Source organism: Spinacia oleracea, chromosome 3 (assembly GCF_020520425.1).
Source record: "Spinacia oleracea cultivar Varoflay chromosome 3, BTI_SOV_V1, whole genome shotgun sequence".
Lineage (NCBI taxonomy): Eukaryota > Viridiplantae > Streptophyta > Magnoliopsida > Caryophyllales > Amaranthaceae > Spinacia > Spinacia oleracea.
Genome location: NC_079489.1, coordinates 66,893,755 through 66,965,843, shown reverse-complemented (window position 1 = coordinate 66,965,843; position 72,089 = coordinate 66,893,755). Strand labels below are relative to the sequence as shown.

The 72,089-nt window shown below is 37.1% G+C and overlaps 2 protein-coding genes across 5 annotated transcripts; both read right to left on the bottom strand.

Moving 5' to 3' along the window:
- Window positions 1-32,522: 32,522 nt before the first annotated feature.
- Window positions 32,523-58,382, bottom strand: LOC110783505 (sodium/hydrogen exchanger 8). Of its 2 annotated transcripts, none has more exons than XM_021987846.2 (23): window positions 57,960-58,382; window positions 56,596-56,646; window positions 56,399-56,490; window positions 54,362-54,439; window positions 53,754-53,911; window positions 53,481-53,582; window positions 53,276-53,393; window positions 51,886-51,938; window positions 51,739-51,804; window positions 50,424-50,468; window positions 48,187-48,242; window positions 46,974-47,158; window positions 43,385-43,432; window positions 43,163-43,270; window positions 42,065-42,305; window positions 39,365-39,667; window positions 38,095-38,192; window positions 37,453-37,584; window positions 37,158-37,376; window positions 36,865-37,071; window positions 34,469-34,733; window positions 34,092-34,384; window positions 32,523-33,164 (listed from the first exon to the last, which is right to left on the bottom strand). In XM_021987846.2, exons 1-23 carry the CDS (start codon window positions 58,216-58,218, stop codon window positions 32,853-32,855), a joined length of 3,489 nt encoding a protein of 1,162 aa, XP_021843538.2. In that variant the 5' UTR covers window positions 58,219-58,382; the 3' UTR covers window positions 32,523-32,852. The 2 variants fall into 2 exon arrangements, with proteins under 2 accessions (XP_021843538.2, XP_056696417.1); XM_056840439.1 differs by having other exon boundaries at window positions 56,596-56,756; window positions 57,960-58,101.
- Window positions 58,383-59,330: 948 nt separating this feature from the next.
- On the bottom strand, window positions 59,331-64,979 carry LOC110802660 (uncharacterized). 3 transcript variants are annotated; one of them, XM_056840436.1, is made up of 3 exons: window positions 64,619-64,979; window positions 63,631-63,796; window positions 59,331-59,496 (listed from the first exon to the last, which is right to left on the bottom strand). In XM_056840436.1, the coding sequence occupies exons 1-2, from the start codon at window positions 64,922-64,924 to the stop codon at window positions 63,635-63,637; spliced, it is 468 nt and encodes a 155-aa protein (XP_056696414.1). In that variant the 5' UTR covers window positions 64,925-64,979; the 3' UTR covers window positions 59,331-59,496; window positions 63,631-63,634. The 3 variants fall into 3 exon arrangements, with proteins under 3 accessions (XP_056696414.1, XP_056696416.1, XP_056696415.1); XM_056840438.1 differs by having other exon boundaries at window positions 59,331-59,493; XM_056840437.1 differs by lacking the exon at window positions 59,331-59,496 and having other exon boundaries at window positions 62,843-63,796.
- Between the last annotated feature and the right edge of the window lie 7,110 nt (window positions 64,980-72,089).

Genomic DNA, 72,089 nt, shown 5'->3' with positions numbered 1-72,089 from the left:
AAAACAACTTTGGTACTTTAGACCAATTACATTCAAATTAATGGTACGCAGACCATATTTTCTATCCTATTTGGGCCATACTAGTCACTTCATAACCTGCAAAACAGTACATATACAATATATACCATTCACCCATTCATTATCATGAATGGCCCACATAGCTGGTTAGTAAAACACATTATGCATCACATAAACATTTGCAGCAATTAATCAAGGGCACCAATAATCTACAAATTATTCAGTCCCTATTAATTCTAATCAAGTTGTTTTAACCTTAAAGATTTGTAGACCTAATCAAGAGTTTATGACTCTAAAGGGCTCCCACTTAAACCAATAAATTCATATGCTTTACTAATTTTAAACATAAAAATGTATTTCTAGTCTAACCGGAAACATACAAATTTAATTAAAATTTAAAGCTCATATAAATTTATAATTGAATCCAAAAAGTTTAATTTAATTTCAGTCGTATTTAAATTAATTCATGATTTTAATTTTAGTAAAATAATTAGAATAAATAAAATTTATTATAATTACAATATTCAAAATTAAAACCCAAGAAAATAATTTAAATTATTAATTTTAAAATTAATTAAAATTACGTAAACTGAGAATCTCAAATTAAAATTTCAAAACGATCTAATCGCAACGCAACAATCCCACGCAACGCACGCCCATGGGCCACACGCACACAACCATCGCTGGCCATGTGCGCGCAGCCCATGCGCTGCGTCGCATTGCTGCTGCTCACCATCGCAAGGCATCACGCGAGCTGGTGCTCGCTGCGCGCGCCAGCGCTCGACGCAACAAGCATGCTGCCGCAGCCCATCGCTGGGCGCAGCGCTCGTCGCACAACGCAACAAGCAAGCTGGTCGCCATCGCTGGGCGCAGCGCTCGTCGCACGTCGCAACAAGCACGCTGCACGCCATCGCTGGGCGCAGCGCTCGTCGCACGTCGCAACAAGCACGCTGCACGCCATCGCTGGGCGCAGCGCTCGTCGCACGTCGCAACAAGCACGCTGCACGCCATCGCTGGGCGCAGCGCTCGTCGCACGCAACAAGAGGCTCGTGATACCACTGTTAGGTTATGATTCATATGACAAAACATAAATCATGCGGAAAAACCATAAAGCCAGGAAAGCATATTATTTACACATAATCATTTAGCATAGTTTAGATGCATACACTTTGTTGCGTGCCCTCCCTAGCTGCGCCCGAACCGAACAAGAACAAGTCTTTAGGACTCCAAGTGTCGTCCCTCCGTAGATAGTCCACAGCACGTCCGGATCCGCCTTAAGCTTGACCAACTAGAATCGCCCTTAAGGTTGCTTAGGAATTTCGGCTAATATGGTGCAAGTGTATGGCTGATTTTTCTTCAAAATCTTACCTTTAGAATACTTCAATTGTATCTCTAAATTATGACCCTAGGCACCTATTTATAGAGGTATGGAAAGGGAATCATAATCCTATTAGGATACGAATTAATTAAACTAGAATCCTAATAGAATTCTTATTTAATTAATTCATCCTTTTAGGATTAGGAATTTAATCATATATCGAAACCTGATAGCTTTAGGATTCGTATAGCACACAAACACACACACGCACGCACAGCAGCCCACGAGGGGCGCCATGCGCGCGCGCAGCCCACGAGCTCGCAGCCCATTGCCACGAGGCTCACACGTTGCCGCAGCCTTGGCGCGCGCTGGGCCTGCCTTGCGGTGGGCCTGGCGCAGCCTTGGCTGGTGCGTTGTGGCGCGCTGGCTTGCTGGGTGATGGCCCGGCTTCGTGCTGGGCCTTCGTCTGGCAGGCCTTGTCCGATGCTAATTCGTACGATACGCTTCCGATTAATTTCCCGATTCCGGAATTCATTTCCGATACGAACAATATTTAATATTTCCGATTCCGGAATTAATTTCCGTTTCGAACAAATATTTAATATTTCCGTTTCCGGAATTATTTTCCGATTCTGATAATATTTCCGATTCTGACAATATTTCCGTTTCCGGCAATATTTCCGATCCCGGCAATATTTCCATTTCCGATAATATTTTCCGATACGTACCATGTTTCCGTTTCCGGCAACATCTACGACTTGGATAATATTTATATTTCCGATACGATCCATATTTCCGTTTCCGGCAATAGCATCGTTTCCGGAGTATTCATTTCTTGCCTGTGACGATCTCAGCTCCCACTGAAACCAAGATCCGTCGATTCCGAATATCCATAGATGGATTATTTAATGCCATTAAATACTTGATCCGTTTACGTACTATTTGTGTGACCCTACAGGTTCAGTCAAGAGTAAGCTGTGGATTAATATCAATAATTCCACTTGAACTGAAGCGGCCTCTAGCTAGGCATTTAGCTCACTTGATCTTACTGAATTATTAACTTGTTAATTAATACTGAACCGCACTTATTAGACTTAACATAGAATGCATACTTGGACCAAGGGCATTATTTCCTTCACTATGGTCAAAGTTGGAGGCTCTTTATATGGCTAAAAGTGTCACCAATCGTCTACTACTCAAGAGTAGGCTCTATGATCTTCGGCTTGAGGAAGGTAATTCTCTTAAGTCTCATTTAGATGAGTTCTTTTCGATTGTTATGGACCTTCAAAATATTGATGTTGTTTTAGATGATGAGGATCTTGCAATTTACTTGTTACGTTCATTACCACCATCCTATAAACATTTTCGTGAAACTATCTTGTATGGTAGAGATGACTTGAGTATTGATGATGTTAGAGATGCTTTGACCCAAAGGGACTTAATTGATAATCAATTAATTTCTAAATCATCAAATAACTCCAATGATGGATTGTTTGTGAGGGGGTAGAAATCATTAGAAGACTTCTACTGGTAGTGGTGGTAATGGGGGAAAGAATAGGGGTCGGTCCAAGTCAAAGAAACCGAATCCTAACCGTAACAATTCTTGCAATTATTGTCACATTAAAGGCCACATTAAGTCGGAATGTTGGAAGTGGTAAAAGAAACAATCGGGAGGTGAAGGTAAGTCCGGAAAGGGCAAAGAACCTTATGCTACCGCCGAGGCTAGCTTTGTAGATACCGATAGTGATAGTGGTGCATTGGTTGCCACTCATGGAAGAATCAAGGGTAAGGATGAATGGATTTTGGATTCGGGTTTCTCGTTTCATATGACCCCCAACAAGGATCTCTTTAGCTCCTATGAGGAGTATAATGGAGGTAATGTCACCATGGGAAACAATGTAACGTGTAAGGTGATTGGAATTGGGACGGTAGCCATCAAAATGTTTGATGGTATTGTGAGAACCTTAACTAAAGTTCGTCATGTTCCGGAGCTAAAGAAGAATTTGATCTCTCTTGGCACTCTTGACACTAACGGTTGTAAGTGTATAGCGGAAGGTGGAGTAATGAAGGTTGTGAAATGTGCTCTTGTGTTGATGAAGGGTGCCAAAGTGGGTAGCTTACTCATTTCAAGGATCCACCATGGTAGGCTCGGAAAATGTTTCCACGGGTACTATGAGTGATAATGAAACCAAGTTATGGCATTTGAGACTTGGCCATATAGGGGAGCATGGTATGTCGGAGCTTAGCAAGCAAGGTTGTTTTGGAAGCTTGAAGCTTGGAAGCCTTGGCTTTTGTGAGCATTGTGTGTTTCGTAAACACAAGAGGGTTAGCTTAAAACCCGCGGTACACAACACCAAAGGGATACTTGAATACATACATTTGGATTTATGGGGTCCCTGTAGAGTTCCTTCGATTGGTGGTTGTAATTATTTGCTCACTATAATTGATGACTTCTCTAGAAAGGTTTGGGTGTTCTTTATAAAGCATAAAGATGATGTCTTTGATGTGTTCCATGATTGGAAGACCATGATTAAAAAAAAGACCGAGAAAAAGATCAAAACCTTGAGGACCGATAATGTTCTAGAGTTTGTAGAGAAGAAGTTCTTGAAGTATTGTTTCAAGCATGGCATTGTGCGGCATCGAACTTGTGCGGGTAGACCTCAACAAAATGGGGTTGCGGATCGGATGAATAGAACTCTCTTAGAGAGGGCTAGATGTATGCTTTCACAAGAAAATTTGGGGAAATCTTTTTGTTAGGTTATGATTCATATGACAAAACATAAATCATGCGGAAAAACCATAAAGCCAGGAAAGCATATTATTTACACATAATCATTTAGCATAGTTTAGATGCATACACTTTGTTGCGTGCCCTCCCTAGCTGCGCCCGAACCGAACAAGAACAAGTCTTTAGGACTCCAAGTGTCGTCCCTCCGTAGATAGTCCACAGCACGTCCGGATCCGCCTTAAGCTTGACCAACTAGAATCGCCCTTAAGGTTGCTTAGGAATTTCGGCTAATATGGTGCAAGTGTATGGCTGATTTTTCTTCAAAATCTTACCTTTAGAATACTTCAATTGTATCTCTAAATTATGACCCTAGGCACCTATTTATAGAGGTATGGAAAGGGAATCATAATCCTATTAGGATACGAATTAATTAAACTAGAATCCTAATAGAATTCTTATTTAATTAATTCATCCTTTTAGGATTAGGAATTTAATCATATATCGAAACCTGATAGCTTTAGGATTCGTATAGCACACAAACACACACACGCACGCACAGCAGCCCACGAGGGGCGCCATGCGCGCGCGCAGCCCACGAGCTCGCAGCCCATTGCCACGAGGCTCACACGTTGCCGCAGCCTTGGCGCGCGCTGGGCCTGCCTTGCGGTGGGCCTGGCGCAGCCTTGGCTGGTGCGTTGTGGCGCGCTGGCTTGCTGGGTGATGGCCCGGCTTCGTGCTGGGCCTTCGTCTGGCAGGCCTTGTCCGATGCTAATTCGTACGATACGCTTCCGATTAATTTCCCGATTCCGGAATTCATTTCCGATACGAACAATATTTAATATTTCCGATTCCGGAATTAATTTCCGTTTCGAACAAATATTTAATATTTCCGTTTCCGGAATTATTTTCCGATTCTGATAATATTTCCGATTCTGACAATATTTCCGTTTCCGGCAATATTTCCGATCCCGGCAATATTTCCATTTCCGATAATATTTTCCGATACGTACCATGTTTCCGTTTCCGGCAACATCTACGACTTGGATAATATTTATATTTCCGATACGATCCATATTTCCGTTTCCGGCAATAGCATCGTTTCCGGAGTATTCATTTCTTGCCTGTGACGATCTCAGCTCCCACTGAAACCAAGATCCGTCGATTCCGAATATCCATAGATGGATTATTTAATGCCATTAAATACTTGATCCGTTTACGTACTATTTGTGTGACCCTACAGGTTCAGTCAAGAGTAAGCTGTGGATTAATATCAATAATTCCACTTGAACTGAAGCGGCCTCTAGCTAGGCATTTAGCTCACTTGATCTTACTGAATTATTAACTTGTTAATTAATACTGAACCGCACTTATTAGACTTAACATAGAATGCATACTTGGACCAAGGGCATTATTTCCTTCACTATGGTCAAAGTTGGAGGCTCTTTATATGGCTAAAAGTGTCACCAATCGTCTACTACTCAAGAGTAGGCTCTATGATCTTCGGCTTGAGGAAGGTAATTCTCTTAAGTCTCATTTAGATGAGTTCTTTTCGATTGTTATGGACCTTCAAAATATTGATGTTGTTTTAGATGATGAGGATCTTGCAATTTACTTGTTACGTTCATTACCACCATCCTATAAACATTTTCGTGAAACTATCTTGTATGGTAGAGATGACTTGAGTATTGATGATGTTAGAGATGCTTTGACCCAAAGGGACTTAATTGATAATCAATTAATTTCTAAATCATCAAATAACTCCAATGATGGATTGTTTGTGAGGGGGTAGAAATCATTAGAAGACTTCTACTGGTAGTGGTGGTAATGGGGGAAAGAATAGGGGTCGGTCCAAGTCAAAGAAACCGAATCCTAACCGTAACAATTCTTGCAATTATTGTCACATTAAAGGCCACATTAAGTCGGAATGTTGGAAGTGGTAAAAGAAACAATCGGGAGGTGAAGGTAAGTCCGGAAAGGGCAAAGAACCTTATGCTACCGCCGAGGCTAGCTTTGTAGATACCGATAGTGATAGTGGTGCATTGGTTGCCACTCATGGAAGAATCAAGGGTAAGGATGAATGGATTTTGGATTCGGGTTTCTCGTTTCATATGACCCCCAACAAGGATCTCTTTAGCTCCTATGAGGAGTATAATGGAGGTAATGTCACCATGGGAAACAATGTAACGTGTAAGGTGATTGGAATTGGGACGGTAGCCATCAAAATGTTTGATGGTATTGTGAGAACCTTAACTAAAGTTCGTCATGTTCCGGAGCTAAAGAAGAATTTGATCTCTCTTGGCACTCTTGACACTAACGGTTGTAAGTGTATAGCGGAAGGTGGAGTAATGAAGGTTGTGAAATGTGCTCTTGTGTTGATGAAGGGTGCCAAAGTGGGTAGCTTACTCATTTCAAGGATCCACCATGGTAGGCTCGGAAAATGTTTCCACGGGTACTATGAGTGATAATGAAACCAAGTTATGGCATTTGAGACTTGGCCATATAGGGGAGCATGGTATGTCGGAGCTTAGCAAGCAAGGTTGTTTTGGAAGCTTGAAGCTTGGAAGCCTTGGCTTTTGTGAGCATTGTGTGTTTCGTAAACACAAGAGGGTTAGCTTAAAACCCGCGGTACACAACACCAAAGGGATACTTGAATACATACATTTGGATTTATGGGGTCCCTGTAGAGTTCCTTCGATTGGTGGTTGTAATTATTTGCTCACTATAATTGATGACTTCTCTAGAAAGGTTTGGGTGTTCTTTATAAAGCATAAAGATGATGTCTTTGATGTGTTCCATGATTGGAAGACCATGATTAAAAAAAAGACCGAGAAAAAGATCAAAACCTTGAGGACCGATAATGTTCTAGAGTTTGTAGAGAAGAAGTTCTTGAAGTATTGTTTCAAGCATGGCATTGTGCGGCATCGAACTTGTGCGGGTAGACCTCAACAAAATGGGGTTGCGGAGCGGATGAATAGAACTCTCTTAGAGAGGGCTAGATGTATGCTTTCACAAGAAAATTTGGGGAAATCTTTTTGTTAGGTTATGATTCATATGACAAAACATAAATCATGCGGAAAAACCATAAAGCCAGGAAAGCATATTATTTACACATAATCATTTAGCATAGTTTAGATGCATACACTTTGTTGCGTGCCCTCCCTAGCTGCGCCCGAACCGAACAAGAACAATTCTTTAGGACTCCAAGTGTCGTCCCTCCGTAGATAGTCCACAGCACGTCCGGATCCGCCTTAAGCTTGACCAACTAGGATCGCCCTTAAGGTACTTAGAATTTTCGGCTATTGTAGGCAATTATATGACTGAATTTTTGCTCTCAAAAATCACTTTGATTACTTGAATACTCGACATAAATTATGAGCCCTTAACTCATATTTATAGACCATGGAATAAGTAATCGAATCCTACTAGGATACGAATTAATTAAATTAGAATCCTAGTAGAATTCTTATTTAATTAATTTATCTTTTAGGATTAGGAATTTTAATCATTAAACAAATCCTATACTCTTTAGGTTTCGTATGTGAACACACTCTAAACGAGCATGACCCGCAAGCGTGTAGGCCATGCCCGCGCACAGCCCACACGGCCGCTCGGCCCACGCGAGCTACAAGCCCACGCGAGCTGCAGCAATGCTCGCAGCCCATTGCTGCGCGCGCTGCCATGGCCTGCTGGGCCTGGCCTTGCGCTGGGCCTGGCGTGGCCTTGGCTGTTTGTGTGGTGCGCTTGGCTTGCTGGGCGATGGCCTGGCTTCGTGCTGGGCCCTCGTCCTGAAGGAAATAATGCCCTTGGTCCAAGTATGCATTCTATGTTAAGTCTAATAAATGCGGTTCAGTATTAATTAACAAGTTAATAATTCAGTGAGATCAAGTGAGCTGAATGCCTAGCTAGAGGCCGCTTCAGTTCAAGTGGAATTAATGATATTAATCCACAGCTTACTCTTGACTGAACCCGTAGGGTCACACAAATAGTACGTAAACGGATCAAGTATTTAATGGCATTAAATACTCCATCTATGAATATTCGGAACCGACGGATCTTGGTTTCAGTGGGAGCTAAGATCGTCACAGGCAAGAAATGAATACTCCGGAAACGATGATATTGCCGGAAACGGAAATATGGATCGTATCGGAAATATGAATATTATCCAAGTCGTAGATGTTACCGGAAACGGAAACATGGTACGTATCGGAAAATATTGTTGGAAATGGAAATATTACCAGAATCGGAAATATTGCCGGAAACGGAAATATTGTCAGAATCGGAAATATTGCCGGAATCGGAAAATAATTCCGGAAACGGAAATATTAAATATTTGTTCGAAACGGAAGTTAATTCCGGAATCGGAAATATTAAATATTGTTCGTATCGGAAATAGATTCCGGAAATGGAAATTTAATCGGAAGCGTATCGTACGAATTAGCATCGGACGAGGCCTGCCGGACGAAGGCCCAGCACGAAGCCAGGCCGTCGCCCAGCAAGCACGCACGCCACAAGCCCAGCGCGCGCCAAGGCCACGGATGCGTGGGCCTTGCTGCGTGGGCTGCAGCTCGCACGCATGGGCAGTCCTTGTGGCTGCCGTGTGTGTGTGAGTTTGTGCTCATGCGTGATTCCTGAATCAGCAAGAGTCAGTGTATGATTAAATGTCTATTCCTAATTGGATAAATTAAATAGAATTCATGTAGGATTCTAATTCCAATTAATTCGCATCCTACTAGGATTACGATTCCTTTTCCATAACTCTATAAATAAAGGCCTAGGGGTCATAATTTATATACAAGTTTCAAAGTATTCAAAAGTGAGTTTTTGAGAGAAAATTCAAACACCCATCTTGCCCCAAAAGTGCCGAATTTTCTGAGTACCTTAAGGGCGATTCTAGTTGGTCAATCTTAAGGCGGATCCGGACGTGCTGTGGACTTTCTACGGAGGGACGACACTTGGAGTCCTAAAAGACTTGTTCTTGTTCGGTTCGGGCGCAGCTAGGGAAGGCACGCAACAAAGAGTATGCATCTAAACTATGCTAAATGATTATGTGTAAATAATATGTTTCCTGGGTTAATGGTTGTTTCCGCATGATTTATGTAAATGTCATATGTATCATAACCTAACAGTGGTATCACGAGCCCCTTATTATTTTCATAATCTAAATTGCATGAACATGGTTAAATATTACAAATTTGCAAGAATTAAAAGGGGTGATTAATTTTCGTAATTGTTAATTAATTGCAAATTGCGTTTATTTAATTATATGTACGCAGTTTTTCGGCAGTTTCTTCATTACTCATCCGAATTGAGTGATTTTTGTGTCAATTCCGCATGTAAAAGGCATTCTAAAATTTTGACAAAAATAGTATTTTTCTGCCGAACCCAGAATTCTCAAATTCGAAGCCTAACTATGACTTTTCGAAGGTTTTAGTTTTTCGAATGCAAAATTTCGTAAATTTAAGATGTTAAATTAAATATTTGCTATTCCTGTTGATAAATCTTGAATTTTTGATTGACCTACTGCATATGTTTAACAAGTTTGAATGCCTAGTCTTGTTAATTATGCAATCTAATTTGTAATTATGATTAATTTGTTGAAAATTAGAATAATTTAGAATTAATTTGATTTTCATAATTAATTGTAATTTAATTAGAAACCTATGATTAAAAACCACCATAAAAATTGTAAATTTACGATAAATTTTAAATTTTTATGACCTAGACTTGAATCCATAACAATCGGAAATCAATTGGATAATAAATTTTCGATTTTTTCGCCCTAAAATTATGAAATTAATAATATTTATTAATTTGTCATTAATTTTAAATATAAATTTTAAATTTTATGCGATTCGTTCAAATAACTTGCACGCACGAAGCAATGGACGCTTCGTGTTACCCTTAAGGGGTGTTGTATAATGCGGGCATGCGACGACGAGCAAGGGAGCTCGTCGCCCGTGCGGCACGAATGCAATGAGCAAGGGCGTAGTGCACGAGCGCAAGGCAGCAGCCCTGCCTTGTGTCGTGTGCCACGAGCAATGAACGAATGGGCATGGGCGAAGGGCGAGCCAAGGCAGTCGCGTGTGGGCAGCAAGCGAGCTGCGCCACAACGCGCGCTGCCTCGCACAAGTGCGCGCAGCCTCGCGCGCAGCGAGCGCAAGCTCGCGTGCCACGAGCGCTGCGCCCAGCACTGCTCGCGCGCACAGCGCGCGATGTCGCTCGCCCAGCGAGCGATGTCGCGCACCAGCGAGCGATGGCTCGCGCCAGCGAGCGATGGCTCGCGCGCGCAGCGAGCGATGTCGCGCCCCAGCGAGCGATGGCTCGCGCGCACAGCGAGCAAGCCAGCTCGCCCAGCGAGCGATCTCGCGCGCGCACTGCGAGCGATAGCTCGCGTGCGATGGGGCGCTGTGCGGAGGCTTGCGATGAGACAGCAACAGCTATGCGACGAGCGCATGGGCTGCGCGCACATGGCCAGCAATGGCTGTGTGCGTACGGCCCATGGGCGTGCAACGCGTAGGGTGTTTGCGTTACGATTAGATCGTTTTGAATGTTTAATTTGAAAATTTCAGTTCACGTAATTTTAATTAATTTTAAAATTAATAATTTGAATTAATTTCTTGGATTTTAATTTTGAATATTATAATTATAATAAATGGAATTTATTCTAATTATTTTACTAAAATTAAAATCATGAATTAATTTAAATGCGACTGAAATTAAATTAAATTTTGGATTCAATTGTAAATTTATATGAGCTTTAAATTTTAATTAAATTTGTATGTTTCCGGTTAGACTAGAAATACAATTTTATGTTTAAAATTAGTAAAGCATATGAATTTATTGGTTTGAGTGGGAGCGCTTTTTAGTCATAAACTCTTGATTAGGTCTACAAATCCTTAAGGTTAAAACAACTTGATTAGAATTAATAAGGACTGAATAATTGGTAGATTATTGGTGCCCTTGATTAATTGCTGCAAATGTTTACGTGATGCATAATGTGTTTTACTAACCAGCTATGTGGGCCATTCATGATGATGAATGGGTGAATGGTATATATATTGTATATGTACTGTTTTGCAGGTTATGAAGTGACTAGTATGGCCCAAATAGGATAGAAAATATGGTCTGCGTACCATTAATTTGAATGTAATTGGTCTAAAGCACCAAAGTTATTTTTCAATTCAAATATGGTCTGCGTACCATCAAATAGTTGTAATTAGTTATAGCTTATCCTATTTGAAGAAAATGGTGCCTCCCACGGAGATTTTCAAGACGGACTTTGAAGTCAAAGCTTCAAGATGAAGTCGGGCCATACTAGATCACAAATATCTTATGCATGTTTTAAGTTATTTATTGCTTTAAATATGTCTTAAAATGCATGAGATCAAAAGCTTGATTATGTTGCATGATTAAGGATTTTAGTTCACTTAAAATCTAACCAACATAGTAAGAGCCTTAAGTTCCAAACTTAAAAATTGAGTTAAAAGGTGCCATGCCAAAATATACACTTGCTTGGATATCCTTTACATCAATCTAGTAATAGTTTTCGCTCAGCGAGGTGTTACTTATTGGTCCTAAAGGGGCAAGGTACACAAATAATTGTGAGTACATGTTAGTTTTGGTGAAACTCAACGATATAAGTAAGGAGTCCTTTTATGTCGTGGCAAAATCGATAGGTTTACCTAATAAGTTCTTAGACGTACCTATCAACCAAGAGTAGTTTCTAGACTATTAGCAAAAGGCTTTTGCTTACCTAAAATGTTTTAGAATTGAGTCGACAAACTGTGCTTAATTCTTCAATGGTTTTAGGGTCTTGGAATCATTTTATTCACACCTGCCGGAACAATAAATTCGAATAAAATGCTAATAACTTGTTTGAATTGCATCGTTGCTTTAATTTCAAGTTATTATTCATGATAAATGTTTAGACTTTGCATGCTTCAATGTATGTTTTAATTATTGTTTATAATTAAATATCTTGCACTGCAATAAATCCTTTTAGAAAGGTAACAGTAAATTTCCTCGATTGGTAGTGAATCCAAGAACGATTCACGGAAAAAGAGAGAAAGTGAGCAATTTAAAATGTACATTTCTTATATCGACTTTTATGGTTGTTTTCGAATATCAAAATCGAATGGCAAACCAATTGGTGCTTGTGAATTCAAAATACATTGTAGTTTTGAGATCATAAAGCATTGAGTTTAATACGCTCAGCTTTACCAATGGTTAACAACCTAATATCTTTGTCCATTTAATTCTCGAATGAGTCTAGTCCCTAGACATTCGAATAGATCGATGCTTAGAGAACTTTAGAAGCTTCTGGTAAGATCATCTAGTTGAAACAAAATATTCAACATAAATTAAAATGGTAAAGAACCTTGTTGGTGACATTGGACATGTCTAACAAAGTATAAAAGTCAACACTAAAGAATTCAATTCTTAAGACTATAAGAAAGGGTACAAGAAATAGGAAAACGAGGAACAAATGAAAGGAATTTACGATTCCGTTTCTACCTATAAGTTTATGTTTAAAGAGAAGTACCTAGCAATCAAACTTCCTTGGTATCATATACCGCTTGAGGTTCTTACTTCGGTAATAACTCAAACAATGGAAGCTAGGATACACTAATGACCTACAAGTGGGAAATGAAGCATGGCAATGCTACATTAGTTGTAGGGTCATCTAGTTTGTTTTAAGTCCTTTCAAAGGCTGGAACTTAATGGCTATTTTGTTCCATAATCAACATACCTAAATTTCTGTTTTCAAACACAGAAAGACTCACATTCAAGAAAAAAAAAACAAAGACAATGTTTGTTTGTTTATTTGAATAAAATGGTCAATTACAGGTTGAGTCAATATGCTTGATTAAAACAAACAACTCTTTAAAGAACTTTACTAAGGTTCAAATCAACCCCTTGATTTGAGTTCCACTAATCTTTGGCATTGTTGCTTAGACCATATCAACAAGTTAACATTCAAAAACTCTATTTTAATGGACTTTTGAAAGTTGGTTGATTTCTAGATCAACTTAAGACAAGCTAGTCTTACTTGTTGAAAGTAACAAAAATTGTGAACTATTGTTAGAACGCCTAGACAATAGAGTTCAAAGCTAAAGAAAGATTTTATGACTTTATTATTTCACATGGATTTGAGTGAATATAGGTTTATTTACTCAATGTGATATAAGTTTGAATCTGTTTGGCTAGTTCAAAGATTCAGAAGTATAAAATCCACTTGGCAAGAAATCATAAAGATCTAGGTTAGATCATGTTCATGATTACTTGAGACCAAATATGATCATCAATGATTGTGTGTTCACAATCTAGGTCCATAAGATATGGCATATCTACGTTGGAATGATCGAAGTCAATTAGTACTTGATTCGATCAATGATGAATCATAAAGACTTTTCCTATAATTTCTAAAACAAAATGCTCAACTACCACCAAACTAAACCAAATTCGTCAAAGCTATTGAAAAGTAATTTCAGAATATCTTTTCATAATATATCTAAAGAGTTCCTAAACTCAGTGGGAGCTTAGTGTTTGTTATTCAACAAACTAAGGCCCAAGCATAGATATATGTTTCATTGTGATTTATTCAAATGAGACACAAGGGTATTGTTTCTACCACGAATTTTTGAGAACATAATGTTTGTTTGCTCGAAATAATGTCCTTTTGGAGATTCGTTTCCAAAATGACAAGTGGGAGAAAATAGACCTCGAAAGTTTTCGAGGCGAACAACAAACATAAACGGACATTCCGGAGGCTTTTCGAAGTGCTTCAGAAAATCCGAACTTATTCTTTAAGGACTTTAGAAGTGGCTTTAAAGAATAGACATCTCTTAGAAGATTTTACAAGTGCTTCAAGGAGAACAGAATATTCAAAGGACTTTCAAGTGGCTATTGATATTCTATTGTTTGATGTTCTATACCCAAGTAGGCATAGAGTTCAAGTCACTGGAACTATGAGATTCTTCTATTAGATAGTAAGGAAACATAGAGTTCTGGACAATGAAACTATGAGATTCTTCTATTCGATAGTGAAGAAACCTACAACTTGCAGTCAAACTATTATCATGTAGATTAATGAGTTTATGACTTGTAAGAAAGCTATGACGAAACCTAGATTCCCTAAAATGGTTAGAGGCCATATATAGACTCAAATGTTTTAAATGGTTAGAGGCCATAAAACATACTCAATGTTTTGATGACAAAATTGAAATTTTGTTGATTTGCAAGAATAGTTTCACACCTATTGGTTGCAAGTTTGTTTTAAGGATAAAAACCATCAAACATGGAATTGTGTTCACACACAAAGCTAGATTAGTTGCTAAAGGTTACAAGCAAATTCATGGCATGGATTATGTTGAAACCTCATGCAAAATCGTAATGCTTAAGTCTATAATTCAAGCAATGATTGCATATTGGTACATATGGCAATTGGATGACAAAACGTATTCCTCAATCAAATGTTGGAATAAACTATGTACATGGTATGTCATAGGATTTGTGGATCCAAATAAATGCTTGAAAAGGAAAGCTAGCTTATGAAATCTAAGTCCAGATTTAAGCAAGCAATTGGGAATTAGAACTGTATTTTAGTGTAGCTAATAAGTATTTTAGTTTCATAAAATATACATGATTCTTATAGATATATAAGAAGTTTAGTGGGAGTACTTAAAACTTAATTGGTCCTATGTGTATTACACACATATCTCTCTATTGTGAAATAACATTCAAATGCTAATGACTTAGATTTGAAATTATTCATCAATAATGGACCATGGCGAAACTTAGTACATACTGGGTATTAAGATCTATTTACAAAGATCTTATGATATTATTTTGGATTAAGTAATGGCATTTACTAAATCAAACACGAAAGTCTCCATTGGAGATATTCGACCCATGTGAATAAATCTAAGTAAAGGATGTTTGAACTATGTATAAGCATTTACTAAGTAAACATCAAAGGATCTAAATAAGATTCTTAACCTATATTATATGTCAAAGAATTTAGCTGAATTTAGTATCTACTGAAACTAGATAAGCTAAAGTTACATGAATAGAATTCAATTGGGAATTATTCTGCAAAAGAATTTATCATGTATGATATAATATGAGGATCGCCAAAAACGTATCGTATGACTTTAGGCATGACGAACATATACCAGTCTCTATTGATCTAAGTGAAGATCAACTAGATTCAGATCAAGAATACTTATGGTACTTGAAAAGGTACATAGGAATAGTTCTTGATTCAAGGAAATAAAGATATGCTAAATATTGATGCTACACGCATAAACACTGGCAAAGGATCAAGCAAGACCCTTTGGAGTTAACCATTGATAAGGACGAGCTATAGAGCATGGTGTTTTGAAATGGCAACATGGATTGGAGACCATGAGTTGTTGCGTGGGAAATTAAAATATTAATTTCTATGTTCTAAGATATAGTTGGAGAGTCTTCCACATATCTATGAACTGCTTGGATAGGTAAATCCAAACAAAGCATCACTAGCAACCTATGCAGTTGAAGTAAAAGTAATTATTGCCTAAGAAGCAATAAAACAGGGTTGTTTAAAGTTCTTCACTGAACTTGGGTAGATCACCTATCTGCTGGCTTGATGGTTCTTCATTGAAAAATGCGTGGAACCACTCTTGAAGCAAGAAAAACGTCTGCTAACTTAATGGTTCTTCATTGCAAAATGCGTAGAACCACTAATGTAGTAAGAAAGACTAGATCACATAATAAACAAACTCGAAAAGATCTTATCATCATATCTCAAAGAACATTCGATGAAAAGGATGTTAAGATTGGCAAAGCATGATAACTAAACCTATGCAACAAGTGAGAAGCAACACTCACGTTGTAGCACTGGAAATCAAGCATAGCTTTGAATTCCATGAATTGTTTTAGAAGATGGGTTTGAGGCCCATGGTTATAAAACATTGGGGTTGAACATTTATCATATATGAAATGTATTTTCATATTCCATTTAATCTTGGTTTTAAATGATGAGTCCCTTCAATTTGACGATATATTCAAGATAGACTGTCAGGACCAGTCCTGTGACTAAGAAATGTCTATCAAGTGAACTTGAATGTCAAAGGTTGAAAATGGTCCCTAATCGGAGTTTTCTATAAAATTGGACGCATAGAAAACGTTAGACGATTAGAATGCAAGATGACTAGTAGTTCTGTTTCTTGAACTATGTGGACATGGCAATGTCATAATCATTTGCATAGATACTTACTTTGGGAAGACTAGTATCGGACAAGACCTATGAAACTTTACTGTAAGAGATGAAAGTCTGTCATAAGTAAATTTCATTAAATTATTAGACACTAAATCCTCAATACCTGAGTGATTTGAGATTACTTGTTTGAGAACTGGTTGCTTTGACGTTGACCAACCGTCGCACCGTAAAAGGAGGCTATAAAGGCAACGCTCAGGTAATCACCTATCAAACGAAGTCTAATCTCAAGATCGCAAGATTGGGATTGTCCTCCCATAAATCGGGATGAGATGCTTAAAAGTTGTACAAGGCCACTCGGAGAGCTAGAAACTGTGAAATGCATGGCCGTGCTCGGATGAATCATAGGCTATGATTATCTGTTTATTTGATCAGTTGAACTCTGAAACCGAGGAACACCTCTGGACATAATAAGGATGACAACTCTTACCTTATGTTCAAGAGCAAGCATCGAGCGACAAAGGAATTAGGAAATGCACACTTGTCCCTAAGGACAAGTGGGAGACTGAAGGAAATAATGCCCTTGGTCCAAGTATGCATTCTATGTTAAGTCTAATAAATGCGGTTCAGTATTAATTAACAAGTTAATAATTCAGTGAGATCAAGTGAGCTGAATGCCTAGCTAGAGGCCGCTTCAGTTCAAGTGGAATTAATGATATTAATCCACAGCTTACTCTTGACTGAACCCGTAGGGTCACACAAATAGTACGTAAACGGATCAAGTATTTAATGGCATTAAATACTCCATCTATGAATATTCGGAACCGACGGATCTTGGTTTCAGTGGGAGCTAAGATCGTCACAGGCAAGAAATGAATACTCCGGAAACGATGATATTGCCGGAAACGGAAATATGGATCGTATCGGAAATATGAATATTATCCAAGTCGTAGATGTTACCGGAAACGGAAACATGGTACGTATCGGAAAATATTGTTGGAAATGGAAATATTACCAGAATCGGAAATATTGCCGGAAACGGAAATATTGTCAGAATCGGAAATATTGCCGGAATCGGAAAATAATTCCGGAAACGGAAATATTAAATATTTGTTCGAAACGGAAGTTAATTCCGGAATCGGAAATATTAAATATTGTTCGTATCGGAAATAGATTCCGGAAATGGAAATTTAATCGGAAGCGTATCGTACGAATTAGCATCGGACGAGGCCTGCCGGACGAAGGCCCAGCACGAAGCCAGGCCGTCGCCCAGCAAGCACGCACGCCACAAGCCCAGCGCGCGCCAAGGCCACGGATGCGTGGGCCTTGCTGCGTGGGCTGCAGCTCGCACGCATGGGCAGTCCTTGTGGCTGCCGTGTGTGTGTGAGTTTGTGCTCATGCGTGATTCCTGAATCAGCAAGAGTCAGTGTATGATTAAATGTCTATTCCTAATTGGATAAATTAAATAGAATTCATGTAGGATTCTAATTCCAATTAATTCGCATCCTACTAGGATTACGATTCCTTTTCCATAACTCTATAAATAAAGGCCTAGGGGTCATAATTTATATACAAGTTTCAAAGTATTCAAAAGTGAGTTTTTGAGAGAAAATTCAAACACCCATCTTGCCCCAAAAGTGCCGAATTTTCTGAGTACCTTAAGGGCGATTCTAGTTGGTCAATCTTAAGGCGGATCCGGACGTGCTGTGGACTTTCTACGGAGGGACGACACTTGGAGTCCTAAAAGACTTGTTCTTGTTCGGTTCGGGCGCAGCTAGGGAAGGCACGCAACAAAGAGTATGCATCTAAACTATGCTAAATGATTATGTGTAAATAATATGTTTCCTGGGTTAATGGTTGTTTCCGCATGATTTATGTAAATGTCATATGTATCATAACCTAACACGTCCGGCAGGCCTCGTCCGATGCTTATTCGTACGATACGCTTCCGATTAAATTCCCGGTTCCGGAATTCATTTCCGATACGAACAATATTTAATATTTCCGATTCCGGAATTAATTTCCGTTTCGAACAAATATTTAATATTTCTGTTTCCGGAATTATTTTCCGATTCCGATAATATTTCCGATTCTGACAATATTTCCGTTTCCGGCAATATTTCCGATTTCGGCAATATTTCCATTTCCAATAATATTTTCCGATACGTACCATGTTTCCGTTTCCGGCAACATCTACGACTTGGATAATATTTATATTTCCGATAAGATCCATATTTCCGTTTCCGGCAATATCATCGTTTCCGGAGTATTCATTTCTTGCCTGTGACGATCTCAGCTCCCACTGAAACCAAGATCCGTCGATTCCGAATATCCATAGATGGAGTATTTAATGCCATTAAATACTTGATCCGTTTACGTACTATTTGTGTGACCCTACGGGTTCAGTCAAGAGTAAGCTGTGGATTAATATCATTAATTCCACTTGAACTGAAGCGGCCTCTAGCTAGGCATTCAGCTCACTTGATCTCACTGGATTATTAACTTGTTAATTAATACTGAACCGCACTTATTAGACTTAACATAGAATGCATACTTGGACCAAGGGCATTATTTCCTTCAGTCTCCCACTTGTCCTTAGGGACAAGTGTGCATTTCCTAATTCCTTTGTCGCTCGATGCTTGCTCTTGAACATAAGGTAAGAGTTGTCATCCTTATTATGTCTAGAGGTGTTCCTCGGTTTCAGAGTTCAACTGATCAAATAAACAGATAATCATAGCCTATGATTCATCCGAGCACGGCCATGCATTTCACAGTTTCTAGCTCTCTGAGTGGCCTTGTACAACTTTTAAGCATCTCATCCCGATTTATGGGAGGACAATTCCAATCTTGCAATCTTGAGATTAGACTTCGTTTGATAGGTGATTACCTGAGCGTTGCCTTTATAGTCTCCTTTTACGGTGCGACGGTTGGTCAACGTCAAAGCAACCAGTTCTCAAACAAGTAATCTCAAATCACTCAGGTATTGAGGATTTAGTGTCTAATAATTTTAATGAAATTTACTTATGACAGATTTTCTTCTCTTACAGTAAAGTTTCATAGGTCTTGTCCGATACTAGTCTTCCCAAAGTAAGTATCTATGCAAATGATTATGACATTGCCATGTCCACATAGTTCAAGAAACAGAACTACTAGTCATCTTGCATTCTAGTCGTCTAACGTTTTCTATGCGTCCATCTTTATAGAAAACTCCGACTAGGTTCACACCATGATACCGAGGAGGAGGTGGAGCTAAATGAGAATTCACATGAAGATAGTCCCTCATCAAGGAGACCTCGTGAAGCGACACCACAAGCTCAAAAGAAATCTATTGCCGAAGAAAGAGCAAAGAGACCAATCAAGCCTCCAAGTAGATACATTGAGGAGTGTGATTATTTCCAATATGCTCTCTCCGTTGCAAGTCAAGTGGAGACCGATAATGATGATCCTTGTTCATTCAAGGAAGCAATGTCTCTAAATGATGCCGGCAAGTGGTTGATGGCCATGGAGCAAGAAATGGAGTCCTTGCACAAGAACAATACTTGGAGCCTATGCATTGCACCGAAAGGAAAAAGAATTGTTGGGTGCAAGTGGGTGTACAAGAAGAAGGAAGGTACACCGGAATCGGGTGGTCCCGTCTACAAGGCGCGCAAGAGTTATTGCAAGAGGTTTCACACAAATTAAAGGCGTTGACTTTCATGAAGTATTTTCTCTGGTTGTGAAACACTAATCCATAAGGGTGTTGCTTGCCTTGGTAGCTATGGAAGACTTGGAGTTACACCAACTTGATGTGAAGACCGCATTCCTCCATGGGGATTTGGAGGAGGAGATCTACATGAAGCAACCGGAAGGTTTTGAGGAGAAAGGGAAGAAAAATCATGTGTGTCATCTTTTAAAGTCCTTGTATGGAGTGAAGCAATCTCCAAGGCAATGGTATAAACGATTTGATTCATTCATGTTGGCACATGATTTCACAAGGAGCTCTTATGATAGTTGTGTATATTACAAAGAACTTGTGAGTTGTTCCTGAAGGAAATAATGCCCTTGGTCCAAGTATGCATTTAATATTAAGTCTAATAAATGCGGTTCAGTATTAATTAACAAGTTAATAATTCAGTGAGATCAAGTGAGCTGAATGCCTAGCTAGAGGCCGCTTCAGTTCAAGTGGAATTAATGATATTAATCCACAGCTTACTCTTGACTGAACCCGTAGGGTCACACAAATAGTACGTAAACGGATCAAGTATTTAATGGCATTAAATACTCCATCTATGGATATTCGGAATCGACGGATCTTGGTTTCAGTGGGAGCTAAGATCGTCAAAGGCAAATAATGAATACTCCGGAAACGATGATATTGCCGGAAACGGAAATATGGATCGTATCGGAAATATAAATATTATCCAAGTCGTAGATGTTGCCGGAAACGGAAACATGGTACGCATCGGAAAATATTATCGGAAATGGAAATATTGCCGGAATCTGAAATATTGTCGGAAACGGAAATATTGTCGGAATCGGAAATATTATTGGAATCGGAAAATAATTCCGGAAACGGAAATATTAAATATTTGTTCGAAACGGAAATTAATTCCGTAATCGGAAATGTTAAATATTGTTCGTATCGGAAATGAATTCCGGAATCGGGAAATTAATCGGAAGCGCGTCGTATGAATTAGCATCTGACGAGACTTGCTAGACGAAGGCCCAGTACGAAGCCAGGCCCGCGTCCAGCAAGCCTGCGCGCCACACAAGGCAGCCAAGGCCACGCCAGGCCCAGCAGGCCAAGGCGCGCGCGCACGAATGGACTGCGAGCTGCGCTGCTCGCGTGGGCCGCAAGGCTTGCGTGGGCTGTGCGCCATGCTCGTATGCGTGTGTTTGTGTCCGATACAAATCCTAAATCTAAAGGGATTTGTTCAATGATTAAATTCCTAATCCTAATGGATAAAATAGTTAATAAGAGTTTTAAAATAATTCTAATTAAGCTAATTAGTATCCTAGTAGGATTCCAATTCCCTTTCCATACCCCTATAAATATGTGGCCTAGGTTCACAATTTAAGGACGAGTTTCAAGTATTCAAAGTGACTTTTTGAGAGCAAAAATCAGTCATATTATTGCCCCATATTAGCCGAAAATCACTAGTACCTTAAGGGAGATTCTAGTTGGTCAATCTTAAGGCGGATCCGGACGTGCTGTGGACTTTCTACGGAGGGACGACACTTGGAGTCCTAAAGGCTTGTTCTTGTTCGGTTCGGGCGCAGCTAGGGAGGGCACGCTACAAAGTGTATGCATCCTAGAATAATTATTTGATTATGTGCAATTAATTTGAATCCTGGCATATAGGTTTTTCCGCATGATTTATGTTGTTCATATGTATCATAACCTAACAGTGGTATCACGAGCCTCTTATTAATTGCATGATCAATTATTGCTTAACATGGTTAAATTATACAAATTTGCAAAGAATTAAAAGGGGTGATTAATTTTCGTAATTATTAATTAATTGCAAATTGCGTTTATTTAATTATATGTACGCAGCTTTTCGGCAGTTTCTTCGTTACTCAACCAAATCGAGTGATTTTTGTGTCAATTCCGCATGTAAAAGGCATTCTAAAATTTTGACAAAAATACTAATTTTCGGCCGAACCCAGAATTCCCAAATTCGAAGCCTAACTATGACTTTTCGGAGGTTTTAGTTTTTCGAACGCAAAAGTTTGTAATTTTAAGATGTTAAATTGAATATTTGCGATCCTTGTTGTTAAATCTTGAAGTTTTGATTGACCTACTGTATATGTTTAACAAATTTGAATGCCTAAGCTTGTTAATTATACAACCTAATTTGTAATTGTAATTAATTCGTTGAAATTCGAATAATTTAGAATTTGATTTGATTTTCACAATTAATTGACGATTTAATTAGGTATCCATGATTAAAAACCACCATAAAAATTGTTAATTTATGATAAATTTTAAATTTTTATGACCAAGATTTGAATCCATGATAATCGGAAATTAATTGATTAATAAATTTTCGATTTTTCGCCCTAAAATTATAAAATTAATATGATTTAATAATTTGTCATTAATTTTGAATTAAAATTTTAAATTTTTATGAAAAAAGCTCATAAATGTTGCACGCACAAAGCAATGGATGCTACGTGTTACCCTTAAGGGTGTTGTATAGTGCGGGCACGCGACGACGAGCAAGGGAGCTTGTCGCCCGTGCGGTACGAATGCAGTGAGCAATAAGCTAGGCGCGCGCAAGGCCCAGCGCCAGGGCATGTGTGCTGTGCGATGGGCGAGGGCGATGGGGCAAGGCACAAGCGACGAGCGAGACGCGTGTGGGCAGCGATGGGGCTGCGCCACAGCGCGCCTGGCTCGCCGAATCAAGCAAGACAGAACGCGCGAGCAGGGAGCGGTCCCTCGCCCAGCGCGCGCTGCCTTGCGCAGCAAGCAGACGCGACGAAGCATTGGGGCTGCGCGCAGCGTGGCCTGCGAGGGCTGCGTGTGCGTGTGGCGTTGCTGCTCGTGCCTTGTGCAGCGATCAGTCGTATGGGGCGCAACAACCTCGTGGCTCGATGGGGCTTGGGCGCAAGCCCAAGTGCCTCGTCTTGCTACGATTGATACGTTTTGATTTTAATTTTAGATTTCCAGTTCGGAAATAATTTTAATTAACTTTAAAATTAATAATTTAAATTGTTTTCTCGGAATTTAATTTTGATTATTATAATTATTATAAATTTTAATTTATACTAATTATTTTACTAAAATTAAAACCTTGAATTAATTTAAATTCATTTAATTCAACTGAAAATAAATTAAATGGATTCAATTATAATTTTATATGAGCTTTAAATTTTAATTAAACTTGTATGTTTCCGGTTAGACTAGAAATACATTTTTATGTTTAAAATTAGTAGCGCATATAAAGTTATTGGTTTAAGTGGGAGCCTTTAGTCATAAACTCTTGATTAGGTCTACAATCCTTTAAGGTTAAAACAACTTGATTAGAATTAATAAGGACTGAATAATTGGTAGATTATTGGTGCCCTTGATTAATTGCTGCAAATATTTATGTGATGCATAACATGTGTTTTACTAACCAGCTATGTGGGCCATTCATGATAATGAATGGGTGAATGGTATATATTGTATATGTACTGTTTTGCAGGTTAATGAAAGTGACTAGTATGGCCCAAATAGGATAGAAAATATGGTATGCGTACCATTAATTTGAATGTAATATTGGTCTAAAGTACCAAATTTTATTGCTTTTAAATATGGTCTGCGTACCATCAAATAGTTGTAATTAGTTTAATTATAGCTTATCCTATTTGAAGAAAATGGCGTCCCCCGGCCCATGGTGAAATTCAAGACGGAGTTTCCAATCCATTTTCAAGACGGACTTTGAAGTTGAAGCTTCAAGATGAAGTCAGGCCATACTAGATCACATTTATATCTTATGCATGTTTAAGTTATTTATTGCTTTTAAATATGTCTTAATTATGCATGAGATTATGGCTTGATTATGTTGCATGATTAAGGATTTTAGTTCACTTAAAATCTAACCAACATAGTAAGAGCCTTAAGTTCCAAACTTAAAAAAATCGAGTTAAAAGGTGCCATGCCAAAATAACACTTACTTGGATAACCTTTACATCAATCTTAGTAATAGTTTTCCGTCATAGCGAGGTGTTACTTATTGATTCTAAAGGGGTAAGGTACACAAATAATTGTGAGTACATGTTAGTTTTGGTGAAACTCAACGATATAAGTAAGGAGTCCTTTTATGTCGTGGCAAATTCGATAGGTTTACCTAATAAGTTCTTAGACGTACCTATTAACCAAGAGTAGTTTCTAGACTATTAGCAAAAGGCTTTTGCTTACCTAAAAGATTTTAGAATTGAGTCTAAATACATAATGTGCTTAATTCTTCAATGGTTTTAGGGTCTTGGAATCGTTTTATTCACACCTGCCGGAACACGTAACTGGAATAAAATGCTTAATAAACATTAAATTATGCATGCATGCTAGAATTTGAGTTTATTAAGAGAAACTGTGAATGATTATTTATTTTTTTATTCTTTTTCTATTGTAGTTTTACTATGGCAAACAACAATCAAAACATCATCATGGGTTCTGAGCTTATGGTTAAGCTGAACCTAACGAATTTTCTTGAATAGGAAGCTAAGCTTGTTGAAATAGTCAGACTCAATGGACTTGAGTATGTTCTATTGCATCCCATGCCAAGCTACTATGCCAGAGACATGACCCCTGAAAGATTTGCCGCCTGGGATGCGGATCTCAAAAAGGTTATGAGTCTCATGCTGAACAATATCCCTGATGAATGGGCTAGAAGATTTGTAGCTTACGAAACTTTTACGCTCATCAAGAATCTGAGGGATATCTGTCGTGGAAACACAGAGGACAGGGACCTAAATGTCTATGAGTTGATTGAATCAATGTCTGGTCTAAAGGTTGGTTCTCCTAACAGGTGTTATTGGATGGAGGTCCAAGAAACACATGTTCAGCTCCTTCGCACTAAACAAAGGGTAGGCGTCCCACTGAGGTTCCATGTGGAGCTTATGCTTTCATATTTTGATCGCCTAAGTCTGCTAGGAACACCAATAAGCGAAAGGATGGCAGTCTCTATCTTGCTTAATTCACTACACATTGGGTTTGGTAGCTTCAAGCAACTATACCTAAGTGAACCAAGAGAAGAAACAGTTGCAGAATTTGTTCACCTTGTCAGAAAGGCTGAGATAATACTCGACTGTGAAGCCAAAGATTTACTCAAGGCTAAAGGGAGACCCTTCAAGAAAGGTGGAAAGTCCAAGGGCAATGCTAAAACAAAGCAGGACAAGTCCACATCAAGCTGTCTTTATTGTGATGGAATAGGCCATTACAAGAGAGAATGTCCAAAGCTTAAGGAAGATCAGAAGAACGGAACAGTCGTTCCATCTTCAGGTATTTTCGTTATAGACTGTATACTTTCTAATTCAACTTCTTGGGTATTAGATACAGGTTGTGGCTCACACTTATGTTCCAATTCACAGGGACTAAGAAGAAGTAGAAGGTTAAGCAAGGGTGAAGTCGACCTACGAGTGGGAAATGGAGCACGGATTGCTGCATTAGCCGTAGGAACTTATTATTTGTCGTTGCCCTCTGGCTAGTTTTGGAACTGGAAGACTGTTTCCATGTTCCAAGTCTTACTAAAAACATCATTTCTGTTTCTTGCTTAGATGCTAAGGGATTTTCCTTTTTAATAAAAGACAATAGTTGTTCGTTTTATTTTAAAGAGATGTTTTATGGATCTGCTAGATTAGTCAATGGACTTTATTTATTAGATCACGACAAACAAGTTTATAACATAAATACCAAAAAGGCCAAAAAGGATGATTCAGATCTCACCTATCTGTGGCATTGTCGATTAGGCCATATTAACTTGAAATGCATAGAAAGACTTCAAAAGGAAGGAATTCTAGAACCATTTAACTTAGAGGATTATGGTAAATGCGAATCATGTTTACTTGGCAAAATGACAAAGCAACCTTTATCTAAAGTTGGAGAAAGAGCAACTGAACTATTGGGTTTAATCCATACAGATGTATGTGGACCAATGAGTACAAATGCTAGAGGTGGTTTCAGCTACTTTATCACTTTCACTGATGACTTCAGTAGATGTGGTTATGTCTACCTAATGAAGCATAAGTCTGAATCCTTTGACAAATTCAAGGAATTTCAGAGTGAAGTAGAGAATCAATTAGGCAAGAAGATTAAGGCACTGCGGTCTGACAGAGGCGGTGAATATCTGAGCTATGAATTTGATGACCATCTGAAAGAATGTGGAATTCTATCAGAATTGACTCCTCCTGGAACACCACAATGGAACGGTGTGTCAGAACGGAGGAACAGAACCTTGCTAGACATGGTTAGATCAATGATGGGCCAAGCCGAACTTCCAATAGAATTTTGGGGACATGCACTAAATACAGCAGCACTCACTATAAATAGAGCTCCGTCTAAAGCTATTGAAAAGACTCCATATGAGTTATGGTTTGGAAAGCCTCCAAAAGTGTCTTTTCTTAAGATTTGGGGATGTGAAGTATACGTCAAACGATTAATTTCAGACAAACTTCATCCAAAATATGACAAATGTATCCTTGTGGGATACCCAAAGGAAACAAAGGGGTATTACTTCTACAATACATCTGAGAACAAGGTGTTTGTTGCTCGAGATGGTATCTTTTTGGAAAAGGATCACATTTTCAAAATGACAAGTGGGAGAAAAGTAGACCTCGAAGAAATTCGAGTCGAACAACAAACTCTAGAGAATTCTCAAGATGACATTCAGGATGAAACTCAGAGATCTTTAGAAGTATCTGGTGAGAATCATGGACCATCTAGAAATGTAACCCCGCGTAGATCGCAGAGATATAGATCTCAACCGGAAAGGTACTTAGGTATTTTGACGAACGAGAGCTATGACGTTCTATTACTTGAAAGTGATGAACTTGCGACTTACAAACAAGCTATGACGAGCCCTAGCTCCAAGCAATGGCAAGAAGCCATGCAATCTGAATTAGACTCCATGTCTGAAAACCAAGTTTGGGATTTGGTCGATTTTCCAGATGGCTACCAAGCCATAGGAAGCAAATGGGTTTTCAAACTAAAAGGACAAGGATGGGAAACTTGAAGTTTTCAAAGCTAGATTGGTTGCAAAAGGTTACAGGCAAGTCCACGGTGTGGATTACGATGAAACTTTTTCACCAGTTGCAATGCTAAAGTCTATTCGGATAATGTTAGCAATCGCTGCATATTACGATTACGAAATATGGCAGATGGATGTCAAAACCGCTTTCTTAAACGGCGTTTTAACAGAAACTGTGTTTATGACACAGCCTGAGGGTTTTGAGGATCCAAAGAATGCTAAAAAGGTATGCAAGCTTAAGAAATCAATCTACGGATTGAAGCAAGCATCAAGGAGCTGGAATATACGTTTTGATGAAGCAGTCAGTGACTTTGGTTTCATCAAGAACGCAGACGAATCTTGTGTATGCAAGAAGGTCAGTGGGAGCAAAATTGCTTTTCTAGTATTATATGTCGACGACATATTACTTATCGGAAGTGACATTCCTATGTTGAACTCTGTCAAGATTTGGCTTGGGAAATATTTTTCGATGAATGATCTAGGAGAAGAACAGTACATACTGGGCATCAAGATTTACAGAGATAGATCTAAGAAGATGATTGGACTCAGTCAAAGCACTTATATCAATAAGGTGCTTGAAAGGTTCAAGATGGCAGACTCCAAGCAAGGCTACCTACCCATGTCTCATGGAATGACTCTAAGCAAGACTCAGTGCCCAAAAACACTAGATGAGCGTAGACGAATGAATGGGATTCCATATGCATCATTGATTGGTTTAATAATGTATGCTATGATATGTACACGCCCGGATGTTGCGTATGCACTCAGTGCTACGAGCAGATACCAGTCAGATCCAGGAGAGGCACATTGGACTGCTGCCAAGAACATTCTGAAGTACCTGAAAAGTCACAAAGATGATTTCCTGGTCTATGGTGGAGGTGATGAATTAATTGTTAAAGGCTATACGGACGCAAGTTTCCAAACCGATAAAGATGATTTCAGATCACAGTCTGGGTTTGTCTTCTGCCTCAACGGAGGTGCAGTAAGCTGGAAAAGTGCTAAGCAAAGCACCATTGCAGATTCTACAACTGATGCGGAGTACATTGCTTCACATGAAGCAGCAAAGGAAGCTATATGGCTAAGGAAGTTCATAGGTGAACTTGGTGTAGTCCCCTCCATTAAAGGACCAATAGCTCTGTATTGTGATAATAATGGAGCTATTGCACAGGCAAAGGAGCCTAGACACCACCAAAGAGTCAAGCATGTACTTCGTAGATTTACCTTCTACGAGAGTTCGTTGAAAGAAAAGAAGTCGAGATAAGCAAGATTGGAACTGATGACAACATCTCAGATCCATTAACTAAACCTCTGCCGCAGGCGAAGCACAACTCGCACACTGCAGCTATGGGAATCAAGCATGTTGGAGAATGACTTTGATGTCCTTATTTAATTTTTTAAAGTTTTAGAGTTTAATACTTTGTAAAACATTATTGGTTAATCATTCACATTAATGAATAGAATTCATTTTTTCCATTTAATTTGTGGTTTATTAAATGATTAGTCCTTTAGATTTGACGATATATTCAAGATAGACTGTCAGGACCAGTCCTGTGACTAAGAAATGTCTATCAAGTGAACTTGAATGTCAAAAGTTGAAAATGGTCCCTGGTCGGAGTTTTCTATAAAGATGGACGCATAGAAAACGTTAGACGACTAGAATGCAAGATGACTAGTAGTTCTGTTTCTTGAACTATGTGGACATGGAAATGTCGTAATCATTTGCATAGATACTTACTTTGGGAAGACTAGTATCGGCAGACCTATGAAACTTTACTGTAAGAGATGAAAATCTGTCATAAGTAAATTTCATTAAAATTATTAGACACTAAATCCTCAATACCTGAGTGATTTGAGATTACTTGTTTGAGAACTGCTTACTTTGACGTTGTCAACCGTCGAACCGTAAAAGGAGGATATAAAGGCAACGCTCAGGTAATCACCTATTAAACGAAGTCTAATCTCAAGATCACAAGATTGGGATTGTCCTCCCATAAATGGGGATGAGATGCTGAAAAGTTGTACAAGGCCACTCGGAGAGCTAGAATCTGTAAAATGCATGGTCGTGCTCAGATGAATCATAGGCTATGATTATCTGTTTATTTGACCAGTTGAACTCTGAAACCGAGAAACACCTCTGGACATAATAAGGATGACAACTCTTACCTTATGTTCAAGAGCAAGCATCGAATGACAAAGGAATTAGGAAATGCACACTTGTCCCTAAGGACAAGTGGGAGACTGAAGGAAATAATGCCCTTGGTCCAAGTATGCATTTAATGTTAAGTCCAATAAATGCGGTTCAGTATTAATTAACAAGTTAATAATTCAGTGAGATCAAGTGAGCTGAATGCCTAGCTAGAGGCCGCTTCAGTTCAAGTGGAATTAATGATATTAATCCACAGATTACTCTTGACTGAACCTGTAGGGTCACACAAATAGTACGTAAACGAATCAAGTATTTAATGGCATTAAATATTCCATCTATGGATATTCGGAATCGACGGATCTTGGTTTCAGTGGGAGCTAAGATCGTCAAAGGCAAATAAAGAATACTCCGGAAACGATGATATTGCCGGAAACGAAAATATGGATCGTATCGGAAATATAAATATTATCCAAGTCGTAGATGTTGCCGGAAACGGAAACATGGTACGCATCGGAAAATATTATCGGAAATGGAAATATTGCCGGAATCTGAAATATTGCCGGAAACGGAAATATTGTCGGAATCGAAAATATTATTGGAATCGGAAAATAATTCCGGAAACGGAAATATTAAATATTTGTTCGAAACGGAAATTAATTCCGTAATCGGAAATGTTAAATATTGTTCGTATCGGAAATGAATTCCGGAATCGGGAAATTAATCGGAAGCGCGTCGTACGAATTATATCATCGGACGAGACTTGCTAGACGAAGGCCCAACACGAAGCCAGGCCCGCGTCCAGCAAGCCTGCGCACCACACAAGGCAGCCAAGGCCACGACAGGCCCAGCGCAAGGCCAGGCCAAGGCGCGCGCGCACGAATGGGCTGCGAGCTGCGCTGCTCGCGTGGGCCGCAAGGCTTGCGTGGGTTGTGCGCCATGCTCGTATGCGTGTGTTTGTGTCCGATACAAATCCTAAATTTAAAGGGATTTGTTCAATGATTAAATTCCTAATCCTAATGGATAAAATAGTTAATAAGAGTTTTAATATAATTCTAATTAAGCTAATTAGTATTCTAGTAGGATTCCAATTCCCTTTCCATACCCCTATAAATATGTGGCCTAGGTTCACAATTTAAGGACGAGTTTCAAGTATTCAAAGTGACTTTTTGAGAGCAAAAATCAGTCATATTATTGCCCCATATTAGCCGAAAATCACTAGTACCTTAAGGGAGATTCTAGTTGGTCAATCTTAAGGCGGATCCGGACGTGCTGTGGACTTTCTACGGAGGGACGACACTTGGAGTCCTAAAGGCTTGTTCTTGTTCGGTTCGGGCGCAGCTAGGGAGGGCACGCTACAAAGTGTATGCATCCTAGACTAATTATTTGATTATGTGAAATTAATTTGAATCCTGGCATATAGGTTTTTCCGCATGATTTATGTTGTTCATATGTATCATAACCTAACAGTTCCTTCATCTACTTGCTCTTATATGTAGATGATATGTTGGTGGCTTGTAAGAATATGATTGAGATTGACAACTTGAAAAAGTTGTTGGCAAGTGAGTTTGATATGAAAGATCTTGGTGAAGCCAAGAAGATTCTTGGTATGGAGATTACTCTTGATAGGAATGCGGGTGTTTTGTATCTTACTCAAAAGAGATACATTGAGAAGGTGCTTGAGCGCTTCTCCATGGTGCATGCAAAACCCGTTTCCACTCCATTGAGTTCTCACTTTAAGCTCTTAAAGGAGCTTAGTCCTCAATCCAAGGAAGAAGAAAAGTCCATGGCTCACATTCCATACACTAGTGCGGTTGGAAGTGTGATGTATGACATGGTGTGTTCAAGACCGGATATAGCTCATGCGGTGAGTATGGTTAGTCGGTATATGTCAAGACCAGGAAAGGTCCATTGGAAAGCCGTGAAGTGGTTGTTGAGGTACTTGAAGGGTACCTCAAGCATTTGCCTTGAGTTTGGTAGAAATGCAAACGGACTTGAAGGCTTTTGTGATTCGGATTATGGAGGTGATTTGGATGACCGGAAATCTACTTCCGGTTATGTCTTTACTTTGGGTGGTACAGCCGTGAGTTGGCAATCAACGCTATAAGATGTTGTAGCTCTTTCAACTACGGAGGCCGAGTTTATGGCCATTCAAAGAAGCAAAGTGGCTCAAAGGTCTAGTGGGAGAGTTTAGTCCATGTTCAAGCTTGGTGTCCGTGTTTTGTGATAGTCAAAATGCCATACACTTGGCTAAGAATCAAAACACATTCTACAAGAGAACGAAGCACATTGACATCAAGTACAACTTCGTTCGAGATGTGATAGCTAAGAAAGAATTTCTCTTGAAGAAGATTGGTACCGAGGAGAATCCCGCCGACATGTTGACAAAGCCTTTGCCGACAACTAAGTTCACTTTGTGTGTGGACTTAGTTGGTCTTTCTCCATGGTCGATGTAAGCCCATAAGGGCTTGTTGGGAGTGGGTTTGGAGTATAATTTGGTATTACATTATGAGGAAGTGTGGAGGATTCAAGTCAAGGTGGAGAATTGTTATGTGTGCCTCGAATCTTTTTTGAAGGTTGTTAGGGTGTTATAGTGGAAGGTCTGACTTCAAATGGACATATCTCATGATCTACTCATTAGATTGAGTTTATTCAAGTTGGAGGTGAAAGCTTGGCTCAATAGATTTCCAACGCCTGGTCATAAGCTCATTTTGGATGAGAAATGAGGGAGTTATGACTATTTTACGAGAAGCTGTCATGCAACAGGTGAAGTTCAGCCGAACCTGCTGGAGGTTCGGCCGAACCTGCTGGAAGTTCGGCCGAACTCTTAGGTGGTTTGGCCGAACCTGAAGAGAATTAGGAATTTTGAGATTTTGGAGGTTCGCCCGAACTTTGGGTAAGTTCGGCCGAACCCTTTAAAGGTTCGACCGAACCCTGCGGATGAATTGTTTTTTTTCCGGAAGGTTCAATCGACGTGGACTTTTCTTGTCCCTTAGATTGGTTTGATGTCTAACACTATAAATACCAAATGTAATGAGAATTTCAGAATTAAGAGAAAGAAACACAAGTGAGATTGAAACCCTAGATCTAAGCATACATAAAATTCTCTCTTTTTCACCTTTGAGAATTCCTCTTTGTAATCCTTTCTCCATTGAAGAGTAATACAAGCTCCAAGCCCTCCCCCATGGTGGATGTAGCTCATTGAAGAGTGAACCACCTTAAATCTTTGTGTGTGTTTTAATTTATTCATCTATTTTTCTCATTATTCCAACATCAAATTGTCATACAAATCAACATTCAAGCTTAAAATGTCCTTAACTCACAACAGTATCATTACATGCGATATGAAGAACACTGTCATCAATTAGAGACAGAAAATAGAGAATGTTGTGTGTGGAATCTGTGGATGATGATATGAATCACTTCATGTATACTTTACTATTATGGTAAATAATACACTGTTCAGAGTTGATATACAAACTTACAAACCAAAAATAGCAACACTCTCGAAATTGCTCGCGAGACTACAAACGTCAACAGTTTGTTTAATAAACCAAAGTGGAAACTACCACTCTCTTTCCCAATTCCCATATACACAGGAAATACATTTTACTGGATAAGAAAGAAGTGAATGAATGTAGTACAAAGGATATCAACTTATCAAGGGTGCTTGGCAGAAAGAGAGCTTACTTGGCGAATCAATTCTCACAAGAATTTCATCTTCGCCACAAAGGATATCAAGGTGCTTGGCGGAAAGAGAGCTTACTTGGCGAATCAATTCTCACAAGAATTTCATCTTCGTCACCAGATTCAGAACTCGAGTCATCTCTTGCACGACTTGGGTGCCTACTATGTGATGGAGGTAGAACCTCTTCCCTCATTACATCCTCTCCGAGTCTCTTCCTAACAGTATTAGATCCTTCTGATTTCACTGAAGTCAGACCACGTGGTTCCTGGCTTACTGGAACTTGATGGTATGACCGGAAATGTGACGGATTTCCCAAGGTATCCCCTTTTAAACTATATCCTCGAGAAGGGACAACGTTTACCTATAAAATTTGAAAATATTTCTTAAAGATCACACAAATCAAGGCATCAGCAACAAATCATCTCCTCTTTCTTAGGGAAAGATCAAAATAATTGTTTTGACATTTTGGCAAAACCAAGCAGAGCCGCATAAAAGAAGCAACCATGTACATAAATGAAGAAAGAATGGCAGTTCAGAGAACTCCATCTCACACCATATTTAAAGTTTGAAACAACATCAAAGCTAGCAAGAAGACTGCAAGAATCTCTCTCCAACAGTTTAAAGTCATTCTTAAAGGGTAGAAGATTTAGAAGGACAGACTGACGGAGGCTTTCCAACAGAAGTACTGTAATACTACAATACAGGAGGAAAATAAAAGAATAAAAGACATAATAGTTGCTAAAGAAAATTTCCATGTCACCCAAGGTTTAGCAAAATACTCAAACTAAATTTTGTGTAAAAAAAAATTGTACAAATTCTAGGAAGAAAGTTAGAAATATAGAGGAGGAGTGGATTGATTCTCTGTTATTAGTCTAGGCTTGGAAGTGATAAACAGTTGAAATTAGGAGGTTGCTTACCTCTGTTAGTATTTACTAGTGTCTCAAGGGTGAGAGTCCTTCCTAGATGGTTTGTCTCCCTAAGTCACTTAAATAGGTTGTAAAACTTCTTTTTTGACACAGTAATACATTCTCACTTGCTATTATAAAAAATAAAAGAATTGACTGATTTTGCAGACACCCTAAAAATAATACGAAGTAAAAAAATATTCCATAGTTGCTAAGATGACAAGTTCCACAGGTGAAAACAAGAAAGATTATTCAGCAAAGTTGATATGAATTGTTAGAAGTTCAGTAAATAAATTATTAATGAATTCTCGAACTAGATCAGGATTGAGAAGCTCAACCTTTTTTTTCACTCAATACATTTAACTAAACGGAGAGAAGGTTACCGTGCTTCCATAGATGCTCAGATGCATTGCTTTGGCTGACAAGTTTTGAGTATCCTCTATTTCTTGGCCTGGTAGACGATGATGTGACTTGTATTGATGCTCAGGCCAACTCAGAAGACTACCATGTTCTCTAGCCAGAGATCTTGAAGACTGATCACGGAGCAATACGGAGGATTTCCGCCTGAGGAGAGTATTATCAGCTTGCGCTGGAGCCATGTCAATCAAAAGAACTCTAGCTCTTGTCTCAACATAGTACGAGGCTCCCTGGTGTGAAAAGCTGGTTGATTTATATCCTACACAAAGCCAAAAGTCAGACACAGTGAAACACCAATGAGTGAAGGGGTACGGAATAAAAAATTGCAAAATGAATGGCTGACCAGAACCATCTTGGCTGAGGAAGCTCGAATTTCCTTGTGCTGGCCATAAAGCTGCTGGTGATGTTATCAGCTCCTCAACAAGAGAATGGCTTTTAATAAAGCCTTCTAATAAAAACCCAATTGAATGTGGTGGGACTTCTATAGTTTCACCCCTCAGGTAGGTATTTAATGTTGACCTCTCAGCAGTGAGCATCCTCATTTCTTGCATTGACATATTCTCAAAAACTCGAGGAAGGAGAACTTTGGCAAGCACAATTACACTTTCCTAAAATAGAAACAACACAGTATTACCCAGTATTTCATCACAAGAGATGTACAAAGTTTCTTGATATGTCACTTTAGCTAAAGCATACAGCTAGACATATGAGATCCTTAAGTTTACCCTTTGGAAATAGAACCCCGCAAATGATTGGTGAACCCCTACAATACCTCTAAGTTGCAAAGCAAGAAGCAACAAACTTGACTTTGTTTAAGGAATACATTCTATCAAGTAAAAAGACTCCTTTCTACATATAGACATATTAGCGATCCCATACTTGAACCGTCAACAATCTTCTTAGACCGTGCAGCAAGATAGAACTTCCATCCTTCTCCGAGCAAAAGACGAACACAATATAGCTTTCAAGATTCAAAAACCCACCGTACTTCATGCTTGATACCTCAGTGGCTCAGTGATCGTTGGAAGATACATCTTCTAGCTAGATTGTTTGAACTCTATAAATATAGTTATTGTTCTATCTAGCCTCTTTGTAGCTGCAGATATAGCTTATAAGTTACTGAGTATGACTAAACCCCCTCATAGATCCCTTTACACGCAGGAACAATCCTAGATTCCTAACCACACAACAGGCAATGGGTTGAATTGCAGGTTCAGTGTTTTTGCAATGGAAGTTTGTTATCTATAAATTTCTTCATTTATGATCTACTTCCTCCTTTCTGAAAAAGTTGAACACTTAGTTCAGCACATTTTTTTAAGAAACGCCCCCTAAGACTCACTGCATACTATGAAGCTTTCCCTCTTTTCTATTGCATATTAAAGATAAAATAAAGTCTAGGCTTAGGTGGTTTCCCAGACAAGAAAACATATTTAGACGCTATTCACCTAACCTTAAACAAATAATATTTGTTTAAAATCAGTTTAATCAGTAAGTATGAAGAATCTCATACAGAAAATAGTTATTTATTTATCAATAATAATCACTTTCCAACAAAGAAGTATGTTTTAATTAGAAAAAATCAGTTTAAATCAATAAGAATAATTTCAATTCAGTACAAATCAGATGAAGAAAACAGGGGTTTAGTTCCACCTTTCTTTTGTCAACAGAAAAATGAGCTTCTATACTTCATGTCACTCTAGACTCTAGAGCCAAGTAACTCATTCTATATTGTGAGTCTACTCATTTCAAATTGAATTGAAAAAACAGGAAGGTAAAAGATTTTAAGCTTCCAAGTACAACTAACTGTATCGCATGTCTTATTCAGTGAATCTCAGTTTTTTTTTGTCTTCCTTTATACCCCTTGCGTTCTTAAATGTTAGTCCTAGTTTGACTTTTGCACAGTTTCAACTCAATATTTAAACGTAAATATCTGAAAATAATATGTTGAAAATTATTAAATTTGATATTGTGAAACTATACAGCGAGACGAATAAAACAAAATCTCACATGAGTATGTTCGGAAATATATATTGGAAATAATTTGAAGATTCTTCAATTGTGAATACGGAGTAGTATCAAGATTTCAAATAGGACTAACTTTCGAGAGCGGAGGTAGTAGTATAATACTAATAAATGTATTTCAGTAAAAAATATGTAACCTTTTAGCAGAAACCTAATGTCACATTCAGTCGATATCCTCAAATTTATGTCTACTTTAATCACTAAGGTATTAAAAAAAAAAAAGAAAAAAAAGAAAAAAAGAAATAACCTCCCAGCAAAAGTATAACCCCTGCAGCAGTTAGTCCTGTGTAATATACTCCCTCAGTCCGTTACTCAAGGCCCTCAACTGACTTTGAAAGTCAAAGTTCATTTGGTACTATCATATCAGATGTCACTTGGTTTGTTTTGATGTGTATTTCCAAAATATCAACTTACGATTTTTATTAAAATGTAATAGTTATGGTCAATCATGTACTCGAAGCAGTTAAAAAGTGAATGGAGCAAATAATTTGAGATGGAGGGAATAGGAAATTTTTTCTGTCCTCGCTTCCCCTCACTAGATCCAAATCACCCCAACCCTCTTCCTCTTCCCCTTCTCCTTCCCCAAAAAAGGAAAAGAGGGCTAAACAGTGGGGAGGAGGGCGTGGAGGGGCTAGTCAAGTACTCAACTTGCCGCTATACTGCTCCAATCCTGGAGTTTAAAACGATTGGTAAAGTTAATATTCGGCATGAATATACCTTCCAGAAGAAATGCTCCACTGCCGGATCTGATCCCAGAACAGCAAGAATCTTCTCAGTTTCGATAAAGAAGCAAACTACAACAGAATCTGTAATCATGTCACAGAGATAAGGCTTTCCAATCAACACTTCATATAACCCCAAACTGCTTCCATGGGTAAAAGTCCGATGCAAGGCATGCTTATTCTTCCTGTTTTTGCTGCCCCACTACACAACAAAAGCACCCATCATTTTAAGATTCCAAAATAAAAAGGTTGTCCAAAACCTTTTCAAAAGATCACTTTTTCAATTACCTTCACCACACCATTTGATATAAGCCAGATCCCATTTGACTTGCCACCCTCCTTGTATAGTGTCATACCGCGCACTTTAACTTCTTCTTTAGTCGAACCAACCAGCAAATCACGAACAGTTGAAGGAAGGGCTCCAAGAAAAGGATGCATGCTGATTAATTCCCCAATCTTTGGAATCTTAACAGTTGGAGGATTACGTACAAGTCTTTTCAAGTCAGTCTGCAAGAAAGAAGATTCTTGTTAATTGACAAAGAAGCTGAATTAATAAATAAATGACACAGTGAGGGGAAGTTACCTGGACAGCATCATGAAGATGAAGCATCTCTTTCTGTTCCAATAATCCTGCCTTCTCTAGACTCTCAATGTACTCAATTAAATGTTGCAATACTGCATATGTTACTTGCCTTGTCTTTACAACTCGTAAAACCTGAAATTTCCAAACACCATCGTTAATGCCTTAGTCAAGCAGGACAGTAAAGATTTCACAGCCCATATGGTAGGCAATAATAACGGCGGCGATGGTAATGCGTTTTAACTTTGTATTAATTTTGCAAATAAAGTCTCATGTTAATGGACATGGTGATGCTGGTGCACCACCTAATGTTTCTTTTTCTTCATAAATATCATAACCACAAAATACCACCTAAAAAACGTGATCACGGTTGGCTCCTGTCAAACAGAAAAATGTGGTTTGTTGATGTATTTTATGTAGAAAATCACATGTTTAGAGGATGGAGCTGATGAGCACTGATAGGATATTTCCAAGCAAAATAAAATATAATATCACTACCATCACTGCATTTTAGTACCACTTACCAAAAGAGCTGTTAGAGTATTAAAGTACGAATTATAAATCAGTCACAAAATGAATAAGATAGACATCATGGTGACGAAATAGTATGAAGCCTGTAAAAGATGGTGAATAAGGCATCATAACCTCAGGAAAGGTAGTGCGGACATCTTCCAAAAAATTTCTTGCTTCCTCTCCTTCTGCCTCACTTTCATTGATGACAGCAAAAGATATCTCACTGTCACCTGTATCAGCATAGAACCATTAGAAAAAAGGGTATCCATTACAAGTAGTCAATAAATCACTGATTTTTTTTTATACATGCATCCTTTCCAGATTTCTTACTTCTAGAACAGATCTCTACGAGTGCTTTCACTGAAGGAACACAAGTTATTCAGAGTCCATAAAAGTTTAAACCATTAGGGAACCACTTACAAGGTTACGTATCCTCCATACGAATCTTCAAAATGGCTTAATAGCTAGTTGATCTTCTTTACATACTGGTTAAGAGATATCAACAGTCACCATAACTGGTTTACTAGTCTTTAAATCTTTTCCAATTTTATTCCATAGATAAATATCACACAGGGTTATATCAGTGAGCAGGAAAAAAGAAACTGAGAAAAACTAGCAAAATCATAATTTTTTAGAGAAATCTGCCCTTTTAACTCCTATTGGGTCAGTCTTGTTGTCTTCCTTCTTCCCTTCTTTCTCACATTTCAACTTCCCAAAGTTAACATGAGAATGACTTGTCAAAAAGACTCTTCATCATAAGATCCTAGATTAATAGTTCAAACCACCTATAAACTCTACAATAGCTATATGCCTGTGTGACACTTTGTAATAACTACCTGCATTTGTTTTGCATGAGAGTGTTGAGGGAGAAGGGAATTGACATTTCTAAGGGCAAGAAAGAAAACAAATCAAAGAAAAACAATTAGAATTGCAAAGACCATAAGTAGCTACCATAGACATCAGTCACGGAAAAAGAAGAGGAAAGCTATCCATACGACTATACATCTTTTGCAAATTTTAATATAAATAATTGAACAAAGACTCCCTTGTACTCCCTCTGTATTTTAAAAAGAGATACACTTTCCTTTAACGGTTGTATTTTAAAAAGAGATACACTTTCCTTTTTTGCCATGTTTTGGTCCCACTTCCAATTATATTAATATTTCTCTCTTTTTTGTGGTCCCCACACTTACTCACATCACCTTTTTACTATAATAAATAACTCACCTATTACCCCACTTTCATCTTATTTTAATAAATTCAACTCACCCTCCTAAAACTAATGTGCCGGTCAAAGTGTATCTCCTTTTAAAATACAGAGGGAGTAATGTATTATCTGGTAAGGGCAATTATCAGTGAGTTGAAAAGATCAAAGATCTACCGTATTAATAGGTGCACTCACCAATGAAATCATGCAACTGGCCACGAGCAATTCTATGGGCCCGCAGAAATGCAGCACAAATGTAACATGCAGATTCTAATCTTTCAACGGTGAAAAATGTAACCAGCTTTTTTGGATAGATGCTGCCTTGAAGGAACCGGTAGTAATTTGGAAAGTGAACATTACTTTTTAACCCTTTCCAATCACATAATGGCTCATGATCTACCGAGTCAAGTGCTTCATCAACTGATTGCATCAATACATTTGCAGTACTTTGTGTTATCCTCCCTTCATCAAGCATTACCCAGTAAGCAGCTTGAACACCTGGTTTTGAGAAATGTCAAATAGTAATATATGGTTGTGTCCAAACAGGAAGCAAGAAGCAAACTGAGCTGTTACAGAAATCTGACTATCAAATCCCCAGATCTGAATAGCACAAAAAAGTCAAATGTTGCATGTATTGAGAAATGGAGTAAGTATTAGATAAAATTTTAGAGAACAATCTTACACGGAGTTGAAGACATAACTTCAACTTCAACATCAACAATTAATATCTCTAATACAACAAGTAAAAAATTATAAAAAAGTTGATTTATGGAAATATACAATGAGACAAGTTTTAAAAGATCCCACATAACTATGCTTTTATTAAGCATAGATCACCTAACATAATCAAAGCAGAGTATGTGAATGGTGCAAAAGTTAATATGTTGCAACTATAAACAACGGAGGAAGCATATAATAGGAATTTTATAACAAGTTAGAGATCAATAACTTTTGTATCTTATTCGTTTTACCCTGTGTAAGTGTGTAATGCACAGAGGTATGAAAGCTACTCCCTCCATCCCTCAAAGATCGCCCCAGTTCCCGTATTTGGATGTCCCTTTGAGTTTGTCCCATAGTAGTCTAATACCATAAATAGGTATCAGGGACTATTATGTTACTCACAAACTTTACTTGGGTCCCACCAATTTTCTCTCTCCTCAACTCTTCCCAACCAAAACTTAACAACACAGCTTTTTTAATAGGGAAATCTTTGAGGGGCAGAGGGAGTAGTTAATACATGGGAGAAGAAAATGAAACTTCATGTAACACATCAACACAGCTAATTTGCTGACGAACTGAGGATAACATCAATTGGAAAAGGTAAAAGGCTCACTGGAACAACCTATTAAAAAAACATGAATGGAACAACATCATAACATAGATCCCGAAGAATATTCGACACCCATGCTTAATGCTTCATTACTAAAAAGATAACCAACTCAGGCTTCATCAAGGGGAGTACTTTAGTCAAGGTTATATGCTCACACATCGTCTTCAGAGAAGTGATCTCTAAAACTACATCAGTGGTAACTACTTTTTATAACTACATACCAGATTAGACAAAATAAACATCAATAGATGCACCATTATGCACTCAGTTCAACAAAGTGTGTTAAAATTGATTTTTTCTCTCTCCCGTATTTGGTCCTTACCTAAATGGTTAATTAAATTCAAGTTCTCAAACAGATAGTCCACCATATCGATGTGTAAATAGTACAACAGTTATGCAAATATTCTTTTATTCACCATGGTATTTCCTAAATCATACAAAGTAACTTTGAGATGAAGTCTAGCTTTGTTTGGTAATACTAGCTGAAACTGATAAGGTAGCACCTAAAATTGATAAGGTGCTGAAACTGATAAGGTGGTTGTTGGCATTAACTGTTTGGTAAAACTAGTTTCTCAAGTACCTGAAACTAGTTTGTTTATTCGCATATATTTAATTTGATATTTTAATTAAATATCTCCATATCTAGGTGCTTTTTACGAAGTAGTATTTTCTTAAAAGATGATCATACTGTTACCTGACATATGTAATTCCCCTCTTATTTATTAATAATTGATGTCATCTACCACCAAAATTTATTTACAAAAATTACATTCTTCTTTATCAATACTACTGAAGGGATTATTATATATTTTTGATGAGAAAAGATTATGCTCCTATATAACTTTAAAATAAAAATACGATTAATTCCCTTTACACTCGTACTTCGTATCTTCTTCCTCAAGACCTCAACCATCACAACCCACATACTACATCTTCTGTATTTTCCCTTTTTTCCAATTCCATCTGTGGATTTCAAGATTAAAGGTTTATAGGAATCGTAGCAAAATCACTCTCTCTCTCTCTCTCTCGTTGGTAAATCACTGTGTAGTGTGGGTTATCTCTTTTTTTTTCATTGCTCAACTCGAACTTACGATTTCAAATTTTCAATTTGTCAAGATTTAGAGTCTTACCCCCCCCCCCCCCCCCCCCCCCCCCCCTTGAATACTCCACCACATTTGACTATTGTTTTTTTTATCTTTTCATTCTATTTTAACTTAACAACAAAAAAGCAGAGATATTGATTGAGTTTGTATATCAGACTCATCAAATAGCATAGATCGCATCTTCTTATGTATGCAATACACCTTCCATAGTTCTGCAATACCTAGCAATACTATTACCATGTTATTTATTTTTTATTGAAGAAAAAAATTTCAGGTGCTGAAAGTGAAAGGTTAATCAGAGTAACGTTTCAAAATCAGTCATCTTATTCACCTTTTTAATTTCAGCTCCCTACCAAACACTTCTAATCATTTAAGGTGACTTATATTATTAGCACTTAATCATTTAAGGTGACTGAAAGTGCATGCCGAACAGAGTCTAAGGAGTTCAGAAAAATTCAGTACCATTTAAGAGGCGTACACGCGTATCTTTCAAGTTCATGGGATCCAGAAAACCTCCATTGTCTGAAGCATCAGAAACATCATGGGGGTGTGTGCGATCCCCGTCAATGCTGTTTAAGCTCTTAATATATCTTTTGACTGTGGGCCAGTCAGCAGGTCCCAGTTCTTCGTCTTCACCAAGATCCCCAAATGCCTCTAATGCTTTCTTTTCCATTTCATATTTTGTAAATTCCAATATGCGTCTCTGGAAAAAGAATAATACTAGTACATTATAAATAATGGACATCAACTCATCAACACCCATATATAAAGGAAAAAACAACAAATAGTAACACTAACTGTAATTGTAGGAGGACAAGAACAACGGAAACAAGAAGCCACACATAGTAACACAATACAAAATACACCAACTCAGCATTACATTTGGTTCGAACATCACTCAGCGTAAAAATAAGCAAAGCTGTTCAAAGAGAAATGTCCCATACTAAGAAATTATGTTGGGGTTCTTAGGAAATGGATAAGAACTAAATAATTGTCTTCCTCTTACCATTTCATTTTTATCATGGTCTCAAACTTCACACAAAGACCTGTTTCCCGATTCCCTTAACCTCATTAGTTTATTTCTCAAATGTCAATTTCGTTGTGAAATCTCTATATAAGGGAACCTTTTTAACCTTCATTAAATAAATTCAAAATACCAGCTTTGGAAGAAAAACAAAGAATACAATTAGTAAATACTTCTATAAATATTTTGGTCAAATTAGCACATAAAGCATATAAAATATGAAATACGTAGTAGGACAGAAATTGCATACTCTGTATTAGATGATTAAATGAGTATGTTCCAGATTTATTAATTATGCAGTAACTTTAGAGAGAGAAATATTTTAGTCAAATAATTTTAGAATTTCCGAGCATGCACGGTACCTAATCTAGTAGATACATATAATAAAGCAATTGTTGGACCAGTAAGAATGTGACTAAATCAAACTACCATTTTGTGAAGCCTGTCAGGCTGTCACATGTGTCTGAAACTTTGAATTACCAGATATGAAAGTCACTTAACATCTAATGCACCAAATTAACTAGAGAAAATATTACCTTTGCTTTTGATAACTTGTCCATCCCTAAAAACCGCAAGACAAATTGTGTGGTTGACCCATTTATAATTAGCGTCAAGAACACAATCCCGCCTGTGAAAAACACAAACTGCATCCACAAGTCAAAGCATTAAGTACTGAGAGTTCATATAAATCTTTGCTCGTTAAATCACCAAATTCTCTATTGCATTTTATGTACATCTAGCTTTTATCAGGTTCATACCAGTGTTCCGGTCTGCGAACTGAGAAGAGCCGGGTCACCACTTGAACGCTAAAACATCAGAAAATAAAATTTAGTTGGCATTTGGTGAAATAGAGCAGTGCACTTTACCTCATGACACACACAAAAAAGACACACATGCAGTCAAAAAAAGGGGGAGAAGAAGACTTGGAAAACAAAGAAGGGAGAGGGATGGGATTTTTTATAGAGTTATCAACCATATGCAGAGCAGACTAAACAAAAAGCTCCTATTAACATTATCTAGAATAACACTATAGGTACCATGAAATTGGATGAAATCCATAATATCTGAACATCTGATGATGAACAATCGTCAGCTCACAATGATCCTACGTTAATTTTAAAAGACACCATCCAAACAGAATTTGTTATTTACTTGTACCTATTTTCTTCTTGTGCAAGTTCAGGGAGTATGTAGCAAAGATAATTCCCAAACTTTTTCCAGTATTCTATATAAATTGGAGGAATTCTGATGAGATGATGTGCTTTCATCCAGACATAAGACAATAAATATAGAAGGAGATAACTCATTTTTTAATGGTCATAAACAATTTGCTATTCATTGGCATTGGATCCCAATTGACTATATCAAAATGTACGGATCATCAATGTTTTTTGCACTTCTTATTAATTGTGAAGTTGCTGGCTGTATCTGCATATCAGACGAAGGGTCCTAGGGTTATGCTTCTTACAGCCAAATCCTTTATCCGAGGTGGTAAACAAGAACTTGAGACGTATTTGAGGTGTTTTGCTTCCGGGCAACCCAAGGCGTGGGTAAGGTGGCTCCATTGGGCAGAATACTCGTATAATTCTGCTCCCCACAGCTCAACAAAAATGACACCATTTAAGGTGGTCTACGGGAGAGACCCACCATCATTAAGGTTGGTCACGGCCAAACCATAGTGGGCAGCCTGGAGGAATCCTTGTTGAGTTGTTGGGGCGTGATTTCATGTTGATGAACTCCGTGTGAATTTGTTAAGGGTGCAACAAAGAATGAAGGACCTAGCTGATCGCAAGAGGAGGGATGAAGAGTTCAATGTGGGTGACATGGTTTACTTGAAATGCAGCCATATCGGCAGAAATCACTAGCAAGGAGACCCTTTGAGAAGTTGGCCGCTCGCTTCTATGGTCCCTTTGAGATCGCTCAGTGCATGGGAAAGGTAGCATACAACTGAAGCTGCGACAGGACAGTAAAATTCACTTTCACATCTCTCAACTCAAGAGGGCTGTTGGTCAAACCATAACCCCACTCAATCTACCCGCCCAGCTCACTCATGAATTGGAGTTACCTGTGAACCCAAAAGAGTTAAAAGATGTGCGCACATCCCATAGGAATGGCGAGGAGATATTGAAAGTGCTGATCAAAGGGGGAGGCTTGTCGGAGTTTGAAGCAACGTGGGAAGAATCCAGCATGATCCAATTGAGTTTTTTAGCCTTCTACCTTGAGGACAACGTGCATTTTGGGGGGCCGGGTATTGCAATGAACTCAACTAACCCACCTGCTGTCCGAACATAAGTGAGGAGAAGGCAAAAACAGCTAGAGGACAAAGGGGTGGCAGCAACCTAAGTACAAGGAGGAACCACTAAGCAAGCAAGCAACGGCTACAACTCTTGGGAGCTCATTAAAAGGATCTGTCTTGCTGCAAGTACTTTTATCTTTGTTACTTTTTATTAATTGCATGTGTCTTGTATCATTGTTGTAATTAAAAAGGACAAGAGGGGGAATGGAAAATTATCTTGAGAATTATTGGGTAGTAAGTGTGAGAGAAGGAAACCTCTCGAATGTTCTCAACCTTTGTAGTAGCTTCAAGCTTTATTAATCAAACACACAATCTTCTCCTATTTAGTTGTGCTTTCTTGCTGTGAGTGTTGGTAGCAGGTGCATAGACTATCTGGTTTATTCCAAGTACCCAACCATCCAAGCCCCAACAAATAATGCAAAAAGTCCTACTTATTAACCCACAAATGAAATTCAGCCTTCCAACTAGAACACAAAACCAACCCCTTGTGCTAAATTGCTTGAACAGCACCATTACCACCCCAAACAAACAACTGATTCCATTTATTTCCTAATTGCACAACTACAATCTGACCGAAGTGCCAAATTTGATAACCCAGATGACTCATTTAAAGAAAAAAGTTAAAAAGAAAATCCAATTTCCCAGTAAGCTTGTTCCACACATCCAGTAAAACCAAAAACCCCAACGAATAAATATAAAGAGATAAGTGTCAATGTGCCATCACTGATGACTACCCCATTTATAAATACAGACCTCCATGATTTTCAAAACTAAACCCTAACCATAATTTCCCCTTTGAGCATATTGAAAAAACTATAAAAAAAGATAAGTGCCAAGACTCATGATTATACGTCCAACATTAAAGTTTTTTGTAACTTTATCAACAAAAATCAAGTTAAGTTATTGATCAAAATTAAAACCAAAAAACGTAGGTGCCCTACATAAACAAATAGGAGTAACATTAAGGCAAATTTGTTAAAAAGGACCTTTTATAACCCAAATTTTGTGAGAAAGGACCTTATATAACTTTTTTTGTCAAAAAACACCTTAATGTAAATTTTTTTGCGTGAAAGGACCTTATATAATTTTTTTTTTGTGAAATCACACATTAATATAACTTTTTGCGAAAGACAACCAAAAGTAAATTTCCGGCATTGACTGAGCTTTTCTGGCTATTGACTTACACGTGAGAAGCACGTGTGGCTTTATTTTGCTAATCACACCCAATTTTCCTCCAAAATTCTAAGCTTTAAAACCTAAAGTTGAAAAAAAAAACCGAAATAAAATCAAGTTTGAAAATTCAAGAGTCGGGAAAATCAGTGTCTTTAGCCAACGTAAGCCACACGTGTTGCTCACGTGCAAGTTAATGGCCGGAAAAGCTCAGTCAATGCCGGAAACTTCCCTTAGGTCCTTTCTCGCAAAAAAAAATACTTTAAGGTGCGTTTTCACAAAAAAAATTATATAAGGTCCTTTCTCGCAAAATTTGAGTTATAAAAGGTCCTTTTTGGCAAATTTGCCTTAAATTTAATATACTATGACCATTGTTTATCATTTCTACAGCAAGACCACCATGACTTAGATTAGCCTCACATACTTACTGTTATACTAAGTATTTTTTTATTAAGTTCTTTAATAAAAATAATTTTACAGATATTGTGACTACTCCTTCCTACATAAAAGATGTTCATGTTTGGTTTATATACGTATAATTGAAAAGTTAATATTTTGAGTATTTTTTATGTTAGATAATGATTTTTCTCGATGTGTAGGTTCAAAATATGTATTTTTGTATGTTAGATTTATCTAGATGTATAGATTCAAATATAACAGTACCCATACTCCTTTCTTTCCACATACCAAAATGCTCCAAGTTTTTATAGTACTCTGCCAAATATTAGCTACTTGAAACTAGCATCATACAGAATAACCCTCAAACTTATGACTACTTAACATACACAAATCCAAATGACAGATACTACAAACAAAAAGACCTGGAAACAGCTCTGATCAGACATCAACCATTAAAATTTAACACAAGAATGATAACTTGCCTTAACAGACAGTGAAAGAGACAAGGCTACAGCTCCCCGCAACCCTGACCATACTAAAATCATAGCTTCTTTCCAATCCAAACCATAGCCAAAATATCGTAGAAACGGGAACAAAACACCAACAACCACTCCCCGAGCAACTAGGACGTATACATAAAGAAGAATCAGATAGCCCCATGCAATGCCTGAAGAGAAAGAAAACTGTTACGATCTCACAGGAATCAGAAAAAGGGTGGACAGAAGGAAACTCCTGCAGAGTTAACCATAAACGTCTCATAGTTTGAGGGCCACTAGATTAAGTGATTATTTTTTATACTATTGCTGCCTGAATTTTGTACAGCGAAATCCCCATTTAGGAAAAAGCACCTCATTAGGATACACCTTCCTCAAGATAACAAAAATCATATTAATGAGGTAGAGAAAACAAATGCCAACTTACAGAAGATCAATCCTTAGATAAATAAACAGATTTTCATGTTAATCCACAAAAAGAAAATGTTCTGCAATGTGTTATTGGAAAAATGAATCTAAGCCCACCCAAAGAAAATTCTTTGTATCCGTCTCCCATCTACTAGCCTCTCCTAAAAAATCTTACACAAGTACAAATCATAAAGCGGTGAGCCGAAAAAGCTGAATTGAACAAGGCTGATTTTACTACAATAAGACATCATTTCACGTGTTTCTTTTTCACTAGAACCCCAGAAGAAGAACAAGTTCTGAAGGGATAAAATTCAATGCTATATTGAGCTTCTGTTTGGTCAAGAGAATCTCTGATATGCTTTTGAACTTGCCAGTTCTTCCTTGTTAACAAAATGTTACTACAAGTCCTTCCTCATATCTCTTGAATTCTTGATAGAGATTCTATATCATATGATGGTTATAAACAAAAGTAGCAAGGTGCAACACTGACAGTACATAATATTAAGATATTGAGAAACTACCCAGAATAGTTACTCTGTTCTCAAACCACAGCTACCCCGACTCTGTATGTGTGCATGTGTGTGTGTAGAGTTGGTGGTGATCATTTTCACTCATTTAACCATGGAAGAACTTGTCAACAACTCAAATACCACAGTATCATCCAAATAAAGAATGCAAAAGGCTGAAATAATAAGAAATTAACAGCAAGGGGTGAGAGACACAAGAACGGTCCATTCACATATTAACAACAGTAACATAAAATTCAATACAAGTGTAGATCCTGAAACATTACCATGGTTTTGAAAAATGTTATCGCTGCTGAGAACACCTTGTGCTATGACGGCACCACTGCAAATTTACAAGAAATTGAAGTCAAAATATTAGAAAATAAAAAATAAACAAGTGGATACGATGTGTTCTACCTATAGCACTGCAGGTACACTATTTGTAACAAATGTTAGTGTTGGATAGAAAACGAGCGAGCCAGAATTTTTTTGACAAGGCCCAAAGATAAAATGTAGTTTTAACTAATTTGGAAGGGTATAATATTTTCGAAATGAAATTACATTCTCCAAAATTCTCATCTCAATATTCATGCTCTGCTTTTATAAAATCAAACAAATAAAAATATAGATCCCATTTACTCAAATGTTTGTTACACAGGGGATTATGCCTTTTCGGGTCAAAGATTTACAAAAGTTTTAAAATAAGGGGAAAATGGATACAGGAGAAAGAAAGAGAAATGCATCAGTAAAGAATCAAACCCTTATACCGCTGAGGCAGAAAGTACATGTTTTATAGGTGTAGTGTCTATAATATAACAAGTTGAACCCAGCCTCCGTGGATCTTTTTTCCACCTCGTGTGCAGCATCCTAAGAGAAACTTTCGCTCCCCACCCCCCCTTCACAATTTCGTTATTATGAGTGATGTTATATTCACTTCGTACCTCTCATCCATCTTGTGACGGGAGCAACAGTTATGCAAGCAAAAAAGTAAACAACAATAGAGGCAAACACACAGCGCAGAGGAACTAATCAAAAACAAAAATTACAAAACAATCAGGAGCTTATGTTAATCAGCCAAAAGAAATAGTACAAAACAAAGAGGACAAACTGTCTGTTAATCAGAAACCAAAATTACATATTAACTCAGTTTCTTTGAGCATCCCAAATCGAGCAAGGCCCAATTCTCTTCACCTTAATTTTGCTGAACTTAAGTTATTTTTGCTTAACTTAAATTATTTTTACTTAACTTATTTTTGCTGAAGTTCAATTATTTTTTGTGATTAAAACTTATTTTACTGATTTGCTATTGACCTATTGTGTTTGTTTATTGAAGTTACTGAATGTTACTGATTAGAACTTATTCTTAATAAACTTAACTAACTTTTTCTGAACTTCACTTATTTTTGTTGACCTTAAATTGTTCTTACTTAACTTAAATTATAGTTTCTAAACTTAACTTAGTTCCACTGATATATATTTTTTTGAGGTGAATAGAACAGGGCCTAACTCTTAAAAGCCCCAGCCATCTTAGCCCATAACGTAGCTAAATAAGTGACTTTACCCCATAGTAATTGAGAAGACAAGGAAACTTCTGCAAAGACCCTTGAACTCAGCTCCAGCAAAGTAAGACATTATAAAATTTGGAGAATCTCAAAATAGGGTCTCTCACACAATTGGTTGTGCACTTGTAACCTCTTGATTGAATTGAAAACTGAATTGATAGGAAAAAATCCTAATACGAGGACTATGTACTGCCTAAACCTAGACCAGCTAGGATTAGGAAACATCACAACCTGCCTAGATCAAATACTTATTATCCAAAGCGAGCTAGAATATGACACTCCAATAGGAGAGAGAGAGATAGAGAGAGAGAGAGAGAGAGAGAGAGAGAGAGAGAGAGAGAGAGAGAGAGATAGATTAGGTGCAACACTGTCATTTATACGAACAAAAGTTATAAAGAAATTCGAAAAGTTTTTTCAAACAACCAAATAAGTGAAGTGTATACTGCCAAGTACCAACTTGTGCCATTTCCAACAAGCAGACATAAAAAGTAATAGCTGAATACCATTTTATGTAGGGACTAACTAGATTGATCTCTCTTAGACCACTTTTGATTTCATAAACCTTTCTAACAATGGACCCTACCTAACCTCATGAACCTTTATCGAACCAAGTTCCCCCTTTCTCTGTCGGACGCAAATAAGCAACAACAGTAAACTGTTAGCAGAAAACCAACTCCAAATAACCTAATTACCCAATACGATGAAAGCAAAGAGAAGTACATTAAACTTTTCTACTGAATGAACTGAAAAGGGCATCCCAAAATTATAAGTATATAAAACCGTTGCACAAAGATAAAAACCAGATGACAATGTAATTTCTATTTCTAAGAAGTTGCAGGCCAGCCTACAAGGATTGTCAAACACAATACGGCAACTCAAGCCTCAAACACAAAGAGAACCTGATTTTCTTCCTATTGAGCATAACCACCATTAATAATTCTCAAATGATGCAAAAAATGTACCTCAAGATAAAGATCAGCGTATTAGCTATGTATGCTACCATCTCCCTGCATTGACAAGCATTAAATTTATATTAAGATAGTGAGAAAGGCAAGGTAAGCGTATAATTCAATCGTGCAGAAAAAAAGCTTCAAGTTTAATATAGCAAAAAATATACAGAAAGCCAGCCTTGTGCAGCAATATTCTCAACTTGATACCTGATAATCTGATACTCCCTCCATTTCGTACTAATCCCTACACTTGATTAGGAACTTGGATGGGACCATGAAGTGGGATTTTATAATATGAAGTATAGTTAGAGAGATAATTTTATATTTGGGGAGAAGGGACAGTTGAATTTTATAACATAAAGTAGAGTCAATGGAACAATTTTATATTGTAAGAAAAGGAAGTGTGGAATTAGTGAAGCAATGTAATAGTGTTGGGTCCTTTCCAAATACGCAACAGCCGAAAATGGAAAGTGTAGAAATTATTACATAATGGATGGAGTATTAGTTATTTTCTTTCAGCTACCAAAATGTTTTCTCCAAAACAAAACAACACAAATATCCTCATATGAACTAATACAGGAGCTTGATTCATGTATGTGCATATATTAAGATCTTTCACACACGGCACAACAAGATCAATGTATGAAACATAGACAACCTTGTAATATCAAGAAAAGTGAACAAATAATCTAAGATACAAGAAGAGTCGTTTCAATCTATGGGCAACCAATCCTTTCATATATGCCAAGTACAAAGACAGTGTTTAGAGAGGTTTAGCAGTGAAACAATACATATGAGATCATTTATCGGAATTCTTCCAAGGACTAGTGGACTACAATGCTGCGAAAGGCGTATACCAGTGATGATTCCTCTCAGTAAACAAATACAATAATCAAAACAGGGACTTTACATGCCCGCATATAACGTATACACTACAACAAGGTATGACATGAAAGATAACCTTGTTTCACAGCAGCAGAAACTTTCAGGTTAGCAGCAACTAGTTTAGGACCTTAGCGAGTTAGCGAGGATGTATGGAACATCTATCACCAACAATTGGTGTAGAATCAGAGGATAATGCAACTAGCTAGAGGATGTATCTTATCAAAGACTACTCAGTAAGCTACAAGTGGATGAAGTATGAATAATAGACCAAAGGAAACAGAATGACAATGGATATGGAGAAAACTCGGGAAAGGCAGGTAAGAAGAGAGTAAAGACATACATCAGTGAATCAGAGAAGACGAACACCTCACAAATTATTTTAAACACCAAACTAACACATCAAACACTCCTATTTAAAATAAGAAGGTAAAAAAGCACATACCAAAAGTGATGCAAACTCTGTTGACTTTCACCTTTAAAAGCTGTCCTAGCAGCTGCTGCATAAAACCTGACAATAATTTGGAAAAATATTTATACTTCGTATTATTCTACTGCAACCAAGATTCAGTTCAATGAAGATCGCACTTACATTCCTAAAGTCATCACCGTCAGGACACCAGACACATCAGCTCCCTCTTGAGCCTATCATATAGTAAAACGAATTCAGATACAGAAGATGGTTAAAATGAAGGGCAGTAGACCAGTAGCCTAAATTGGCAAGAAACCTTTATGGAAATTTTTACATTGTTACCTTATATATATGGTGACTGAGAAAAAAAAAAAGTGGATATAGTTCATTATAGCAGCCACAACACCTTTTTCGCCCTTTGGTGTTTTGAGAACTTATGTACAAATAAAATATTCTAATACAAGTAGGAAAATTTGTGAGTAAATACCTAAGTACCCATTTTAAAAGTAAGTTTTAGTGAGAACTACCTTTTAAAAAAAAATCTGGGAAACTACCTAATAATATGTTTTGGGTTGCAGATGGGTACTAAATCTTGTGTTAGCCAATTGACCAAAATTTGGGCGCTAGACCATCCACGTAAAAAAAATCGCTTTTTTCTTCGGTTTCCTTCTCTCCTCTCACCTGCACTACCTAGCCCCACCACATCCGGCATCCCCCTCAGTAGTTGACCACATCATTCAAATACCACATTATCAGTCAACACTCAAGATCTATGCAAGAAAACTCCAGCCATTTTAACTTCGGCTTATTAACATCATTTCTAGAATAGAGAAGCATGCTTTCTTTTTGGAGCAGAAGTGCTGCAGAACAGGAACTGGAGTAGATATCTAACTAAACTAAACACTAATATTGTGTTTTCAAATATAAATCTACTATTTGGAAATGATAACAAACAATGATTTGTAAAGGAGAAAGAGGAGATAGATGGCTCATCTTTGGTGTCCATTTTCAAGAGAGAAAATACAGAGAGACAAGGTAGTATGCAGGATCAGATAAAGTGTACTAAGTGTTCTTTTTCAATTGCATGGTGGGCGCATGGTGGTAAAGGTCTAGAAGGGTTAGGAACGAGCAACTAGAGAGGGGGGGGGGGGGGGGGTAAAAATGGGTGGGGCTGGGTGATTGATAATGGTGGTCGGTCAGAGGGGAAGTAGGTAAGAAGAGAAAGGGAAAAGAAAAGGAATTAAAAACTAGTGGGCCGTTAATTAAGAGTTTTGTTCAGCTCACCGGAATCCAGGATTTGGTACCCTTCTCAAAAGGGAAAAAAAATTCCTAGAAGGTAGATAAAAATAAAAAAGGTAGTTTCTCACAAAAACTCTTCTTTAAAAGGTACACTCTGATAACTTTTCTCTTCTAATGTATAAACGACCATTGGGTTCAACTAACCAAATCACCTAGAAATGAAAAGGCAAATTAAACTAAGTACTCCCACCAATAATTTTCAAAATTTTAAGGAAAAAAGACTTTGAAAAAGTAGAAAATATTAATTGTCCTTTCAGAAAAAGCAACTTACAGTAAAATAGGCAACATAGCTCACGGCGAGTGTCAAAGTAATCTCTATGACGGTGTCATTGAAAATAAATCCCAGCCACAACACTGATGCTACTCCAAATGCAATTCCAAATCCCACACTATCAAGGAGGAAATAGATTTAATACTCAAAATTGATATTCCATCAAAAGGTAACCCATAAGATGAAAAAGAAAAATGCGACTTACGCCCCAAATGAGACTTGGACCAAATATTTCAGAATTGATGCCCAGTTAAAGCTTCGACCAAGGACCATTTGATAGAAAAGTTGATACACCACAATTGCAGTCCTGAAAGTTGATAGCAAGAATTTCTTAAATTTACAGGTATATGTGAGTATTCCCACGATTAAAAAAAATGAAGTTGTTTTCAAACAGGTCTCAAATAAATTCTAACAAAGCATTTAATCTGCATATAGAGATAGAAAATATAAATACAAATTAAAGATTGTGAAATCACACCCATCATTCATCAAGGACTCCCCCTCAATTATTGTACTCAATTTTTTGCTTGCCCCGAGTTCTTTCAAGAGAGCTACAACAGCTACAGGGTCAGTTGCACTTAGAAGTCCACCGAGCAACAATGATGTCTTCCAGTTCCAGTCATAAGGAAATGAGAACTGCAAAAGAACCACATGCAGCTAAAAGGTCAATTTGAAGGTCACATAGCAGATAAATAAATATATAAATAAATAAATTTATTGTCTTTTGTTCTACCCACTTCTACTTTATTCCATTTTTGGCAAACAACTTTACCATATTACACCTTTCCACTCATTGTTTTTTACTTTATCCACTTTTCTCCTACACCAACCCACCTTTTTACTCCATCGCTCCTACTTTATTCTCTTTTTCTTACACCCACACACTCGCCTGGAAATAAGAGTCTATACTCTATAGTAAGTGAGTATAACAAAAAAAAATGGAGGAGTATATATTATATTCTGCACAATTTCTACGTGGCACGATGTGTTATTGCAATGTGCAGCATTGATCCACGGATGACATATAACTCTTATGCTCCCTCAAGGAACATGAAAGTGAATAAGCCCCAAAGGATAGTATCCTACCTTCAGCGCTGCTCCAAGACAAAAAGTTGATATCAGAACTCCTGGTCCAGCAAGTATAACCATTTGAGCTGCACACCTCTGCACAAAAAATATAGAACTTATTGGAGCACTTGGAGTCCAATTCTCTGAGAATTTCCAGCAAAAAAAAAAAAAAAAACATAACAACGGATTCACAAATTTTGAAGCCAAATAAAAGCAGATATGTATCCTTTAGAAGCATATGTTGAGAAGTAAAAGAGAACTAGCCAATATCAGCAATACAAGGAAAATAGAAAGGTATCAAAAGATTGATTCTTTATAAAATCTAAAACTATTAAGAAAGTAAACAATCTGAGTCTGGTTGTTTATCTTGTTCTGAAATGATGCGTATTTTTCACAAACAGATGTGATATTTATGTAAAAAGTATCCGGATATATACACACAAGTCGCAGTTAAATGTTTAGTTTCATTCCTAAACCTAGATAGCAAAAGTTCGTCAGATTCATAAACTCCAAAACTGATTTATTCTAGCAATTAGTGCCCCTTAAAATTTCAATAGGCTATAAGATCCGTTCAAAAGAATCATAAAATGATAAGGACTTCTACGTGCTAAAAGCAAATATTAAATCTGAAAAATAACAACATTAATCTTAAGTGGAATTCTAATTCCACAAAATTACCAAGTTGAAGATAAAAACAATTACTAAATGCTTCATTCATTATCATTATCATTACCCCATTGCCTCAAAGATGTTCCTGCAAGAAGCGGGGTAGGGGGGGTCGGACGTACGCAACCTTACCCCTGCAATTGCAGAGAGGTTGTTTCCAATTGACCCAAAAGCGATAACGGGACAACAATGGGACGACCATCTTCTACTTAATGGAAATGAAGCGAAGAGTTATTAAGAGTCATTTTGATTTAGTCCATTATATCCCACAGCCAAAAGAACAAATGAATCTTTGGCTCCATCGGAAATGGACACGAAAAATCCTCTAAAAGTGAATGGTAAAAATGTGTACGCTGAATCTAGAATAACAATTAAACTAAGAAGAAAAGGACCTTAGATGCACCTGCGTCATAAAACAAGGAAGATAATAGCAACTTGCTAAAAGGTACTCCATTGGCAATGTCTTGGTGCATATGGCACAAGGAGGCCAACAATGCAAACATGTATACACAATACACACGCACAACAATACTCCGAAGAATGACCAATATGTTTGTAGAAAACAACAAAAACAAATCTATTAAGAAAAAGATGTAAAAGATGTTTCACCTTTCTCAGAAGCATTTATGTCACCTCTTCATTAATGCAATTTAGAACACATTAATACATCAAATAAAAAGAGACCACCATCAAACATCCAAGGATCTCCAACTAAGTATACAATAAGGTTACCAATTAAAGACTTATCCCCTTCTGAGTTCTAACTCAAAGAAGATTTCACAAACAGAAAGAAAACACAAATTCTTATTTACATGAGGTGTACGATAAATATTGTACACCGAAGTTAAAGTTGACGTAAAATGCTTAAAAGTCACCATTATATAGGTAAAAGTTATCTACTTTTTAGTAATAAAAAATTTCATTTTAATAAAAAATATTTATTTAAAATCACTAATAATGTATAAAATTAATCATTTAACACTTTAAAATATTTATCTATTAACTTTTTTTGTAATAGTATAAAAGTTAGAGAAAACTGAGTAAAAGTTAGAGAAAACTAGATTAAAGTTATGTTGGTGCACAATAAATTTATTGTACAACTTGTGCACGCAAGACCTTTTGGAAAGAAAAACTAGTGCAAAGTTCACATAAACTGTTCACAGCTGCACACGTCAAGCTCACATACAAAAGAGTAACACCAAATGTTTCATCAGTTCACAGTTCAACAAACTCATGGACTACCAGAATTCAGTTTTTTATCAGCTTCTGATATATATTCAATCAGCAAAAGGGCTCAAAAGAATAGCGTATTGCCAGGCTGCGGAACACAAAACTTGCACATTTAGAAATATTTCAGAAACATATATCGGAATAAGTGAGTAAAAGAACCTTTATCTGGTGAATTTCCATTGAAAATGAACTTTCAAACAGAAGGGCAGGGAGAAATACAGCCAAAAGGAGCTCTGGGTCAATATTTTCCCCTGTAACGTAATAACATAGGCATCAAAAATCAATAGCTTGATATTTAAATAAGATCCGCAAGGAAAAATGATTAAATGAAGTGATGTACAACAGGAGGGACTTACAAATGCGGATACCGTCCCCAAACCTTCCCACACCATGCTTTGTACCATATTCTGCAAAACTTCCGGTATTAAATTTCGAAATATGTGCAGCTTTGTTACACTCTTACAGCAATCAGAGGACTAAACAAATTGCTTGAGGCAGCACCACTTGTGGTCACTATCTACAGTAAGTATACAACCACCACATCAAAAACTCAGAACAAACTACACATGAATACATCAAGAAGAGAGTACAAAAAGGAAAGTGAAAGACGTTGAAGCAACATCATCAAGTGTCTAAAAGACTTACAAGACTATACCGTAGTTAAGCTACCCATGTCAGTAAAACAGACATACATGAGATCGTGCTCATGCACATTCATAGCAAAGTAAAAATAAAATCATGGAATGTCGAATGACTTGAATATGTGAATTATGTACAGAAGTATTCAACTCAAGTTTGGTAAATTGATGTGTCTGCCAACTATACGTCTATACGTACACATTTTTTGACCCAGGCCATTAACAACCCTTTATGACTAGCCTTGGCCCTAACCCGTCCCTCAGCATGACCCTGTCCACTAAACGATTTCAAGTGGCCCGGAACTGACCCGCCCCATAATGACCCGCACTGACCCCGCCCTGATCCCCCCTAATAAAAAAGTCTAGTCACAAGACTCACAACCATATCTTTAGAAAGTACAGCCCTTTCCATCATTTCTTTGAATGTAGCGATGGTCACATTCAAGTTGCCCTTTAATTTCACCTGCTTTAGTATGTGCTTAATAGCTTGCCTTACATATCATGATATCAAGGCAATGAAACTCAATATTCAACCTGTTTCCCCTTCCCACATTCGGTGCAGTCTAGATGTCATTATCAACTCATTTTCGAACAATTCTAACCGGATTTCAAAATTCAACAGTGGCGAAGTTGAAGTAACTCTATATACCTTTACCAGTAATCACATATATAAACATACGCAAAAGATTCACCAAAAAATCACAAACAGCTTCATATAGGGTTCATATCCAGCAAAAATTAACACAAACAAAAATCATTTCCACCACTGCAAATCAAACTAATGTAACCGGCTTATAATCATTTAGCAAATAATAAATCAATTAACCAAACCAATATGATAAGTTTACGCAGAAAATAGCTATACTATCCGCACGCATATACTCACAGATCACATATGATTTGTAAAGTAACTATATTTCCTAATCTACACAAACACTTAACATAAACTCTTTCATATGAATATTAAATCTAAGTACAACTCCAATATCCTCAATACAATCTAACCTAATTCGAAAATCACAATCCAGAAACCAACAAAATTTCAGAAGTTCCAAAAAAAAAAAAAAAGGAAATTGCCGTACCTAAGGAACCGAGGCCAATGCCGATGATGAGCAAAGCGACTGTGTAAGGAACGCGAGTACCTCGAAGAAAATGACGACAAGCAATCCCTAAAACGAGACTAACTCCGAAGAAGATGACAGCGTCAGAAGGATTTGACGCTGATTCTTCCGCCAAAGCAGCTGCGGAAGTAGTATTCATACTGGTAGTAGCAGCAGAAGAAGCAGGTTCAACCTCCGCTAACATTAGCGGAAACGGCACCGCAATTCGATATGCTGCCATGGATTGATGTCAATGGCGGAAGATTTTTTTTTGTTATAGAAGAGAAGGAAATGGAGTGAGGATTGATTGGAGTCAACTAGATTTTGAGAAATAGGCGCTCATCATAGATTCATCATCTCATGTTGTTTTTTGGTAATGTGTTTGGCTTTTTGGGTGTTTGTTGGTGATTAGATAAAGACAACAAAATTAAGTAATTTATTACTCGTTAGGTATCGAAACGGTACTTAAACTTAAATGATACACGTCAGTTCGTCACCAGTTACTTTTATATTTATACTTCGTACTACTTGCTAGTTGCTAGTGGGTGATTACAAATATTGTTCTCCATAACTAGTACTCCCTCCATTCCCTTTTGTTCTTCCCCTAAAGAATGTTGGGTGTGGTTTAAGAAAACTGAATCTTGGTTTGTATTGGGAAATGAGTAATGATTGGGTGTAAGAATAATGATTGGGTGTAAGAAATTGAATAAAGTAAAGAGAGAGAAAGTATTTAATTAATAGGGAGAAAAGTAGATATTTTATTAAAGTAATGAAAGAAATCAGCAAAAAATTTCAGCCACATGGGGTATGGGACCCATCAGCTGTTACATGGACCAATCAGATTTAATCATACAATGACTCACGTTTTTTTTGGCTGGAAATTAAGCCCAAACAATTGATTTCAGTTTTCCCTCCAAATTTTCCCCCCAAATAAAAAACAGGGGATTTTTAATTTCCCTCCAAATATTTGAGGGGTTGACATAGTGAATTCCCTTTATAAATAGGGTCACTTTCCCCCCACAAAAGACCAAAATCTGACTTTTACCAAGTTCAATAAATACAAGCAAAACACCAAAATTTATTCCTCAATTCAGCATTAAATAGCAAAAAAACAGGGGACTTAATGGCTTCAGATCAAGAGGATGACGATTTCCTCGGATTTTCTGATGATGAAGGCGATGGCATTAACTCCGATTCTGACTCAGAGGTAGGTGATGATGCTGCTGACTTGGTACAAGCTTCTCAAAATACTGCTGCTGATTTTGGGGACATTGGGTTTAATGAAGATGTACCAAACAGCACTGAATATGTACAGCAAGTACCAGAAGTAGAAGGGGAAGGGCAGCAGCAAACTACCAACTTTCAAGAGGTACCATTTCTTTTTGATTTGAACTTTCCACCACCATCAGAAAATGCATCACCAATTCATCATCAAACAGCAACACCCAGAACAGATCATCATAAGCCTAGGACTCCTAGAATAAATAATGAATTGAGGCTTGAAATTTTGGTGTACCTGCTGAATAGAAAAATTCCAGATTCAGAAACTCTTTTGTTTGGGACAATAAGGGATGCAGCCATAGAATTTGATTACAACAGAAAAACCATAGGGTCAATATGGGACAAAGCAAAGAAGCAGAAGGCAGCAATGAATTCATATGTGGTGGAAAGTAAGTATCACAAGTGTGGCAGGAAAAAGGTTCAAGTCACATATGACTCTATTGCACAAATAGCCATGGGGGACAGAACATGCATTGTAGATCTTGCAAGAATGCTCAATTTGGGACCAACAACAGTATGGAGGCTCATCAAGAGGAAAATTATTAAGCCACACTCAAGTCCCTTGCATCCAGGCATTTCAGATGCATGCAAAATGGCAAGGATGAGGTGGGTACTCAGACTAATAATGGATTACACTATACCACAAGAACCAACATATTACAGCATGTATGACTTCATTCATATTGATGAGAAGTGGTTTTATTTGACTCAAAAAAACCAGAGAGTTTATCTTGCAAACAATGAACCCTATCCACATAGAAGTGCAAGTTCAAGAACCAAGATACCAAAATTCATGTTCATGGCAGCAGTAGCCAGACCAAGGTGGGGTGAAAATGGGAATTGTGAATTTGATGGTAAAATAGGCATATTTCCATTCACAAATGCAGTTGCAGCCAAGAGGACATCAAAAAACAGAGTAAAGGGGACCATTGAAACAAAGCCAGTGAAGTCTGTGAATCAAATTGAAACAAGGGCAATGATGATCAACATGCTAATTCCAGCAATCAAGGCAAAGTGGCCACCACATGAAGGGGAAAAGGTCATCTATATCATTCAAGATAATGCAAAGGCACATATATTGCAAAATGATCCTGAATGGCAACTACACTACAAACAAGATGGGTTCACTTTTGTGTTGACTCAACAGCCAGCAAACAGTCCAGATTGCAACATCTTGGACTTGGGATTTTTCAGGTCAATACAATCACTTATGCACAAGAAAATGCCTAAAACTGTGGAGGACTTAAGTGGAGCAGTGTATGATTCTTTTAATGAGTTGCATCCTAAGACATTGTCTAATGTGTGGATGACATTACAGTTTGTTTCTAATGAGATTCTAAAACACAAAGGCAACAATGATTACCAACTTCCACACAACAAGAAGAAGATTTTAGAAGATGAAGGCAGACTGCCAGAGCAAGTCAAGGCACCTATATGGGCAGTTAATGAATGCATGCAACTCTATGATGAATGGAAAGCAAACCAGTGAAGCAAGGTGAAAACAATTAGATAACTTTTTGTGTTTTGGGGACATGTTTTTAAATTGACAAGTAAAACCAATGTGTCACTTTTGTAAGCTTAAATGCAAGCATAACATGTAGGCAAAACATTTTGTAAGCATATCTTTTGGAAGCATCAATGAATGAATCTCATGTTTAAGTTTAGTAAAGTTTTTTTTCCATCATTCTTATTCACATCAATGTAGAGTAATCAAGGCAAGGCAATAAACATCAAATGAGTACATAACAAGAACAAGGCAGCATTGGCAGAAAAAGTACTAGGCACAAGAGGTAAGGCAGCATTGGCAACACTATAAACAAGGCAGCATTGGGTTCTTAAGAACAAGGCAGCATTTGCAATATCACAACTCTAAACACATCGGCTTCAAAATGGAAATAAATAATAATATCACATCATTTTCAGATGGAAATTATTCCCATTTTGAAACCGATGCGTCAAAAGATGTAATTTTGACAAAAACAATCAATTCATCATTGATAACACATGGAATATGCCTCACATAAACAAAGATTCATAAATATCTCAGAATGTCCCCAAAAATCATTGAATCAAACCCTTTCCAATTAAACTTAGCTCCTGAAAAACATCATGGATGCTAATGGTGCATGAGTTTGATTGAAAAACAAAGGGTTTGACACTCATAAAATGAAGACTCATCACAGATCACAAGGCATAAGTACAAAAACTTTTTCACATCACATCTCTAAGCACATCGGCATCCAAATGGAAAGAATGCATATCACATCATTTTCAGATGGAAATTCTTCCCCATTGGATGCCGATGTGCCAAAAGATGTAATGGACAAAGAAACAAGAACAAAGCAGCAAAAACAAGGAAGCAATGAACAAGGCAACATCATTGACTCTCAGTTAAGTTGTTTTACATCATTGACAGATTTGTTTCTAAATGATTTACAACCTCACCACCAATTCACCAAAGGGGATACTAGATCAATCAATGATGTGACATGATCTGTATTCCCTTTGGTGATTGGTGGTGAGGGACATGTTTAGAATCAAATATCTCAGGTTATCAACACATACATCACAGATCAGAAACACTAACATCATTGAATATCAGAAACACATTATACATGTTTTGCAATACATGAATTGCCTCTCCTGTCTAACCTGACATAAGATCTCAGAATGTCCCCAAGCATCATTGACACAAACCCTATCCCCTAACACTTAGCTCCGGAAGAGCATCAATGATGCTAATGGTACACAAGTGTTATTGGAACATTGGGTTTGAGTCTCAGCAAATGAAAGACTCATCACAGATCAAGCATAACAATAACAATCAACAATGCATCAGATCACCATGAACTGATCAAAGCATAGGGTTTGAACCTCATCAAATGAAAGACTCATCACAGACCTCCACTGATTCATGGGACATGAAGCATTAAACAGATCATTAACATGTAGGGTTTCATTTCTCAGACATATTGACACACATCATTGATCAAGTAGTTTCAATACTATCATATCTTTAACATTCTTCTGCCGAATGGAATGATTGATATTCACATTCCATTGTGTGAAATGACATTCACTCCGTTCGACAAAAGAAGTTAAAGGACAATTATCAAAACAAAGATCTCAGAATATCAACACTAACATCATTGAATATCAGAAACACATTATACATGTTTTGCAAGACATGAATTGCCTCTCCTGTCTAACCTGACATAAGATCTCAGAATGTCCCCAAGCATCATTGACACAAACCCTATCCCCTAACACTTAGCTCCGGAAGAGCATCAATGATGCTAATGGTGCACAAGTGTTATTGGAACATTGGGTTTGAGTCTCAGCAAATGAAAGACTCATCACAGATCAAGCATAACAATAACAATCAACAATGCATCAGATCACCATGAACTGATAAAAACATAGGGTTTGAACCTCATCAAATGAAAGACTCATCACAGACCTCCACTGATTCATGGGACATGAAGCATTAAACAGATCATTAACATGTAGGGTTTCATTTCTCAGACATATTGACACACATCATTGATCAAGTAGTTTCAATACTATCATATCTTTAACATTCTTCTGCCGAACGGAATGATTGATATTCACATTCCATTGTGTGAAATGACATTCACTCCGTTCGACAAAAGAAGTTAAAGGACAATTATCAAAACAAAGATCTCAGAATATCAACAATCACATCATTGAAGATCACAAACCTCCTAATATTGATCTCAGAATGTCCCCAAGCATCATTAAAACAACTCCAAACCACAAACACTTAGCGCCCGAGAAATATCATTACTGATACTAATGGCAGCACGAGCATTTGTGGTTAGTTGGACTTGTTCCTCAGCAAAAAAAAGACTCATCATCGATCACAATAAATGAAGGGACATTATTGTATCCTAAAGGGACATGCTTGGACATTAAGCATTCAACACCAGGCCACACTGAGAGGACTGAAATAACTCAAACCCTATCCCCAAATTATATTCATTTCATGCCTTTACTAATCCAAAACATAGTTATACTGATCAAATCTCAAACTCACCAAAGCATCATATTTATCATACACAAAACATACCATAAAACAGGGGACATTAAGCCATCAAATCATGTTCATCACACAGACAACATTCCACAAAATTTCATAACCATATGGAAACACCATCATCCAATCATCATTATCAATATCAATATCATAACATCATTATCTAACATCAACATCCATACAACTAATCACAACATCATCATCCAAACAACAACACCCCTGGCCAACAACAGATCACAGTTGTTGGCATCCACCTTATGACTCCACAGCTAGCCAGCATTCAATAAAATGAAAAAAGGGAGAAAGGAGACAGACTTATCTAAGCATCATCAGATGCTGAAGCCGATTTTTTTCCCTTTTCTCCTTTCTTTGAGGAGGGATAACCAGATGAAAGTTGTCCTGGAGACCCAACAGCATCACCATTCTCATTTTCACACTCTCCAACATACACCAGATCAAATGAATCAGACCCACTTGGTTCCTTGCAATCAATAGGGGACAAACAACATGATTAGTGCCATCATAAAATAACAGGGGACCATGAATTAAAATCAGATTTAATCAAACAACTCAAAATAAAGTTCCAAATAATTTCAGATCACCATGGTTACCGCATGCAATGAGATAAATGAGAGCAAATCACACAATAATTCCATTAAAATCCATCTAATTTTCCGTATACATCCAGATCCCATTTTTACCCAAAAAATGTGAAATAATATCCCAAATACATCCAAATCCCATTTTTAACCACATGCAATGGGAAAACAGATCAACAAAACACATGAATATTCCGATTTTCTTCAAATAATTTCCAAATAGCTCCAAATAAAATCAGAACTCAATTTTAACAACATGCAATGAAAAAACAGAGCACAAAATAAAATCATAACTCAATTTTAACAACATGCAATGAAAAAACAGAGCACAAAATAAAATCATAACTCAGTTTTAACAACATGCAATGAAAAAACAGAGCACAAAATAAAATCAGAACTCAATTTTAACAACATGCAATGAGAAAACAGAGCAAAGAATAACATAAAAAGCCCTAATGAATCCAACAAATCTCCAAAAAATTCCCAAAAAATTCGAAATAATACCAGATCTGCATTTTTAACACATGCAATGGGAAATCAGAGCAACTAATCCAGAAAATAATCCGAGTTTAATGAACAATACTCCAAATAAATCAAACATTTATCAAATCCCACTGTTTTAGACATGCAAACATTCATCAAACCATTTTAATAAAACCGACATCAATAACCCTAAATAAATCGCAAAAAATAAAAAGTAATACCTCATCGGAATCTCCTTCACCGAAAAAACGCAGATCTGAGGGAGTGGGTTTCCGATCGTCATATTTTGACTCAACCTCCTCTCCTGGCTCCACTTCCCTCTTCCGAAACCATTCTTCCAAATAGTTTCGAGTACTCGTATTTTCTTTTTGGGCCAAATACAGATTGTTTTTATATTCGGCGGAGTAGGAATGCTCGTTATTGGGACAGTTGCACTTGGATCCCCAATCACAGTTGGAATCGGGGATTCTTTGACCAGAAGTTCCCACCCCAGAATCACCTCGAGTTCTAGACAAAGAAGAACCCATAAAGTACCAGAAAAACAGAGATCAGCGACGATTAGGGACCAAAAAGGGGACAAAAATAGAGGGGATCTGATCGGAAAATGAATCCGAGTAATTTTTATGAACGTTTTTCGGCGAAAACGTTTCAGATTTGCGAGATTTGGAGAGGAAAACCCAGATCAGAGGCGGAAAACCTAGGGTTTTCTCAAGAACAGGGGAGGGATTTTAAGAGAGAGAGAGAGTGAAATAAGAGAGAGAGAGAGATCCGAAGAGGTGAGAGAGAGAAATCAGAATGAGAGGTGAGAGAGGGATTGTGAGATAGGGACGGGTTATAAAGGGAGGGGGTGGGGTTATGTTAATTAATTAAATAAGGTGGGTGGGGTAAAAGTGGGTGGGAAAGGGTAGAATCTTAGGGTATTTTTTGTAAATAGTGGAGAATCTTAGGGTAAATTGGTAAAAAAACTATGGCCAAAAATAGTAAAGATTCAGTAGGGGAAGAACAAAAAGAAATGCTAAAAAAGGAAATGGGAAGAACAAAAAGGAATGGAGGGAGTAGTATAGATACTGAATAACTAACTTCAAGTGAGAGTGTATAACTTTGAATGTCATCTTTGTATAGACAAATATAATGTTGTTGGATCTGGCCTCCGAAATTATCCGTCAATTCTCAATCATATTAACCCCATTTACACCAATTTTATTATTTTTCTCTCCCAAAAATATTTAAAATATTCACTTTAATTTCACTTGCACAGTACTCCCTACGTCCCTTAAAACTCATTTTTGTTTGACCGGTACACATTTTTAGGCAATTTAATTGACTTATTAATTTATTAGGTGGTAGTTGATGGTAGGGTAATTTTTTTAATATAGTTAGTGAAAATGTGTCAAATAAAGGAGTTGGGATGGGGTGGGGGTTTGAAATTTTTAATCTTTTTTTTAGGAAGTATGAATATATGTGGGTCTATAACTAGGTGAGAGAAATGGTATAATATTAGTAAAAATATGTCATTTATAGAAACGGGACGGGTATTAAGGGATGACTTTATAAGAAATGTGTACGCGAGTATTAAGGAATAGAGGGAGTAGTTTATTCATTTTTGATGTAATACTCATAGATCTTCCTAAAACTAAGTGCAAACTCAAATATTGCGAGTATTATGAAATGAAGGGAGTATCATCCAAGACTAGGAATCAAATCTTGTCATACAAACATTAAAACGCACAGAGTACTCCGTAGTGTAGTACTCTTATAGCACCAATTTTTAGATGTACTTGATCCACACTAAATTTATTGTGGAACAAGCTTAAACTAAAGAAGGTCAACAACTTGTTCCTAATTTATTTCGGCATGTTTATTATGATTATTATGAAGAAGAAAAAAATATCATATTGGTGTCTTTGATACATTTTGTGCATGAATAATGTGATTTTAAGTCACAATTCACTTTTAAAAACATATGGTTAATATGATTCAAAAAATGGTTACTAAAAATCTAAGAAATTTTGTGTTTAATTTGTTACTCCCTCCGTATTTATTTAAGGGATACACTTGGCCGGACACGGGTATTAAGAAAAAGAATTGAATGAAATAAAGTAATAAAACAAGTGGGGTTGAGTAGATATTTTAATAAGTAAAACAAGTGAGGACCATGTCATTTTAGAGGGGTGGGGGGTAGGGTGTAGTTCTAAAATTATTTGTTGAATAGGGTGGTGGGACATAGGATATATTAGATAGATTATTTAATTAGATGGTGGAGTTGATAAGTTACAAAAAAAAAATGGCAAGTGTATCTCTTAAATAAATACGGCTGGAAAAAGTCAAGTGTATCCCTTAAATAAATACAGAGGGAGTATAAATTATTATATGAACGATAGAGGTCCATATGTATGTAAAAATGGTGCTAGATAAATTTATTGATTTTAGATCCACACTAATATTATTGTGGACCAGATCTACGAGAGAATAATCCTTCTCATAGCTTGTTCCACTTTTTGCACAGTTTTCAATGTAATATTTAAGTCTAAATATTTTCAAATTTGTATTTTTAATAACTTACAAAAGTTAATATTGCATATTTACATATCATTTGTAAAGTTTTGAGGGGTTTGTATTTAATACTTCTACATCCCCTTCCTCTCCACCAAATTAAAAGAAACGATCAATCATATAAGATGATCCTGCAAAAGTATGTATAATTTGTAAAGTTATCTAGAGAGAATCATGTTCCACAAATATGCAGAGCAACTAAAGATATGACCTCGAGAGTCTAAGAAAAAAACATACTTCTGAGTTGAGATCCTTAAAATAGTTATGGGATAGTTTTTTCTAGTGAGAATAAGTTAGAAGGGCAATATAAATTATAAATGAAGGTGAGATATTCAAGCCTAAGGGCCCGCCTGGTATAAGGGTAATGGGCTGAAAAGATTAAGGGGGTAATTATTATGGGCCAAAATATTATGCCTGGAAAGAGGGTATATTTTTGGGCCTGTACTTTTTACCCCTCATTTGAGGGTAAAACATTACCCATGCCCCCCCTAGAGTAACAGTTACTCTTGTGAATGTTCATCCCTCAACCCTACTTTCTTTCTGCTCAATCATCAATCTAATCCCAACCATTCCTCATCCACCAACTCTCTTACCATCACCGTCTTCACCATCGCCGCCGTCCTCTCTTCTACCATTTTCTCTCTCCTCCATCACTGACTTGTCCACCACCACCATTCCCGTCAGTTTGTCGCCGCCGTCAGCCCTTGTACTAAGGGACATAAAGACGACTTGAAGAGCATCATCACCTATTTCCCGCCGCCATCAAATCAACATCCACCACAATCGAAACCACCAATTTGCCACCGTCGTCGAATTCTCATGGAAGCCACTTTCTTAGGGCCTCAATTCAATAAATTGTAAATTTGATTTGTCAATCTACAACCTCCATCATCACCTACTATATTTTCCTTTGTTCTTTCATTCAAGTTGAGTTTTGTAGATCTACAAAACTTTGTAATGAAATTGGAAAAATAATGGTTACAATTAATCTTAGCCTCGAATTTTGTGCATGTTGATGTGACTAACATTCAAAAATACTAATTTTGTGGTGGTTGCCGCCGGTTTCACCGCCATGGATGGTGGTGCTTATGAGTAATCTCCATAGTTGAAGATAAAGATTTTGAGGCAGTGAGCCTTTTAATATTTGGTAAGGGGGCTAAATATTACTAGTAAGCCAAACCTTTAGAAATGAACAGTTGTCCTCTAAATAATTCACCTTGTTTCATTTACTCCCTTATTTATTCTCCCTTTAATATGTTCATTCAATCCAGGCGACCCCTAAGGCATATTGTGTATAGGCTCTCAGTTTTTACCACTAGGTCAATACCTTATTGTTAAAAGTCATTCGATTATGAGTCAGACCGTAAAAAACTGACCCGATCCAACCGACATCTGACAAAAATCAATGTGACCCCAAAAAAATCACACATTCAATCCGCATTATCTGATTCGATTATAGCCAAATCGACTATATTTGAATCCGATCCGTATCGCACACCTTATTATTTATGATAGACAAGTCTCTCAACAAGCGTTTCTGCATATGATCAAGGTCAAATCTGAAATCTTCCTTAAGCGAATCAAACCACTTACCATTTAGACCCTGTCCTATATCAGCAGAAGTCATTGGATTATGAGCATACAAATTGTTTAGATTGGACACATGTCGTGATGCGCCCATGTTTCTGAGATCTACCCAACTTCGAGTGTGCCCACTATTGGCTTATGACAGATTGGCATGTTTGTGTTATTCGTACGAAGATTCTTCTGTTTCATTGTTAGCAAGTATGATGAGATTATTAGGTTATGGATGAATGAATTAATTGCGGATTACTTTAGGATGCATCAAAACGGATACGATACGGCGAATAGAAAAACACCTTTTCAAAAAATGGCGGACCCGCGAATACGAGAAGTAATAATAAAATAAAATAATATGTCAAAAAGAGATAACATTACAATCGATCATTAATAAAAATAATAGGCAAAATATAATTACAGAGTAAATCTACTGATAACGTTTAAATAAGTAAATAAAATTACTTCGTATTATAGAAGGAGTACTTAAAATTGTCATACGAGCAGTCGGGTACAAATAAATTATCAAAGAATACTCAAATATCTTACAAGTTTAAGTTTAGAACTCCAAATATACCAAATAATAGTCTTACAAAAGTAAACCAAGTCGAACATCTTCGGCCATATTATCTTCATCCACATCTTCCTAAAATATGACATTTTCCAATTCATGCTTATAAAGTGAGAGGTCTACCATGCTAAGACAAATAAAGTACTCTAAATTTCCATAATCATCTGAAAAATTTACTAAAATTTAAATATGTGTCCAATATGTGTCCACTGCGTGTCTGCGTATTCGGTCCATATCCCCGTGTCCTAATTAATATTTTTAAAAATAAACATGGGACGCTTAATTTCGCGTGTTGGACACATATTTTTATGTGACCACGAAGTATCTATGTCCAATACGTATCGAATACGGGACACGTGACCTAACCGTAGACCTGACGAAATTGACCCGGACCCGAAAATCGACCCGATTGACCCGATCTGTAACCCGAAATTGATCCGAAGCAACGACCGGAAATTAACCCGAAAACCGAATAGACCCGACCCGTAACCGAAACCGACCCGGAAGAGATTTGACCAGAAATGACCCGATACCCGAACGACCTGAACCGAAGTACCCGAACCGATCTTCACCCGAAATCGAATTAACTCGAACCGAAAATATCTGTAAATTATAAATCAACCCGAACCGATCCGAACCGAAAATCTAAAACTGATCCGAACCAAAAAACAACTAAAATTTACCAATTAGTTTAAATATAAGTATTTTTTTATCTTTTCATATTATAATTATTTAATTTATTATTATTATTATTATTATTATTATTATTATTATTATTATTATTATTATTATTTTCCTTTTATTAATTTATACTCTGTTGTGTTATAGGGAAAATGTTTCAATATTATGATAGTGTCAATGTAAAAAAACATAGAATATAATAATGATATGTTAGTTTAGTAATTCTTATCTTCTTTTTGACTCATATAAATAAGATCATTCAACAAATGATAAGAAAATAATGGAAGTAAAACCAACATTAGCACATGGTAAAATAGATTTTAAAATCATATCTTCAAAATTTTAAGACTTCCATTTTGACATGGAATATAACTTATCAGATAAAAATTGACAAGTAACTAAGCAAATGGCCAAAGTCATAGACTCATAGGCAATGTTCTATTCTAACTAGCTTATATAAAAATATTATGTCCAAACGTTATACTGGAGTAATTAGGGAGTATTATATTTGTACATGTCTCAAGTCTCGTTTTCTCGACCGTAAATTGATAGTAGAACTAGTCTTGTGTTCGGAGTATTGATAACTCTCATACCATAAACCATTAAACTTCGAACCGCATACGCTTAAGTTTAAACCCTTAATTTTTTTGTAATAATAATAACATTATACATAATAATAATAATGTTTGACCACCAAAACTAAAGAGAAATAACCTGATCAAAACTCGAACCTCGAAAAATCTGTTCCAACCCGAAAAACTCGATCTAACCCGAAAAATTCGATCCGATATGAATCTATCTGATACGACCCGATCCAATATTGACCCGAAATTTAGACCCGAACCAGACCCGACCCGATTTTTAAAAATCGAAGTAACCCGAAACCCGAAATTGACCCAACCCATACCCGAAACCGACCCGGAGAAAAATAACCCGACCCGAATAGACTCGTCCCAAATCCGATTCAAACGACCCGTTTGCCATGTCTACCTAACCCGCATGTCCGAGCACTCGTATGATTTGCCTCTTCATTAATAATTTCTCTGTCTCTCTTTTTCACCTGGATTGCCATTTGATCCTTTAAAAAAAATTATTCCATTACTATAAGTGAATTTATAAATCATATCATTACTCCCAACTCATAAGGGATGAAGAAGGTATGACAATAGAAGCAACACGAGATGGTGAGATACTTATCATACTCCACACTTGCAACTTATAAAGGAAATAAGAAGTACGGAGTAATAATAATAATAAATAAATAAGTTGTGTACTTATTTCAAAACAAATAAAAAGTGGTGGAAATCATGTACTATAGTCTACAATTTACAGCACATTCATGGCCTTTGCTAGCATCAAGTGACATGCAAAAAATGAACCTATGTCCCTCGAAAGTGTTTCAGAGAGATGACCCTTCCAGAAAAAAAATTACTCCATATCCTCATACGTAGTACTTACATAGTTACGTGCCAATAAGTTGCCAAGATCTTCAAGGCAGTCTCCTGCTACTTGGTGGCCCTGTGATAAATACAGATATTGTCATATTGGATCTTTATAAATTTTTACGGGCAATTATTTAATATAAAATACATAATTATGATATTGATTTTCTTTTTTTTGTTTATATAAAATATAATTTCAAATTAATAATCTATTTACATTTTGTGAGGGTTAGGTGCCGTTTAGTTTACCTTATTTTTCCTTATCTAGTTATCTAGTCTGGTCTGATCTGAACTGATCTGATCTGAACTTATTTTTTCTGATTTGATCTGATATTATTTTCATAATTAAGATTTAAAAAACAAAAACTACAATCATTAATATTAAATGATTTACATGTACAATAAATTTTATTCAAATTTATAACATTGTTATAATTATAAATTATTTATTTGACATTAATCATTATTTAACTATTTCATATTATTAGATAGACTTGGACATGGTCTGGATAGATTGGTTCTAATCTGAACAAGACCTGGACATACCGATTTTGATATGGAGATAATGGTTTTGACTTGGACATTATTTGGACACACCGGTTCTGATATGGACATATGGGTTCTGATTTTGACAGATCGGTTCAGATCTGGACATAATCTGTATAGATCGGTTCTGTTCTGGAAATGAGATGTACAAATCGATTCTGATCTGGACATGATCTGCACAAACCGGTTAAGATCTGGAGATAATGGTTCTGATCTGGACATGAAGGTTCTGATATGAACATGATGGTTATGATCTGTACATGATTTGCACATATATACCAATCATACCAGCTCTGATCTGCACATATCAGTTCAAATCTG

Coding starts and splice junctions, on each gene's coding strand:
- LOC110783505 (XM_021987846.2), bottom strand. CDS start 58,218: ATGGCAGCATATCGAATTGCGGTGCCGTTTCCGCTAATGTTAGCGGAG. Junction 54,440..56,398: donor TGGAAATTCACCAGATAAAG/GTTCTTTTACTC, acceptor TTTTTTGTGCAG/AGGTGTGCAGCTCAAATGGT. Junction 50,469..51,738: donor CAGAGTTTGCATCACTTTTG/GTATGTGCTTTT, acceptor TTGTCAATGCAG/GGAGATGGTAGCATACATAG.
- LOC110802660 (XM_056840436.1), bottom strand. CDS start 64,924: ATGGGTTCTTCTTTGTCTAGAACTCGAGGTGATTCTGGGGTGGGAACT. Junction 63,797..64,618: donor GTGAAGGAGATTCCGATGAG/GTATTACTTTTT, acceptor ATTGATTGCAAG/GAACCAAGTGGGTCTGATTC.